This window comes from Pleuronectes platessa, chromosome 18 (genome assembly GCF_947347685.1).
Source record: "Pleuronectes platessa chromosome 18, fPlePla1.1, whole genome shotgun sequence".
Classification (NCBI taxonomy): domain Eukaryota; kingdom Metazoa; phylum Chordata; class Actinopteri; order Pleuronectiformes; family Pleuronectidae; genus Pleuronectes; species Pleuronectes platessa.
Genome location: NC_070643.1, coordinates 2,074,074 through 2,135,021, shown reverse-complemented (window position 1 = coordinate 2,135,021; position 60,948 = coordinate 2,074,074). Strand labels below are relative to the sequence as shown.

The 60,948-nt window shown below is 39.2% G+C and overlaps 3 protein-coding genes across 4 annotated transcripts; 2 read left to right on the top strand and 1 right to left on the bottom strand.

The window, feature by feature from the left end:
- The first annotated feature begins 4,691 nt into the window (after positions 1-4,691).
- On the top strand, positions 4,692-29,760 carry col28a1a (collagen, type XXVIII, alpha 1a). Its single transcript, XM_053446452.1, has 35 exons — positions 4,692-4,827; positions 5,712-6,277; positions 7,405-7,425; positions 7,606-7,665; positions 8,689-8,742; positions 8,840-8,884; positions 9,921-9,947; positions 10,266-10,310; positions 10,397-10,441; positions 13,134-13,187; positions 13,294-13,362; positions 13,476-13,544; positions 14,060-14,128; positions 14,223-14,291; positions 14,399-14,467; positions 14,551-14,619; positions 15,883-15,951; positions 16,042-16,113; positions 19,560-19,628; positions 19,899-19,970; positions 20,616-20,684; positions 21,092-21,160; positions 22,999-23,067; positions 23,155-23,223; positions 23,584-23,652; positions 23,779-23,847; positions 24,073-24,141; positions 24,297-24,377; positions 25,169-25,204; positions 25,301-25,337; positions 26,341-26,895; positions 27,371-27,519; positions 28,392-28,641; positions 28,964-28,972; positions 29,481-29,760. Exons 1-35 carry the CDS (start codon positions 4,692-4,694, stop codon positions 29,651-29,653), a joined length of 3,522 nt encoding a protein of 1,173 aa, XP_053302427.1. The 3' UTR covers positions 29,654-29,760.
- A 5,510-nt stretch (positions 29,761-35,270) lies between these two features.
- c1galt1a (core 1 synthase, glycoprotein-N-acetylgalactosamine 3-beta-galactosyltransferase 1a) lies at positions 35,271-39,551 on the bottom strand. 2 transcript variants are annotated; one of them, XM_053446455.1, is made up of 4 exons: positions 39,434-39,551; positions 39,161-39,363; positions 37,262-37,899; positions 35,271-36,159 (listed from the first exon to the last, which is right to left on the bottom strand). In XM_053446455.1, exons 2-4 carry the CDS (start codon positions 39,342-39,344, stop codon positions 35,998-36,000), a joined length of 984 nt encoding a protein of 327 aa, XP_053302430.1. In that variant the 5' UTR covers positions 39,345-39,363; positions 39,434-39,551; the 3' UTR covers positions 35,271-35,997. The 2 variants fall into 2 exon arrangements, with proteins under 2 accessions (XP_053302430.1, XP_053302432.1); XM_053446457.1 differs by having other exon boundaries at positions 39,161-39,275; positions 39,434-39,548.
- Positions 39,552-41,790: 2,239 nt separating this feature from the next.
- Positions 41,791-48,700, top strand: sdhaf3 (succinate dehydrogenase complex assembly factor 3). The gene is made up of 2 exons (XM_053446470.1): positions 41,791-42,103; positions 48,289-48,700. Exons 1-2 carry the CDS (start codon positions 41,927-41,929, stop codon positions 48,481-48,483), a joined length of 372 nt encoding a protein of 123 aa, XP_053302445.1. The 5' UTR covers positions 41,791-41,926; the 3' UTR covers positions 48,484-48,700.
- Positions 48,701-60,948: the final 12,248 nt, after the last annotated feature.

The window sequence follows — 60,948 nt, the reverse complement described above, 5'->3', positions numbered from 1 at the left end:
TGTAAAATGACAAATTATTATATTTCCAAAAAATCTAAACTTATTCAAGGTCCACTTACCTGCCATCTCCTTCTGACAACCTTGACAGATTATTGCAGCACACAGACATTTGAATGTGAAGCTTTCTCAGTTTCCCCCATTCATTCACTTTATTGCATAACTCGTGCTCATGCAGGAGCTTTGAGGCTCGGGCATATTTCCCGGCCACCATCAGTAGCTTCCCATGCTTGTGTCCAGAAAGTGTTGGAGTTTGCAGCCGTGTTTTGGAAAAAAAAGCCCTTTTGCCCTATCAAAATATGTTAAACTGCAGCAGGAAGCTCTCTAAACTCCCAGTTGCTGCTGTCTGGCTGTGTTGTCTTAACACAGCGCTGTCTGCACACAGTGTGCCAGAACCAGCATTGGCACCGGTCTCTTCCCATACACCCAGCAGCATTAGGCACCCAGGTTGGCTCTCCCACACACATCCTCTCCACTGTGTCTCCAAATGCAGAATACTTGCAGATCCCTGAGTGTTATGAGAAAGGTGTTTCTCCAAGCTGCTAAACCATTTCGTCTGAATGTGCTATTGACTTTGTTTTGGTTGTAGAGCTATTTGTAAGAACTCTGGGAGGGACATTTTCACACCCAAAAAATTGATTTAACAAAAATGTATATTGCATTGTGGTTACTTTTAGTTTCTGGTTCTCTTATGCAAAATATGCCAGGATTTTATTTTGAAGGATGATTCGCAGTCCTGGATTCAAACACACTTTGGCCTAATTTGCCACAATATATGACATAGACATGAATTACTTATTATGTGAATAGTTTGTGAGTATTTATGAGGCCTGCAGAGTTCTAATGTAAAGAGAGGAACTTTGAAAGGATGCTTTCTTCAAGGTTCCACATAATATTCATGAAATGACTGCACTGCAGCAACAGGTGTTTGACATATTCATGATTTATGTAGGAAAGCGGGCATGGGACCTTATCAGAGGCTGTCTGTATGAATTATGGCAGCAGCTAATTGAAATTTTCCCCTCCCAACACCTCATAGGTGGAATTTCTCTCAGCCACCAGTATTCTCAAGCTGCCATGGAGATTAGATTTAAAACACACAGTATTGCCTTTTCTCCCCCCCACCCTGCGATCATATTACAGTCCAAGACTTCTTCTTAATCCACATTCTAGTGAATCATTTTGGGGGAAAATGGGTTTTTAAATTGGACCCAGTCGCAAATGAGCAGACTAATGCTCCTGTTTTTTTCTTCTTCTCGCTAGTAGACAGTTGCAATAACGTTTTTTTTATTAACACCAGTACCCTCAGTTTTACTGTGTGGACAGGAAGGGCAGCCAAAATGAACATTATTCAGGTGCTGCAATCTCTGCACAGTCATGACTTGACTTCTTCCCAGGAGTCCCTTTGCCTTATCGTCCACAGATCCAGGGCCTCGGCTGCGGCCACATCATAGATTATTATGATGGAACGCAATCGTGATCGTAATGGTGGATCCTGTATCGTGTTGGCATCTGATAGTGGTGGTGGAGCACAATTGAGGTGGCAGCTGATGGTGGACTACGATATCAACCAGACTGCTTGATATACAATATTTATTTTTTCTTTAGGTCATGTCCGATCTGTCAACATGGAGGAGGCAGGGTTTATGACTCTTACTGCAGCCAAACACCAGGGGGCTAAGCAGATTTGGGTTACTTTTGGGAGCTGTTTTTTTTGTCAATGGTAGTTGCTTACTTTTGAGTGACATTTTTTTAAGTTACAGTTTCTGCAGCAAGCAAAAAAAAACAATAAAAAAACAATATTTAAAAGTCGAATCAAGGTTCTGGTTAACATTTTTTGTGATGGATAAACAGACTCAAAAGAGACAAACCTATAGACAAATACCTTAACTATATCAGAAGGCTACTTATAAGGCTTATTTTGCCAACCACCGCTTAACTGTTCTGATTCATTCAGAGCTATTATCACTGTTTCCAGCTGCAAACAATTGTTTTCGCAAGAACAGTTCTGTTAACATCACCATAAACCACCTGCTCTGCACAGAATGGCAGAAAGAGTTAATAGCCAGATGGGGAACCTGTTCAGCATTTAACAGATATTTTGCTTGGGAGATCAAACCAGAGCTACACGCAGTGTGACTACAGAAACTGTTTTTAGACACAAACTCGGAGAATGTTCTCACAATGTGTCTGCACTTTCTCTGGAGTTTGCCTTTCAAGAACAATGCAACAAGGGATTCTCAACTCAGATGTGTTCACAACAGCATGAAATCTCCGGAGCATTCAGGTGAGGAGTGCTGCAACATGCATAGGCAGGATGGAACATATTAATTCCACTGCGGAGATTACGTGTTTTTGTGTACAGCACATCGAGGTCCGCCCTTATCACCAAAAGCTTTCTTGACATCTTCGTTAATGTCTTTTTCGTGTATGGCACAGTTTTGAAACATCATTAGCACTCCCACTGGCCTGCCGTGAATACTGCAGAGGATCTACTGCTGTCAATCAATCAATCAATCAAATTTTATTTGTATAGCCCATATTCACAAATCAGAATTTGTCTTATAGGGCTTTAGAAAGGTGTGACATCCTCTACCCTTAACATTCATTAAGGGGTTCTCACATTGCTGCCTCCTCACATCGGCTCAGTCAGACAATCTCCTTAATTTATCCAGGGGGGATGGCTGGAAAAACTTCAGAGAATATCTGGCGCCTCTCTCTTGGACATTTGCATTCTTACATACAACACCTCCGGAGAATTGAGATTCTCCAGAGCTCAGTGCATGTCTGAAAGCAGCTATTCACAAGAGAGCTATAGCAGAAACAAGATGAATGCTAGCTCAGAATGAATTAAAATGGGAAGAGAAATTATTAAACAAATTATTGTTTTTTGATCATTCTTGACTTTTTTTATTGTATCTGTATTGATTTGAATGTTTGCAAAAATGTATATTGTAGTTGAATGTAGTAAATGTGTGTCTGGTGGACTATTGGTCGTATTGTCACCTTATCAGAAACAGTGAGAAATGGCCGTAGATGCGCAAGATTACTGGATCAGCCGATTTATTTTCAAAATAAAAGCCAGAATTTTGTAATTGATGAAAATGAGCAACGCAAAAATACAGATGGAATTTTAAAGTGTGCTCTTGTTTGAACGAAAAATCCATCACTTATACAATTAATGTAAACTCTAGCAGGGAAATAAAACACAAAAATGGTTTCTTCTCTGGGGTAAGCTTTTATTGTGAAGGGGCTAACAGGTATCTGTATTTGTTGTAATGTGGTGCTCTTGTCTCCGGTGGTCTGATATCATTAGAGTTGCTGGTGAGACAGTGGAAGCTGCAGGAACTGGCCACTTCAACAATTCATCTCACTGATGCATTAACCTGGAGCTCTTCTTCTATTGACATACAGGTAAGTGACTGCTTTACATGAGGTATGATTACTTGTCAAACTGGTAGTGATACATATTTAACTGCTGCTCTGTGGCTTTTTTTCCCCTTATGTATGTTGATATGATTTGTTTTTAAACTAATGATTCATGTTGCTCAGGAGTCAGTGCATGCGTATAATACACACTAACACTCAGATGTGCTTTTGAATGCATCTGCACACTTGTCCACATATATGCACATCTTTTACTTTTTTATTGATAATACTGTTGCTGTTTATTATTATTATAATGATGATGATTATTATTATAAACATTATTGCTATATATCCTGTTGTCAATTTGTTGACTCTTCTGGGTAATCATCATATCATTTCTTGCATGTCAACTTTGTATTGTCTATATTTAGGTAGAGGCTTCAAAATAAGCCCACTGGGTTTTCTATATTGGGTCCACTTTCCAGAGATCAGTTAAAGAAAAGTAATTCTCATGAATTGATCTTGAGTCAAGGTATTTTCTTCAGAAATTATTATATCATTATTTCTAGTAGCAATAGTAATTCCAGTAGTAACAGTTAGATTTTTTTTTCTGGAAAATATATTGAAAATATATTGAAAAGTTTTTAATAAATAAAATAACTAGACAGAAGTTTTTTTTAAATAAAGTAAAGTATTGAACACAGGCAAAAGTATCCTAAAGATTCAAATTCTAAAAAGCAAAGATAGAGGTGTAAGTTATAGGTAATTTCATCATATTGTCCATGCAGTCATAATGAATGATAGCTGCCATTGTACTTTCCAGCAGTAATAGTATCATATGATGCAGCATTGGGAAATAATTTAAGCTACAACACGGGTAGTCACATTCATGGAACTAAAGTATGCTTTTTATTTACATCTATAGGTATATCAGAGACCATTAAATAACCAGCACTAGCAGACTGTACTAGTAATGACTGCAATAGTTGCTGGTGACAGACGATGTAATCGTAGCGGTACAGATGATAGTGATAAAGTCGAAGAGCAGCTGTGATTGTGAAAAGTGAGACCTCAGCTATAACAGAGATGTGTGAACCACAGACTTTTCAGTATGGTGTGTCTGAAGATGCTATCAAAATATAAATGCTGCTTCTCTGAGCTTTTGCTGTAGTCGTCACCCTCTTGTGTCGATGTGAAATCAAGTGCTGCTGTGTGGCAGATGAGAAAAGACTGAGGTTGTTCATTATTAAGTCTCACAGATGCATAATTTACTACTGATTTCCCTGTTATCCTCCTCCTGACAGTCTGAGCCGCTGGACTGAAGAATGACGATGCCGTGGTTACAGTTAGGGCTGAAGCTTTTCATTGTCATTTTGACCCTCTCACCCTCAACCCTATGTCAAAGTAAAAGGAGGAAAGGACAGAGAGAGGGCAACCAGATCGTCACTCACGAGGCCAAAAGTAAGTGAAATACATCATTGTTCTAAATTCAAAGATGTAGTGTTCATGAATAGAACTGAATTGATTGAATAGTTTAAGATTAAGATTAAGATACATTTATTTGTCCCAAACACATGCACAGACATGCACAGGCACGCTCATGCAGGTAGGGAAATTTAACCTCTGCTTTTAACCCATCTGGTGAAGGACACACAGAGCAGTGAGCGACCATGTACGGTGCACGGGGAGCAGATGTTGGGGGGAGTAAGGTGCCTTGCTCAGGGGCACTAGACAGGGTAGGGAGAATCCTCTTGGATTTTTGGACAGATCAATCCAGGTTCGTCTTTTTGTTGTTTCTCCGTGGAGTCGAACCAGAGACGAACCAGAGACCTTTTCTGCCCATAGTCCAAGTTTATGCCACTATAACATAATATATATATATATATATTAGGTTACATGTTCCATGTGTGTCACGGACAAAAACTTGTGTCGCACCACTGCTCCGCAGACTTCTCACAGTTAACGATATCAATGCGGTCAATAATATATAACTACGCATGTGCACTAAACTGCAACTTCAACTGTCTTAAACAATAACATAAGTAAGTTACCACCTTATGTAGAATATAATTAAATACTAGCAAATACAAAATATACTTTAACTGTATCAAAATAAAACTATAGACTTGAATAACACTAGAACATAAGTGACATGTCAAATGCAGGTTACTTAGTGACTCTTTCATACAATATGTGCTGATACCAACAGAACCTTAATATTCCAATTCAAAATGAACCCAAAGGTATATTTGCCTTTATAATTCATACCAACTTTAATAGCTGGCCATCTGGATTCTGGAACAATGTAGCCTAACATTTTCTGCTGTGTTTTACTTGCTGTCTAGGCCTGATCTGCCCAGTGGAGATTATGTTCATTGTGGACAGTTCAGAGAAAGCCAAAGCTCTGCTGTTTGAGCGTCAGAAGGAGTTCATCCTGCGTTTCAGCACCAAGCTTGTGCAGCTCCACTCTGACGGCTGGCGGCTGCGGCTACGGCTGGCTGCTCTGCAGTACAGCAGCACTGTTTCAGTGGAGCACAACTTCAGAGACTGGCAGGATGTGGATGTGTTCCAGAGTCGGGTGGCCGCCATGACCTTCATCGGCCATGGCACCTACTCTGCCTATGGCATCACCAACGCCACCAAGGTTTTCAGTCGCGAGACCTCACCCAGCAGCCTGAGGGTGGCGCTGTTGATGACGGATGGCACGGACCATCCTCGCAGCCCCAGCGCAGTGGCAGCTGCTGCTGAGGCCAAACAGCACAGCATCAGGGTGTTCGTCATCAGGATGTCGGGCCTGACCAATGATGGGCCCATGGTTACAAAGCTCCGCTCCATTGCCAGTGCTCCCCCACAGCAACATGTTCTCAGCCTCACCGACAACCAGCTGGATGACAGACTCTTCAGGGAACTGGTTAGTCGTGTGTCTCCTTATGTGTTACACTGACATTAATGTGAACAAACAAATCCTGTGTGAAAAGGACACTTTCACAAAATCTGAATAATATCAATCAACCAAATTGTATTTTTATAGCCCATATTCACAAATCACAATTTGTTACATGCTTAAAAAGGTGCGCCATTCTCTGTCGTTAACCCTCAACACGAGTTATATATATATATATATATATATATAAAGAGAGAGAAAAAGAGAGAGAGAGAGTTTTTGATATATAAAGTAAAGCCATACAAGTAGTAGTAGTAGCCAGTCAGATTTACCTTTAGCCTCAGTGTACCTCAAGTCCGGATTGTATCCTTGATTACGAGGCCAAAACACTTGATGACGCTAAGGTTCACAACTGAAGTTGTGTCCTTCACAGCCGATGGTGGCCGCTAACACCAGCTAACATCTAATGGTATTTGGTAACCTAAATTGTGCCAGAGATCTCTAAACGTACAAGGGATATACAACATCTTGTCCTATAATCTAAATTATACAGTCTTCCTGAAATATGTCCAATCAATTCTGTTTAAAAAACATGTTTTTTCTTTGTCAATCTAAGTGTGTGTTCAGTGTAGATTTATCAACCTAAACAGCAGTTGTATTCCTTTCAAATGAATCTAAAGCACAATAATGTGTGCAGAATGTGGCTGGGTCTGAAGAAGAGATGTAAAAATGACACACTGTGATGTTTCTGGGGTTATTGGAGAGAATCTTGGCTTTGTCCATAAACATCAGGCATTTATGTATAATGGTCGGTTTTGTTTTTATCTCCCTCTATTCAATATCATAAAGTTTCTTGCTCATCATATAGGGTCCTGGTGTTATTAACGCTGGCTCACTGTTACACTTCCATGTCTTACTGGGACATCTTAAAGCAATAGAGCCACTGTTAATGTTATTTGAAAAACCTGTGATTTTCTGCAAAGACAAAATGCTGTGAAAGACCCTAATACTAAACTGTATTTGAGTAAACTCCAAAATAAATAGCTAAATATTAAAGTTCACTTCTACAATAGTTTGTGCTTTGCATCCATCTCAGAGTCCGAACTTAAAAGTTGTAACCATTAATTAATTTAGTTTGTCTTTGTTTCTTTTAGAATACGGTTGTGAAAAATGGGGTAAGTAATATGACTTTCATTAAAAAATATCCTCCCTGTGATTATTTATTTACTTGATTCTAGGGTCTTGATGTAAGTGCTAATTCATCATGTTTGTTTAGTTTAGTTTGTTTTATCTTTATGTGGAATAATTCAAACTGTTGACTTTGCTTCAGTTTTTTTGTTATTTTTTTATTTCAGTGCCCACATCCAAAGACCTGCCTCTGTGAAAGGGGGGAAAGGGGTCACCCTGGATCTCCAGTGAGTCATATAGTGTTGACATGTATAATTCTATATTGTTTATATACATATACAAGCTGCTCACTAGTCATGTAATATACATGTAGTATTGCATGTCTTGTATTGTATTTCTCATATTTTTATGGAATGATATGCATGGAATAACATCACTTTACAGTGAATGGTGCATAAACCTGATAGTGTTTGCTAATCATCTTCTTTGATAACAAGACTGATGTCTTCCGGCCCTCTACTTCCCCCTAGAGGATGGCATCATGCAGTCTGAATGTGGTGATAGGAAGGAGTTACAGATCATATGGTTGATGTATGGACAGTAAAACTACTGAAAAAAGTTTAATGTTTGTCCTTGTGGTGGTTCATGAATATCATTCCCATTAGATTATAATATTCAGATCCAATTCATAGATTTAAATACCAGGTCTGCTACAGGCCTTTCTCATTAAAGTGTGTACTAAAGTGTTGATTTGGACCAATAACGTGCAGCCTTCGAATTGGCCATGATAATAATGCACATTATGTAAAAAAGTGAAACTCTCTGTACCTGATCACTTCCTCAGCCACAGATAAAGCCCTGTAAGCCTTACATGGTGGCCTGTTGTCCCTGCACAGACAGGCATTCTCCTGACCTCAGGACCCGGGCCGGCAGCCACTGCCAGCAGGTGTGTCTGGCCCGCATGCAAAGCACTAAAGGGAAAATATGTGGAAGAGCAGGAATTGTTTCCCACAATGCAAGTGTAGCAGGTGGACAGAGAGGCAGCTACAGGCTGTTTTCACTGTTAGCGCTACTGAAGAGAGGCCCTTGGAAAAAAAGCAAAGGTCAAGGATGGAAGATTAAGCTTGAGCAAACACACAGGCTGCGATGATCTGAGAACCCGAGGTGGTGGTTTATGTTGGACTGGGGTTACAGACAGGTCGCACTGAGAACCCCCTACCTCACCTTTGCCTATACACACACAGAGGCCAAACTGAATAGGGGCCCAAATATTCTCATTCTGCACAATCTTTCCATGTACTTTCATCTAGGGGAAACCAGGGGAGAAGGGTTCAAATGGAGTGCCTGGCTCAAAGGGATCTCGTGTAAGTGTCTATTGTCTCCATAATCCAGTGCTGTTAATAGAAAGAATCCATGAAGTGTTGTTTGACGTACTGTTTTGTCTGGGCTCGGTCACTGCAGGGGGAAGCTGGTATTAATGGACGTCCAGGAATTGGAGGCCTTGAGGTGAGCATCAAATGTTTTTTTCTGCTGGGGCTACAAGGTTTTCAAGCTGTCATATTACTTTAGCTACATTTGCTTTTGAGAAGTATAGTGAGAGCTCCAAACTGATTATAGTGAAGTTTTTAAAGGGATAGTTCGACTAAAAATGAAAATTGTAAATTACCTCGTTTTGAGTTGAATATGAATGTTGGGGCATGCAGACACTTGGATGACACCACAGTAGCAGTATTGAGGCAGGATTTTTCTGTTGTTTTATGACGTCTGAAGTCTGGGTCACCAGTTCAATTCAATCGCATTCAGCTGCTACAAAGTTTACTTACGTGACTCCTAAAATGTTTTGTAGACTCACACAGTTAACCCATCTCATCAAATGACTAACCATTATTTTTTGCAGCGAAATGTTTTCTCTTTGTTTTTCTGTTTAGAGAGAACTTGCACTCTAGATTGCCATAAAAGCATTCTTAAGTTCATATTTGCAATATTTCCATATTAATGAATGGTGTAGCTAATTATAAGTATTTTACAAGCTTAACAAGACCAAGGTATATCTTGTGTGTTTATGGTTCCATCGTGGCTGCCTGAATTACTCCTATGTTACCACTTGCCATAGTTTGAAGTACATTAACAAAACAGAAATCAAGCATCGTGTGTTGTTGTGTGTTGTTGAGCAGGTCAGGAGTGGGTAGAGGTAATTACAGGGGTGCAACTTTCATTTTAATGATCATTGAATACTAGGTGAGCCATAAAACCGTATAAACTTACATCCACGACCATGAAGGCTTTTTTCAGATCCAACTAAGAGGTTTGTTTCTGTTATGCAGCCGTTCCTTAATAATATGAATGTATATGAATATGTGGGCATAAATGACATTAATATGGTTGTTTATATAACTCAGTGCAATTCAACAGCACCACCAAGTGCAGCCTCGAAAAATGACCATGAACTGAGTGGGTTTATTCCAGGGTCTGCATTAAAAACGGTTTCAACTGTCTTATGTACATTTTTGGAAAATTTAATTGAATCTTTCCATTTCAACAGGGTAAACCTGGCAGCAAAGGGGAAAAGGTATGGATTGATGTTACAGTTTTAATGATGATTGCAACATAACATAATCTCTCTCTCTCATAATCTCATCACAACAAATATTTTTTACAATTCTTTAACATAACCAAGTGATTTCTTATCACTTCTTTTTCTCCTAATTGTTTTGTGATTTTATGTATGATTTGGAAATATGGAATGACATGAACATGCACAGTGGCAGTTAGTAGTTTTAGTTCAGCGTACAGAGTGAGCTGCAGCTTGGTTGGGTTCAGTCTCCATATTGCTAAGACGTTGCTTTAAGCTTCACTTACCTGTAACCTTACTGGTCATATTTGTCAGGGAGAACTGGGGGAATGTGGTGCCCCGGGTACAAAGGGAGATCAAGTAAGTTCCTTTATTTATCAATTTTTAATGAATTGTCTGGGTGACTGTTCTGAGACTAAATGTAGTGATGATATATTTTTTCTCAGGGTGCTAAAGGACCTCCTGGCCCTAAAGGCCCCAGAGGAGAACAGGTACTTTTCATGTTCTGCACATTTAGTGCATATTGAATGGCTGTGCCTCATTTTGATGTTATATTTTACACAGAGCGATGGTTAATGGTAGTTCCACACAACTAGTCAAGCAGATATCTGAAAAGATTACACTGTGAATTACATTACTTCAATTCTGATGATCTCATTAACATGCAGTCCACAGAGTATATGACTTAGATTCATATAATTCTTTATCGCGGGTGACTGTGGCTCAAGAGGTGGAGCAGGTTTTCCACTACCCAGAAGGTTGATGGTTCAACCCCTGGCTCATCCATTCCATTCCTCGTGCTGAAGTGTCCTTGTGCAATATACTGAACCCCAAATTGCCCCTGACGGCTGTACTGTCAGTACTGGCGTGAGAAGGTGCTGCACATAGATGCACTGTATGAATGTGTGTGTGAATAAGTGAATGACAAAACTGTACTGTAAAGCCCTTTGAGTGGAAAAGACAACAGTCTTAGCTGAACTAACATTTACATATTGTGAGGGATAAACTGTGTTCATCCAAAAAAATTTCAGCAAGTAACATCCATTAAAACCATCAACAAGTGAAGTTGCATTTCTGAAGATGTCTGTTTTAATTAGTAAGCAATGGAAGTGTTCTTAGCTTTTATAAAGCTGTGCCACCCTGCCTCCAGTCTCTTTATGCGACGCTAGGATTCCATCATCCTGACTCTAGCTCTGTACTGAACACTCAGACATGATATTGACAGTCTTCTAATCAGTGAACAAACACATTTAACATACTTTGAGAAATTATCATAAAGAGTGTGTAGTTAATATATGCATTGAAAGCAGTAGGCTGACATAGTTAGACTTTTAGTTTTTTCTTTTTTTTGGAGTAGGTGTGTGTGGCCGTTGGCAGCAACTTTCAGTGTTGGTGTAAAGCCAGATATTACCATGGTGCAGCACACCTATGTAGCAACCATGTTCTAAAGACAAAATTAAGATAATTAAGTGTATGAAGGTTCATATCTAAATGGCTGTGTGGTCGAATTATAAGATTCCTCTGTGCCCGCCTTCATATCCACACTGAAACAATCAGTACTGCTGTGAAAACCACACTCTCCGAATCCATCTCCTGCTCTGCACTTGTGGAATGTGAGCTGCGGATTAGGTTTTATCCCCTTCCTAATGTTGCCTTTCTATAGCGGGGAATGCAATGGTTGTGGTCTTTGAGCAGACGTTGTTCCAGTGGATTAGGATTTGGGCACATCCTATCCATTCCCTCTCTCCTTAAATGCTTGTTGCCCCCTGAAGCATCGGTAGAACAGCAGCAGCCATCGTCACTGTCCCATCAGTTTTTTCATCCATTAGATTGCTCTCCAGTTCCCATGAAATGTACCAACACTGTCAAAGATGTATTCATTCACCATCGAAGTATCACTATCCACTACATCTTTAAACTATTTGAAGAAGTCAATTATAATTCAGATTATCTCTGTTTAAAGGACCAGTAGGTGTTTTTGTATGTTTTAATTCATTAATTCATATTTTCTTTATTCTATACAGATTTAGAATATCTTTCTAGGAGCCCAGTTTATTCTCTTGTACAGTACAAGAGACTAACAATGTTAGTACAATGTTGCATTTTAATGGATTTTTTTAATCTGAAACTATAATTTTTAAGTGAAATCTTCATGTGAATTGGATGTTCATATATGCTCCTCTGAGACTCCAGCAGAGGGCAGTGTTCACCACAGTGACCTACATGTCAAAGAAATATCTCGTGAATAATTTAACATTGAAATAAAAAAATGCTCAGCCCCACTTTCAACACTTTCTAGGTTCAAATGAATGTAAATATTGTGTCTATGGTTTTTAAACCTTTTGCTAGTGTCTCCAGATGGAACTGCATGAAGCTGCCACCTGTATAATGCATATGAATCTCTGACCAAACTTATGGTGTTTAAGTTGTATCATTGGTAATGTAGGCACCAGGTTTTATCAAGGAAAAACCATGTTTGGAGTAGGGAAGATACAATCTGTAGTTCTGCTTTTGTCGGTCCATTGTGAGTGTAGTGTTAGGGAAGAGCAGCACGATTATAACACTTCAGCATTCTCTGATTCACTTCAATATTTCAGAATAAATGTCATTTGCATTAAATAAGCTCAGGCTTCCATCCCCAAGTATGCACATTTAACAAACAATAAGGCACCTCCCACGAAGGCCTCGGCCTAACCACAACCAGTAAATCCTCAGAGTACGACCATGGTAGTAGAAACTCTTAGAGCCCACCTCAGGCACCGGGGTTCATTCCTTTTCTGTTGTTAGTCTGTGGGAAGCCACTGAAGGATCCTTCGAGTAACAGCTAGTTGGTCATAGTGTGATAGAGAAAACGGTCACTTCCCAGAGAGCAACAAGAATGAGGAACTGACCTTCCCTGAAGGAAAGGGAAAAGCAACAATATCATCTTTTCTCTTTACTCTGAAATCAAGATAATGTCTGCCAATTATTTTTAATGTCTTAATCTTTGTTCCAGCATTATCATGTACTTATACACATTTTAAAATCTTTGAATATTTTATGTTCAATTCTATTTTATTTCAATAGCGCCAGATCATAATATGAATTGTTTCTAGGCACTTGACATAGAGGGTCAAAAAGACTGTTATGGTATTTATTGAATCAAAACCATTTATTATTTATTTTGTCTCTTGCATCTGCCAGGGAGCCATGGGGGGACATGGAGACCAGGGTCCAGAGGGGCCGTTTGGCTCTAAAGTAAGAAGGCTGGCAACCATGTTTAGAATGCATGAAGTGGTTCAGTGAATTCAAAGGTTGAAGCTATGGGCATGTTCCTCAAGTTTGTTTCCCCATTCCTTTAAAGGGTGAACGAGGAACAAGGGGTGCACCTGGACATCCAGGAGATAATGGCATTGGGTTCCCTGGTCCCAAGGTACATTTTATGTTAGGTATTGTGTTAAATAAGGACAATTTTCTTCGTACTTATGCACAGGAAGTCCAGTATAATCCTCACTTTAACTCTAATCTGTAAACTTTATTTTTCAGGGTGACAAGGGGAACCAGGGAAGACCAGGTCAACCTGGACCAATGGGTGTAGGTGAACCAGGGATGACAGTGAGTGAAACTACAGGGTCTGTTCATATTGCAGAGAAACATTATCCATGGAAAACCTACTATTACTTATTGCTACTCATCATTTTATCAGCTACCACATCTGCTGCAAGTATCTGTTAGATAAATCTGAACTGACCCATAAAATCTGCTTTGCCAACATATTTGTTGTTTTGTTTCAAACCAGTGTGTTGGAATCAATGCAGACAATGAAAACTTACTTATCACTCTTTTATAAGCCCAGTGTATATATTGAAGAATCCTCATGTGAAAATATGAAAACTACACTATGTAGCTTAAAACCACAACGTTTAAGATTACATTTTTTCTCAGATTTTATGCGGAACAGAAAAATGGAATAGTGTTTGCAGTAAACTACACTGTTGCTCTAACATATCACAACGATTCACCTTGGATTTTTAACAATGCTATTTCACTATGCACTCAGTAGACTGAGAGCTAATATAATATCTTTTAATTCAGTCTTTAATATTAACTATGTGCTGATGTGATTATAGGGTCCAGCAGGGCCACTGGGGATGCAAGGATCTCCAGGATTTCCTGGTGAGGGTCTCCCAGGCTCCAATGTAAGTTCTCAGACATGCATAAAATACACTTATAAACTGTAAAATTCTCTGGAGACCTGTTGTTGACTCGTCAGCTCCTCATCTGTGTTTACAGGGTGACAGGGGGTATGAGGGTCCTAAGGGCAGTCGTGGACCTCCAGGATTTGGGTACAAAGGTGATAAGGTATGGTTCAGAGTTTAATGAGGTTGGGATCACAAACAAATGTATACTGCAATCCTGTGTAGCTGTAAAGGATGACTTGTCTAACTTATCATTTGCCTAACCCTCAGGGCAACCCAGGAGCGCCTGGACCTTCTGGTTTGGTGGGGTATCCAGGGGCAGGCATACAAGGGGACAAGGCAAGGCCAATGAAAATGACAGGAATCTGTAGTTATTATTTGTCCTGCTTTTATTCAACTCAGATTTTTTTCTGTGGCTTTAGGGGGACCAAGGGCTCACAGGGCCGTCTGGGCCCAGGGGACCTCCTGGAATTGGTATAGTTGGACCAAAGGTTAGTCAATGAGAAGCAGTGCTAAACAAGCTTTTAATCCATAATAGACTTGCATGTGAAATAAACAGTACATACACAGCATAATGCAGTATGCTAAAGTCAAAAGTAAAGTAAAAGTTGTCTACTCACAAATGAAAAGTTGAATGCAGAATAAATAAAGACAAAGATTAATCCACTTTTCTTGCCACAACCTCACATCATCTGATATGAACAATATTTCAGTCAGACAACTCACGTTCGATCATGCAATATATTTATTACAACAGATTTAGTGTTTGGCGTCTAGGCTCCAACTTAATCACTCCCCCATATGATTACACAGGAATGATGGGAGTGATGAGCAAATACTTGTAACCCCCCGTTGGAGCCTACAGGTGGATGCTGGGGTGGTGGAGGGTTTGAAGCAACAGGTAGCAATACTGCAGCAGCAGTGCGAGCAAGAGGGGTTGATGGGAAATGTCTCTCTGGTTAAATAGACCACCTGATAAGGTGGGTGTGTATTATAGATGGTTGTGGAGATTGAGGTATGTCACATGATGTATGTCACATGATGTATGTAATATGATTGGCGCAGCGCAGCTCGAGTTGTCTGCCAGAACTAGCTCGCAGGCGTCGCCATATATAATGGTGTCTAAGGCCAGCTAATGTTGGCATGGATTATTCTGTGTAACAGAGTGGGTTCACTGATTCAGTACTAAATTGAAGCATTTATTCCATTGGTCTAAGAAATACTCAGTTCCTTTGTATTCTAAAAGTAAAATAAGTAATAATAAAGATACTCATAGGATTCAAAAGTTGATATTTATATTATTATCATATTTATATATAAAGTAAAAATAGTAAATGTAGGGGGGGGGGGGGGGTCCCAGGATCTCTCCTTGTTATGTTGTAAGTCAAAATTTGGAACATTCTCATAAGAGAACCTTAATATGCAGTAATGTCGAGAAGATTTCAGCTCAAGAGCAACTCCATCCTCAGTCAACAGGACCTTCACTAATACTACTCTACTGCATCACTGTACTCAACTATCTAAGCTACGATACAGTAGGCTCAGGTTAAAAAAACAGTGTGTCTGGAAATGATGTTGGATGTGTACCAAAGATAATTTGGTAATAGTTTTCCAATTTGCCATCATTTTTTCTTTCTATATACAATAGGTAATTTTCCCTTTAAATTTTACGATTAACTTGCCACTTTCTTTACCGAAAAGCAACCCTTTGCATCTTATGTGTGATGAAGTTCAGTCAGTGATTTGTTTTCCAGGGTGACCAGGGTTTCCCGGGAGAACCTGGACCTCAGGGAAAGAGGGGTGATGGTGAATCTGGACCAAAGGTTAGATGAGCAAACTCATCTTGAATGTTCAAAGTGAGATTAAATGGAACACACTAAATGTTTTGAGTTTATGTATGTGTGGTTTTCCAGGGGGAGCAAGGACCTAATGGGACTGCCGGGATACCTGGTATTCCTGGTGAGGATGGAGCTGCTGGGCCTAAGGTGAGAAAGTGACTTGATGTCAAAGATCACATTTTGCAAAATTACAAGGTTCAATTTGCAGTTCAGACACTGAAGACAGTTACAGTAAAGAACCAGTGTGTAAGGTTTCGGTGAAAATGATCTATTTGCAGGTATTTAATACAAAATAATCCTAGTGATGTTTTCACTCAACTAAATTGTATGAATTGTTGTTTTCTGTCGTCTAAGAGGCAGAACTAAAATGCTAAATACATAAAAACTTAAACTGAAGGCAAAATAACGTGTGTGTGTTCAGAAATTCTAATAATAATATTATTCTAATAATAATGGAAAAATTATAAGAAGGTGCAACACGTTTCCCATGTTGAGTGTGTGTGATTGAAAGAGTATGTCAGTGCAGTGCAGAGTAATGTATTAGATATGATCAGTTATTCTGCTACACTGTAAAGAATTGACTGTAGAATTAACAGTAAATACCTGGCAAAAAAGTTGCCAATAAACTACTGTAAAATTACTGTGAATCACTTTAAAAATAATTACAGTATATTACAGGATAACTTTACAGTTTTTTTTTTGCATATAAATTACAACAATTTCTAATTATTTTTTTTACAGAAACCGAAATTAATTGTAATCTAGTTTACAGCATACTTTGTTTTCTATTCAAATTACAGAAGTCACCTTGGAACTAAAGTTGCCAATAAATAGCTGTTAATACTGCAAAATAAAAGTATATAAAAATAAAAATGAAGCCAGAGCTGCAACAAAATCAAACTTTTATTGACACTCAAGACAGTTTCATAACGTTTTAAGTACATGGTGTTCTTTTTTTCAGAAAAGCTCTTAAACTTAAATCATATATCTTTGGACACTGGTCACCCAGTGGAATTCACATTGACCAGAGTTTCAATATAGTCAAACATTATTCAGACTGACAACATATTCGGCTTAAAGGCCCAATCTGAAACCAGGACCTGAGGTAGAAATGTATTATGAAGAAGGTCACATAATTTTTGGTATAATTTAACTTTTAGCTAACAAGCTAAAAAAGAAGACCTTTTTCCAGTTTAATTGGACATCTAAATATATCAGCAAAAGATGTAAATACTAATAGAATGTTAAGAGAAGAACAATGTCAAGTCACATATTGAGGAGGAGAACAGTCCTCATGCTTTATGTTTGACTTGCACTCAAAGTCAAAGTCCATTATCTCTTGAGGAGAGAAGAGACGTGAGGACTGACAGAGTTGTTCTTGTTTTCACACACCTCCCCACTTCTTTGGCTGACCAGCTTTGCCGTCTTGTTGCCTTTACTTAGATTCATTCCATCGAAACATCTGAAATCACAAAAATAACACGAAAAGAAACTTCATGAAAAAATTGCTCTGACACTATAGCAGTGATACAGTTGCAGCAACATAACCGCAGGCAACTGGTCCTCTGGTTGGAGATTTCCTGACCAGCTTGCAAGGACAACAATCATATCGCAAAACATACCGATGTAAAATTGTTTGCATTCACAACAGAACCATATTTAGTGTATTTTGCTGCTTCACCACTGCACAGGCCACCTAGTGGCTCCGTTGTGTAGTAATACTGCCATTCAGTAACAAACAAAATTGTACCTAAGTAAGGAGAGGTCTGAGGGCACCATAAAATAGTTAGGAAAAATTACTGAATTACTAAATGGGCTCGTTACTTTTGTCTTACTTGGACAACTGCAGACAGCAGCAGACAAAGGCAGTTTATGATCTAACATCATTTCTGTTGCCTTCCACATAGACATATCCACATATTTAACTGTTATATAGTCTCGGCCTGTGCAATGCTTTTAACAACAGTTTAAAAAAAACTTTATACACTACCAGAGACAATTCTTTCGGAAACTCAGGAAGTGTCAGTTTTCTTTCGACATCAACACCTACAACAAAAAATACATTAAAAAAAAAAATTAACTGTTGAGGGTAAGATCATACCAATATAATTTTCAAAAGCTTCAAAGTATAGTCATTTCAAACTTACATCTGTTTGCAAAAGTTATACCTGCTAGCACAAAACAAAAAAACGGTTTTGCAAATCAGCCGATTTGGCTCACAGATGATCAGTGATCGGAGGGAAAAAACTGCAGGTCATCCCTACTACAAACAATGAAATCCAAAACCTTCAGTAAATTAATTTGTTGTGCATTCTTTAGCCTACATAAATTAGCAAATTAACATGCATAATGGATCACAATATACAGCCTTTCAATTCATATTGACAGGGAGATCCTCCTCTTTGATGAACTGCAGGTCAGATTTGGATTCCACTCCTTGTCCAGGAGGGACTGTAGTTGGTCCTCTGTTGGGCTGGCTAATACCACCAACACAGCTTGTCTGATGTCCTCCCCCAGTACTGACATGTCAGTATATATCTGGGAGGGAGTGGTGAAATATAATCACTGATGTGCCATTAAGCTTGTACACCATTAATGGCCAATAATCAAGAAGATCTTCTTGCTTAACACACATGTAGTTTGAGCTCTCTACTACCTCTGTTAGACTGTGAATACCCAAATCAGCTAGTTCCACAGCCAACTGCCTCCCCACAATAAGGTAGACAAGATGAATGCCACATCTGTTGCTCCTCTGCTCCCATGCTCTCATCTCAAGGTCTTCTTTCAAACCGCCTCGTGCAACACAATCGATATCAACAGTATTTAACTGTAACTTGCACCATACAGTCAGAATACAACTTGCCTGTCATTCTACAATGTGTTATTGTGGAAAAATGCTGTCAGTTACTGTAATTATATTTGGCCCATGATGCGATATACAGATAAACTTAAATCTAATTATACAGAACAAGAAGTTACTGTATAATTTTACTGTAGAAACTACAGCGATTTGTAACAGTGTACATAACACTTCCGTTCTATTCCCTGTTTGCATTATGCCCAAACAGTGGACCCGATGTTACGGTTTGTGGAAGGTTCGGACCCCAAAGCAGACACAGAGTGGTAGTTGATGGGTAATGGAACAAAGTTTATTGCTGGTTAGGCAGGAGTAGGCTGGAGAGGCAGGGTGCTGGCTGGCTTGAAGGTCCTGGCAGGTTGGAGGACGAAGAGCCGAGCAGGGAGGCACCCGAGCGTTCTGGAAGCGAAGAGCAGAGTAACGGTTAGCATAAATCCAGGTGACGCGAAAGTGGAGCGTTCAGACTGCGACTAGCTACCGTAGAAGACGGAATAATCTGGCGTCGAAGTGACGAGACGACCAGGCTTATATTGCAGGGATGATTAGGTGGATTGGAGGCAGGTGTGCCTCGTCCTGCTGCAGTCACCAGCCAGCCATGCCCCCTGCCACACACAACACACAGGGAGAACACGGAAAGGCAGGAGAAGACACAGCAACAAACTATAAACACAAAAACACAAACACCACACCCGAAACGTCTTTGTTTAATGCTGTGATGCTCTGTCGTCTAATCTAGGGCGAGATGGGCTTGCTGGGTCTGCGAGGTTCAGAAGGAGCACCTGGGAAAGGTATCTCTGGAGAAAAGGTAATATTTAATCACTCACATTGCAGCTGCTGCCCAATGAATGTCGTCACAGCATCCTAGAGGATATCCTGATTGGTGTATTTCCAGCATAAACAGATGTTGCTGTATTTGAGATGCAGCTTTCACAGACTTGCACATAAGTAAAAAGTTAGATGTTCAGGTACATATTTACATAAAAGGTTACAAGGTTTCACTGATGAGTAATTTATTATGTGTAATTGTATTTACCTTTCAGAGTAAGTGACAGTGTGTGTGTGTGTTCCTCCGCAGGGAGATAGAGGTGACCGTGGACAAAGGGGACTTTCAGGGGCCCTAGGCCCTAGTGGCCCAGCCGGTGCTAAGGTCTGTTAAATACATGTTACTCTTAAGCACTGTTCGGTTAATATTCTATGGGACTGATCTACTAGAGGTTTGTGCGTGTAAAAACCTGTGTAAACTTGATTTCACCTGCAAAAAAACATGCAAGCTGATCTACTAGAGGTGCGCACTGAGGCCTGAAAATAATTGGGGGTTAGGGGATTAGGTGGTCAGAGGCATCTCTTCCACTCTTCCACTTTCATCAGTTGTTCTTTTTGTTTTACACAGAGCAGATACTCTTTCATAACTTTTTTCTTTGAGTTATGTCAATATTTCCGTTTGTTTGTCTCTTCCACTAACACTGTCAATTCCATGGCAATACATTTTGCTTTGCACTTGTGGCCACTCTGCTCTCCGTAATGCTCCATGGCTAATGCCAATTTGCTATCTGTTTTAATGCTGGGGAAAATCAACTGTAATCATCTGAGACTAGCTTCAGATACAGTAGCTGGCACTGTAACACAGACCTAGGCTTTAGATCAGGTCGTGTGTAGAAGGGTCTTGGAGATTGGAAATCCACAATGTACTAAAGCATGCTCCCATAATACTTCTGAAGTTCACAATCAAGAGGAACAAAATAGACCACACATCAGATTTACGCTTTTACATTTTACTGATGCTGCTGCTCAGGGGGAACCTGGGAGCCCAGGAATGACAGGCCAACCTGGACCTGCTGGTCGTGGCATTCCAGGACCAAAGGTGACAACACCCATTACAACACACACACACATACACATACACACATTTTGTGTACTTACTTAGTATGCATCTGTGCACATAGTTTTTCTATGCACTCAGGGATCAGAGTAAACTGTAGGACTGCTCAGATTCACTTTCATGTGTGTTATAGAGACACCCTTTAACCCTTGTGTGAGTCCAAGATTTTGTTACTCAGACAATGTTGACATTTTTAAATCAATACAGCATAACAATTTATGTAAAATGCTTGTGTCATGAACTGTGGAAGGAACTTTTAAAGATTTTTCTTCAATGTGGTTAATAAATGAATAACTTGTAATTGCTCATATTTTGAGCATTAGGTTTTGCTCAGTTTCCGTTATCATGAATAATTGGTGTTTTTGTTATTTTCTTCTCCTAAATAAAAGGGAGATCCAGGTCCTGTGGGACCAACTGGACCTGTGGGAGAACCTGGAATGGGAATTATTGGCCCAAAGGTAACACAAAAACAATGTACCTACTATACTTTATCGATATGCTGTATCATGCAATACACTATGAAATCTTATGAAAAAGAAAGATTTTCACTTTAATACCATCGTGCATGGATTTTTTCCGGACAGTTACCTTAAAGTAAATTTGCACTATACACACCTTCAGGTGGTTGTGCTTGTGTCTGACAATACTGCTAACTACAGTGCCTTGCATAAGTATTCACCCCCCTTGGACTTTTTCCCATTATGTACTGTTACTAACTGGAATTCAAATAGACTTAAATAAACTTTTTCCCGTTTGATCAACAAAACATGCATAGTACTTTGGAGGTGCAAAATAAATTTTATTGTGACACAAACAATAATGAGAACAAAAAAGTTGACATCTGTTGGGTGCATAAGTATTCACCCCCCTGTGTCAATACTTGGTAGAACCCCCTTTCGCTGCAATTACAGCTGCAAGTCTTTTGGGGTATGTCTCTACCAGCTTTGCACATCTAGAGATGGAAAGGTTTGTCCATTCTTCTTGGCAAAAAAGATGAAGCTCAGTCAGATTGGATGGAGACCGTCTGTGAACCGCAATCTTCAAGTCTTGCCATAGATTCTCTATTGGATTGAGGTCTGGGCTTTGACTGGGCCATTTTAAGACATTAACATTCTTTAATACAAACCATTCCTTTGTAGCTCTGGCTGTATGTTTAGGGTCATTGTCCTGCTGGAAGATGAACCTCCGCCCCAGTCTCAAGTCTTTTGCAGACTGCATCAGATTTTCTTCAAGGATTTCCCTGTATTTGGCTCCATCCATCTTTCCCTCTATTCTGACCAGTTTCCCTGTACCTGCTGAAGAGAAGCATCCCCACAGCATGATGCTACCACCACCATGCTTCACTGTTGGGATGGTGTGCTCAGGGTGATGGGCAGTGTTGGGTTTTCGCCACACATAGCGTTTTGCATTGAGGCCAAAAAGTTCAATTTTGGTCTCATCTGACCAGAGCACCTTCTTCCACATGTTTGCTGTGTCTCCCACATGGCTTCTTACAAACTCCAAACGGGATTTTTTATGGATCCCTTTCAGCAATGGCTTTCTTCTTGCCACTCTTCCATAAAGGCCAGATTTGTGGAGTAGACGACTAATAGTTGTCCTGTGGACAGATTCTCCCACCTCAGCTGTGGATCTCTGCAACTCCTCCAGAGTAACCATGGGCCTCCTGGTTGCTTCTCTGATTCATTTTCTCCTTGTCCGACTCTTCAGTTTGGGTGGACGGCCTCCTCTTGGTAGGTTTGCGGTTGTGCCATATTCTTTCCATTTTCTTATGATGGATTTTATGGTGCTCAGAGAGATGTTCAAAGCTCTGGATATTTTTTTATAACCTAACCCTGCTTCATATTTCTCCACAACTTTATCCCTGACCTGTTTGGTGAGCTCCTTGGTCTTCATGATGCTGTTTGTTCAGTAATGATCTCCAACAAACTCTGAGTCCGTCACAGAACAGGTGTATTTATACTGAGATTAAATTGCAGACAGGTGGACACTATTTACTAATTATATGACTTGCAAATGTGACTTGTGAATGCAATTGGTCGCATCAGATCTTTGTTAGGGGTTTCACAGTAAAGGGGGTGAATACATATGCACTCAACACTTTTCAGATTTTTATTTGTAAATAATTGTGAAATCCATGTAATATTTCCCCCCACTTCCAAATGATGCACTATTTTGTGTTGGTCCATTACATAAACTCACGATGAAATAAATTTTAATCTGTGGTTATACCATGACAAAATGTAGAAAAGTCCAAAGGGGTTGAATACTTATGCAAGGCACTGTATCTTCATGTTAGGGTAATAAAGGAAATCCTGGGCCTGTTGGACCACCAGGGATGAAGGGAGATGGAGTCCCAGGACCAAACGTAAGAGGAAAATGTTACAATTTAATTATATTTGTCTTCAATGCTTAAAATAAAAAGGATAATGAATGAACATCTTGTCCTCATCAGGGACTGCCTGGTTTACCGGGAGTGCAAGGAGAGACAGGAGCCGATGGGAAAGGACTACCTGGATCTAAGGTGAGGCAAAAGTAAAATTCTTGAATTCATGAAGTGTAGAAAGGGGTGCCTCATAAATCCCAGAGGCATATATACTGAAGTGTTGTGTGCCGATCTACATTCAACAATTGTCAAATATTTGAATGGAATGGCCATATCCTAATGTAACCCTAAAGTTGATTTGCAGAATAGGTTTGGACATCAGCTTCCACACCCAACAAATCAAAAATCATTAGATGTGTAGGTCATGTCAACTGCTAGAAAAAGGGATGTTGACTTGGGAAAAGCAAGATGATTGATATAAGGATGGGTTGGGTTGCAAGAGATGGATAACTAGTAGAAATTATTGTCTGAGTTTGCTCTATTTATTTTGTGTGTCAGGGTGACAGAGGCTTACCTGGGGTCACAGGCCCATCAGGTCCTGCGGGAACTGGACTTTATGGACCGAAGGTCAGTGAGTGTACATGCAGTATGAGGAAGATGAATAGTTTCTCTTTTTGTAAACCAATTCCTTTGCATATGATAATGTTATTAACCTCACATCTTGACAATAACTGTAATGCATTGGATTTCCAGGGTTCTACAGGGCAGCCTGGTCCATCCGGCCTCCATGGGCTTCCAGGAGAGGGCATCCAGGGTCCAAAGGTTTGGCGAGAGAAAACAATTGACAGTACTAGTAGTCTATAGTATCAGTCAAGACAATCACAAATTTATTCCAGCTGTGTCATGCTGAGTTTAGATGTGTGGCACCTCGGTACAGCGGAGTTCACCGTGCTGATACATTTAACTTTCTCTCATTCACTCTATGGATAGGATTTTAGTATAGATTCATATTCTGATGATGACCAATTTGTCATTGTTTATTCTCAGGGAGAGCCTGGGTTTCAAGGGCCAGTGGGCCCCCGCGGGGCACCAGGGGACGGACTCCTAGGGGAAAAGGTACAAACAATACAGAAAGTACATGTGCAAAATGGTATATGGCCTGTCACATATTGGCTTAGATTATCAGTGTTCAATATTTGTTGTAATACAGAATTCTCTCTCAAACACACACACACACACACACACACACACACACACACACACACACACAGGGTGATAGAGGCATTTCTGGACCCCGGGGAAAGAAAGGAGACAAGGGAAACTATGGAGAACCCGGAGCTGCTGGACGATTGGTAACACAGCATGTCCCATCTTCTAAATATTCAAAATGAAACAAAAGCAAGAGAAACAATTAACAAGTAAAGGTGTATAGTTAACAGTGGAAGAGCAGAAAAGTATGATGTATTTAATAGAGAACAATGAAATTGTGTGTAATATTGCACATTACATGTACTGCCAGAGTAACACAGTTAGTGTAGGACAATATGATCCAATCTGAACCACGTAGCTGATCAAATCATATTGCATAGATGTAGGATGATCATTTTATGATTCAATTACAGCCTGATGCACATCATCTTTTGGTAAATATATGACTATGCGTTCTAAAACTCTTTTTTAATGTTGCCCAGCTGGATAACTCAGCTACTAAGTAATGACTCATTCACAAAAACAAGGTTTATTTTCGAATGTTTTTATTATTAATAATTGAAATTGCACCACACACATGCACATGATATATTATTTTTTGGATTCATGCTGAGACTATCATGAAACAGTGACATTAAATGACACTCTGGAAGAGTAAGTGTAAGAGTCTTTATTAAAGTTTTTATAGAATTTCGATTTCACTTTTAATGCAGTTAGTTCTCAATTCTGAGACACTTTACAAGTATTTGTGTTGGATGTCTAGGCCAGCGCTGCTAGGTCATAGGATTCTAACACAGGCCCAGGATCTGTATAAACCCTCTGGACATAATTTTGTCAATCTCAATCAATTTGGAGTATCCATCCATCAGATCACCTTGGAGATGATCGGAAAACATTTCGATCACTATACTTCCTAATCTGAGTTTAATTACAGGGGACACCTGGAGAAAAGGGGGCACCAGGACTGACAGTGAGTACAGCGACTGACACAAATGAGACTGAGTTCTAGATTTTAATCTTAAAATGTAATGCAATTTTTTCATTTCTTTTTTTTCTAACTACACAGAGAGAAGAGGTCATCAGAATAATAAGAGAAATCTGTGGTAAATCACACTTTTTACAAGTTTGCAGCAGTTTACTTCTTAATCATTAGTAAGCTTTGTTTTGCTTAGCTTCTATATACATATTACTCTTATGATATAAATAAATATAAACACAAATATGGGTTATTGGCAATATTTGTTGCATTGTAGGGGAGAACAGGGTAAGTGGAGCCATTGGACAAGACCACCCCCTGTGTAACCATAAAAAAAGGAATCATGTGACCACAATTAAGAAAGTGTAGTGGACATTACTCATTCCAACTTTGACACATGGAGAGAGTGGTAAGCAAACCAGAACAAAAAGATTTTTGTTATGGAATGTGAATTCATCATGTTACTAAAGTTATCAGTCTTGTGTCTCAATTCAAATGGATGTTTTTGACATGATTACATGCTAATTTAAGTCTTGTCAAAGTGGTGATTGTGTGGTAAAACAAGCCAGTAGTGTGGGGTTAAATTGAGCCAATGATCAGTCATTGTTCACTGCATTCATACACACACACATACATAGGCATGCATACAAACACATTTTATTATTATTATTTCTGTAGCTAACACACAAAGATCAGAGTTTAATATTTCCCTAAAAAATTAAAGTAACATGCTGAACAACAGTAAACAAATATATGTTTTTCTTGTCTTTGTTAAATTGATGGCATGGCTTTTGTATCATTTTTATATCATTTTTTAATGGTGGCACTATATCCCCATTATTTACCCATAGAGGGCTCAATTTACCCCATCGCTACGACAATGTTACCCCCGCCTTTGGTCATTGTTCTGAAACTATTATAATTAGTTAACTTGTTTTAATATCGATGGTTTCAAAACAACATGAGGTATACTGTATATAGTAACTATTGTTTGAAACAAATGTAGAAAGTGCCTCATCTTACCCCGTTCTCCCCTATCTATGTCCAATAGGTACTATTATAAAGAGTGAAGAGATAGAGTGATGCATATTGCTAGACTTCTTAATGTGTTTGTTCTGTTTGTTGCCTAGGCTGTGGTCTGAAGTGCAGGGAGAGCCCTCTGGAGTTGGTGTTTGTGATCGACAGCTCGGAGACCGTGGGACCAGAAAACTTTGAGTTGGTGAAGGACTTTATGAATGCTCTTATTGACCGGATGTCGGTGAGCACTGAGGCTAGCCAGATAGGTGTGGTGCTCTACAGCCACGTGGAAATGGTGGTGGCTAGTCTACAGCGACAGTCCAGTAAAGAAGACATCAAGGCCGCCATCAGGAGGATGCCCTACTTGGGCAAGGGCACCTTTACCGGCAGCGCCATCCACCGAGCCACCCAGCTATTCCGGGCTTCGCGACCCGGTGTGAGGAAAGTGGCTGTGGTTATAACTGATGGGTTGGCTGACCCCCGTGACATCATGCAGTTTGAGGAAACAGCCATAGAGGCCCACTATGAGGGAATTGAGATGTTTGTTGTGGGAGTCATGAACAAGACTGACCCTCTGTATGAAGATTTCCAGGCTGAGATAAATGTTATTGCCTCTGATCCTGATGAAAAGCATGTCTACTTTATCGATGACTTCAAGAGTCTTCACAGTGAGTAAACTCTTCAGTATCCAGACACAACTTCTTAATTAACATCATCTCTTCCATGTGAGATGGCTGACAGGTTCATGTTTCTATGCAGGAGGATATTTTAGTTCTGTGTGTTTTTTTTGTAAAAAAAATCAAACAGACTCAATTTAAAGCATTTACTGACAGCTAGGGGAGGACACGGAAGCTACAGTATATGAGTGCTTGAAGAAAGTATGAAGTGCTAAAACTTCTCAATAAGACAAGTTGTGGGAGGTTAGATAAACAACTCCACCAGAAATAAGTCTGCATTCTGGGATTCAAACTTAACTCTTTTTGTGCCTCAAAATTAACCATTAATGGCTAATGTGTCACCCACTGAGGTAGAGACTAATAAGCTATATGTTTCTGTGCTTTTCTTGTCTTTGGCATCTTATGTAAGTACAAATTCAAACAGTATTCTTATACTGCTGTTGTATCTTTGTTTGTTTCTACACAGCTCTGGAAAGCATTATTCTAAGTCGGGTTTGTGAGCAGGATGACACACTGGCCTTTCTACCGAACTCTATTTTTCCAGCCGTGGAAATCGACGCTGACATACCAGACGCTACCCATTTCAAAGAGTTCTTAGAGGAAGACAACATAAAAGTAATGTTGCTTTGGAAACATAGATACTGGAAAAAAAATTGTTAACCTAAGTCTTCAGCTGGTTACAAAACACAGACTTACTTTCAGGAAACATGAACTCACATTTACCAGACTCAGCTTCCTAGGGACTCACTATGACGAGCAGGACTTCCACTGAAGATGACGGTCCAGCTGCAACCGGCGACAATTCGCTGAACTCGTCTCACGAGAACTTACAAGTATCTTGAGAACTTGCTGTAACCATCATCTTCTGATTTATTATTATTGTTATTGTATTCAAAAACTAAAACTGTTACACAACTGTTGAGACTTAAGACACCCATGGTCCTCGAAGCATTAAACCTAATGACTTTTTCTCTCCACTATGGGGTTAACATTTCTAGTTTGGAGTAACATGTCTCTGCAGTCATTGAAAGGGCTGCCACATTGTTTTCATCAGATTTTCCACTCAGGGTGAAATGTAATAGCATGATTCATTATTGTTAGTATTTATCAAATATTTATTTTTATTACTAAACACTTGCAAACCTACATCCCCAGCTATACTTTGTGTTCAGTGCTAATAAGCAAATGCTAACATACTAACACAAAAAAACATGGTCAACATCGTGAAGCTAATCACCATTTTAACATTGTCCTGATGACATCCCAGTAGTCCTGACTTCAGCGATTTTTCAGAGGTAAAATTGAAAAGCACTTATTTTTTATTATAAAGGAGGGAAATTAGGCTGGATGTTAACTCCAGAAATGAAAGAAGGGGTCTTCAAACCATCCACCGGGTACCATTGTTGTTACAAAATGTCATGCCACTTATTACTTTAATAATATAAAGATTAACTGTGTCTGATCTGAGCTCATCCTCTTCCTCCCAGTGGGAACGCACCGTGGAAGCAGCGACTGCCCCAACTCTACAGTCCCCTGAGTCAGAGTGGTCTGATGAGAACCTGGTTGATAACGATCTGTTGGTGGAGCCCTGGAACAGGCTTCCAGACATCACGTTTGGCTCTCCTGCAGGCACTGGGATGACCTCCATAGAGGGTACTCAGTCACCAACTCAATGGCTGCATGATCCCTTGAGCACACAGGCTCCAAACAGCCCTTCTCCTCCACGCCTTGTTCCAGGTAAATGAACAGACCACAAACGGATACATATCAGTGGCAGTTCCACAGTCATAACCGTTAATACTTGTTTGATCATCAATATTTGATCATCTTGACACTCCTGATAAGTCTATAGTATTTCTGTAACAACAATCCACATATAAGGTCTTTATTGATATAGAGCTTAGTGACAAACCATTATGGGAAAAATTCTGTTGTAGTTATAGGAAATGTTGCCACCTCCTTCCTACATCAAACATGGAATGTGTGTTTGTGTGTGTGCGTGTGTGCGTTTTTGCATTTGTGGGTGTGTGCGTGCTCTCCGAGGGACCTTCTACATGAGGGTCTGTGTGTGTGTGTGTGTGCACAAACTAAACAACACATCGATGGATTTACAACAAACCTAGTGGGATAAGTAATTGGGTTTATTCATATAATAAATTCTCAAGGTCAACAAAAATATGGACCAAAAACAAATATTCCAAAAATATTACAGAAACAATTTAAAGCTAATTTGATCAGAAGGTTATTCCCCATCAAATTATTTTAATGAAGTGACATAATGAAGACGCCAAAATGATGTCATGCAAAGTTTAACAATATAGTTAATTTAGATATAACCTAAGCCTATATTGATAAAACCTTCTTTGTGATAATATGACTTTGGCTGTGATAAAGTACTCTTCGGAAAGCTTTTTAATTAATTTGAATGACATTTTAATTCAAATACATTTGTAATTTTAATTAAATATTAGACTTTTACCGGTATCAATGTATTGTTATAAGTAACAAACTGCATAGGTTACAATGGCAATCCAAGCAAAAACCATTCATACAATGTGCCCTTCCTTTCATTTCAGTTGGAGGATGCAGTCAGCCTCTAGACCCAGGTTCCTGTCGGCAGTACGTAGTCAAGTGGTACTATGACCCTGAGGCCAACGCCTGTGCCCAGTTCTGGTACGGCGGCTGTGAGGGGAATGCAAACAACTTTGAGAACGAAGCCAACTGCAGGGATTCCTGCATATACACGTAACACACTGTGTTTGTAGGAAAAGGTGTGTGCGAAGCTAATGTGCTCCAGCAGCGTCACCTAGGAGCACAATGGACTGATGACACAGGCTTTACTGTTTTGAACAGAGCTCAGGCCACCAGCTGCTGCTGCTGTGCCCGCATCCTGTTGAAGCAGAAGAGTGATGGAGCTGAGCTGAATCACCTTGTTGTCTCTCGGGCTACATTGGCACTGCAGCTGCTCCTGTTTAGTTCTGAACTTCTGCATACAACATTAGCTGTCTATTCATTTTGGAGTTGTTGTATCTGTACAGGAATGTAAAACAAAAAAACAAAACCCAATACAAGATGACAGGCCCATCAAAAAGTCAACATGGCATCCCAAAAACAATTTTATAGATAATCACTTTCACTTTTTGACCACCATTGTCTAGTTCTCCTCCAGGCAAACCTCATTATAACCCTGAGGTCTGTATCACAAAGCAACTTCAATTCACTCTGTGTATACACAGAGGGAGAAGCATGAGAACAGAACAGCTGCAGCAGCTCCCCTTCTCTGTGTGTCTACACAGTACTAAGTTGTAGGTTTAACCATGTGGTGGAAGCTTTTAGAGCCCAAAACACAATCACTGTACTTGTGGCTGGATTCAAAAGCAAATGGACTTGGAGCTTAAAGATATGCTTTGAGTCATGTCTACATTGACACAGCACAACTGATAACATGGTCTGTAAACAACTTTTGAATGGCAATTTAAAAACTATGTCGGATCCTGGATGACGGTAGTTAGATAAGAATAGTTCTTAATGACAAGCCATCACACAACATAGTTACATTAATATGATACAAGCAAAGTTACACGATATGAAAATGCCACTTGAACCAAATAGCGATGGAGAATTAGGAATATCACAATATTAAAAGCAAAACTTAAGATATAAATAATTTTAGTAATTAAAAAAAAGATATGGTTGTCATTTTCAACTAGGGAAGTAGTCTTGACTAGTATGGAAAGTAAACAGATTATAAACAAATCATTGTTCATAATTTGTTTATAGTTTTATCTTAATTATAATAATAAACGGTCATCAATAAGTGATATACTTAAAACTTAACTGAAGAAATCAATGACTGAATGAAATTTACATTCAACTTTAAGCTAATGAACCCCGGACACAATCAAAATTCTGGACTGTATGATCAGTGTTTATTAGTCTGTTAGAGTTCCTGTTCTTTATTAACAACTTTTTTGCTCTTTATTATGCACCTGCCTAATATAGTAAGTGCACATGTCCATATCAGAATGATGACTCCCAGTAGTTGGACAGTTAACCTGCTCTGCAGCACAGTCTACCATGTAGAACTAACCTGGTTTAAATCAAAGCCAGCTTGATAATTCTTGAAAACCTTACTTAAAGATAACCTACTTAACTTGCTTTGTGATTCATACCCCAGGAAACTTTATGAGATTACACGTATTTACCTAAATAAACTTTCAACCTCTGCAGTTTATGCAGATCACAGCAGGAGCCCAAGTAATCATAGCCTCATTCCTACAGATTCCTCTATAGAGCTCATGCTGCCAAATGTGTGAACGACTCCGATAAATGTTGCTTCCAATGGTCTGAGAATTCAGTTTTTTAATCATGTTTTCTTATACTTATACCACTACAGTTGAAACAATGCTATTTGTAATTTGAGTGAATTGACTCTTTAAACAGCATCACCAGAAATTGGTGAGGTGAAGAAAGAGGTGAAGCATGATGCTTACAACTAAATGTGTACTACACTGCAACTAAACTACTACACTAGTTGGGTTATCATATTTAGGCTATTGAGTTTAGGCTCAAGCTATGAAACAATGAAATATTTGGGCCACTGGATAATAACATCACATTTTAAGAATATGTACGAGTGAGGTTGTATGTCACAATGTTATTTGTAATTTAAGATACGAGTCACATTATCAGGGGATTTTTACTTTATAGAGGGAAAAAGTCAGATATCCAAGTCCTTACTTTCTAAATAAATCAGAGAGTCAGAATTTTACAGGGGAAAAGTTGTTAAAGTTTTACAATTTTTCTGTCCTAAAAATATATTGTTTTCTTTTGGCTCGAGATCATTCACATGCATAAAAAACATGCAATATAACAAACAGAATTATTACAAGTATTACAACAATGTCATGTACATGCATGACTTATAGTCATAATTCAGACTTTCCATCATACTGTTTTAATTTGTATTATGGACATTTTAATTGTGTCAATATCACATTATTAGACAGACCTTTGAAAATAAATAAAATGGTGAAGGAGCCTAAAATGAATCACTGAGATAAACCAGCAAAGATATAGCCGCTCATTTTTCCAGCCTCTGTGTTTTCCTTTGTTGTCCACATAATTTTGTGGTATCAGGTTAACAAGACCTGTGTTACTTATACCACTGATTCCTCTGTTGTTCTCAGACTTTTCCCTGAACTGATGAAACACAATCACCAAAAACACGTTTGTAGCACACAGTGTCTTTAAAAATGGTGCTTCGCTCACTGTGTTTATTTTCTATTTAATGGAATAGTTTGACTTTGAATATGTTTATTTACTTTCCTGCCAAAAAGTGGTTGAAGAATTCAACACCAATCACTTCCTGATATGCCCACTGCTTGCCTAGCAAGTGGTTCCAGCTAAGAAGCAGACATTGCAGGGTTAGGCTTTACTGTGTAAACAGTGGATTTCATTCCCTGTGGACAGAGCCAGGGTGCTTTCGTCTGTCTCCATTGGCTAAGCAGCTGCTGGCTCTTACTCCAAATTTCCAGCACAAATATGAGATTGATTATCAGTCTGAACATGTAACTCTACCAGAAAACAAATAATTATACTTCTTAAAATGGTGAGCTATATATTTTAAATAAAAAACAAACTGAAATGAATCAACCACATAAAAAAAGCATTTACATCACTTTTGGAGGAGGTTTAGGCAGCATCTCTAAACATAGGGCTCCGTTGGAGAGCTCTTGTGTTTGTCATGGTACAGGATTCTACATCACTGTAGGAATCTATCACAGGGCAGAGACAGCTAAAGAAAAGGAAGGGTAGACAAAAAGGTTTTACTGTCTCAGAACAACAGAGTCCAGCTCACTAGAGCTTGTCAGCTTGAGTATATGTTGCATAGTATGTCATGACAAAACCTCTGTTAAAACAAACCAAAAAGTCAGAATTGAGGCACTTTTACCAGCAATATGAATATTGTCTTCTCAATATACTGTGGGTACATGTGTAATTTTATTTTAGGGTATCAAATTCTGGGGTCTGTCTTTTGCTACTTATTATTTTTTTGGGTCAGTCATCGTGGATCTGTCCACAAAGCAGTGTTGCCTTTTAGGCCTCTTGATTAATTTAAGAGCTTGTTCTTAACCTGTTTATGGTATTTTGTTATGTTTATTGCTATTTAGCTGTTTAGTTAATCTTAAAAAAATCATTTAATCTCCATTATGTGATGAATGTTGTATGAAGAGACACACTTGATTGTAAAATATATTCTTTTATTTTTTAACACTGTAAACGTACCAGAAGGAATAGTGAACTCAGAATATATTAATAAAAATAAACTTTTCAAATAAATGTATGATTTCTTAAAGCTTGTACATTTCAACAAACCCGTTACCAAAGTGCAACATTGAGACAATTTAGACTTTCGGTACAGACAGCTATTTGCTGTCAATCCTACTGATCTGTAGCCTCTCGCTATGTCTTAATTGTTTCATTCAGACTGCAAGGTCATGAAGAGATGTATGTCACTAAAGATTCCATGCGACAAGCTTAGTGATTATGGATTTTCAATCAATCAATCAAATTTTATTGCTATAGCCTATATTCACAGATCAAAATTTGTCTGATAGGGCTTCACAAGGTGCGACATCCCACAGGATTAATAAAGTATCCATCTATCTATCTATCTATCTAAACAGTAGTAAGGAAATACTACCTAAAAATGAAGGTAGTAATCACCTCATCCGAATCCGCAACAAATTTTAATGGGTTCTTTCCTGACCCATACCGTATCCTTCCACCAACTTTTATTTGTATAATCCATATTCACAAATTACATTTTGTCTCATAGGGCTTAACAAGGTGCGACATCCCCAGTCTTTAACCCACAACAAGAAAATCTACAAAAACAAAGCTTTAACAGAGGGAAGAAAAACATAGAAAACTGAAAGACACATTTGAGGGATCCCTCTTCCAGCTTCGACAGAAATGCAATAGATGCTGGGTACATTAGCACATCAATAAAAGAACTATATTAATATATTTACATAATTGATGAGAAAAGACAGTGTCTAACATAAATTTGTACATACAAAAAATTTCCAAAAGGAACTGTTGCGGGTGGAAATCAAAGGAGAGGAGTCGTCGTTCTCAAGTTGAAATTAAGCAAGTTTATTCAGAGGTCACAGGTCAGGAAAACGCGGTGTCCAGCAATTGAACATGCATGGGTCTCTAGTTCTACGCAGGAGGCTGCACAGGAAGAAAGACGCTTAAACAGAGTGCGCACATAGATTATATATTGATATATTGGGCGTGACTGGGGTTCTTCTTGGATTGGTCGAAACAAGATGGAGGCTGCTGCATCTAGACGGGACAGTGCCTCATCCTCTTGGAATGTCGCGTGATGAAGATGTCGTACGTGCACTCCGTTGTCGTGGTTACCAGAGGTGATAATGTTGCTGTATCAGTGCAGCTGCGTTAGTGTGCTGTCTGGGAGAGATTGTGGGCCAAGGTCTACTCACTGTCTCTGTGCGAACTGAATCAGGGAGCTGGGATGTGTGATATAAAGTGTTGACTATGAGTAAAAGGTATAAGGAATGTGTGCGAATATGTCAATATGTGTATGTGTTATGTACGTGGTGTATGTCAGACTCACTATCTCTGTGCGAACTGAAACAGGGAGGTGGGATGTGTATGTGTTCTGTATGTGGTGTATATCAATAGAACCAATCTTGTTGTATTCATAATCGACGATCAGCTGTCACCACGCTTCACCACCAGGATTGCCACCCATGATCACATCCACCATCATGGTCAAAATCCATGATCCACCGTCACGATCGTGATCCAGCATAGAAGTTTAGGCTTCTCATAATATCACAAGAGAAGATACTGGTGAATGAGGCCCACATAGTGTGAGGGGAGTAGTATTTTCTCTGCTCCATGGTTCTCCTTTCCTAAGTCCTTAACGCTTCTCCTTCACATCTTTCCTTGATGTTTTCTATCGTGGTCGAGTTATTTGGGTTTGCCCAAGTGAACCTTTGAAGCAATTTTTCTCAATTCTTGAGATATCGTACTCACAAAAATGGGACAGACGCCAGAAAGCCATGGGCCTCATTCATTTATAACTTCTTAAACATTTTCTTACATTTATTCAGAATCATGACGTGTTCTTAAACTGCAGAATTATTTGCGTCTGTGTTCTTATATTGATGAATGCCATGTCTTTGTAAGTTAAAAGTGTGAGCCACTTTCTCCTATTAGCTAGGCTAAATGCCCCACCAATAACCATTAAATGCCATAAGGTTGCATTGCTGTGTGAACACCATAATGTGATGGTGCACAAACAAAAATCTAAAAATAACGCAGCACCGGACTCAAAGCATAACAAGTTTTTATATTTTGTTACGTCTGCAGTGGATATAAAATAATACAAAAAACAATACATGATACAGTTAGTTTGTCCATGTGCCCATATTTTCTTTATAAATACAACGTTTTGCAATTTTCAGTTTATTTTATTTCTGCATAAGATCAGTTGGTTATTCTGCACATGGATACATTTACTGCATTAATTGACCAATATTACTGTGGTTTACCCCTCTTGCTATCAAGCTATACATTAAATTTACTCATTAGGCAGACACTTTCTTCTAAAAATAAAACTGGGGGACAACACTAAAACCTCAGTACTTTAGGAGAGTGTGAAGTAAGTACTAAATACTATATCTGTTACAATAAGACAAAGTGTAGGTGATCAGGTAAAGAAATGCAGCAGTTGTAAACAGTAAGTGCTAGATAGGCAGGTTGTGTACTAACCCAGTAGCTTTAACTAATATACATGGTTGATAATAGTTTATATGCAACATTTTAAAATGTGATTATTAATTATATTTCTTCATTTCAAGTTATTAAAATGGACCCACTCAAAATTGACACCCGACCTTGGTAGGAAGACGTGATGAGTATCCACAGGTCTTTACCATAAAAAGCTATAAAAGTATTCTCATAGAACATTTTGGTAATTATAATTAAGATTGGCTCTGAAATGTCTGAAACCGCTTGTCCGATTAGTGCATAGGTTATCATACACACATCCACACTTTACGTGGTTTTGATGAGTTGAGATCTATTTTCTTTATCAGGATTGAATCTGTATTTGTATCCATATGGCCGCAGATGGTATGTTAGGTAGTCCAAAACATACAGCTGGACAGCAGAAATGTAATGAAAGGACACAGCAAAATCTGAACAGCAGTCTGGACCCTTGAGAGAGAGCAAGAAGGAAAAACATTAGCAACTGAAACCATGAAATAAAACTGGAAAGACATGAAGAGAGAGCACAGGTTTTGATTTAGATGACTAATGGAAGACATATCAATACTCTACTTCTCTAGCCACCATATCAGTGTCACTTTAAAGTAGGGCATTTAGCAAGGTTTTCTATTTGGTTCTGCGACAGAATCGCCCCATGGTGATTACCCTGCCTACATAATAGCCCCCACTATTTACTTTGATATACTTTTTATTTCCAGTGATCTCAGTAGCTAAGTTATTCTAGCTTTTTATAAAAATGTGGTATTAAAGTTATTGTCTTTTACTTAAGATCATTATTTACAATCATATTTTTCTTAATTTTTTAATTCCTCTGCAACGGTAAATAAACATAATTTTGAACTGAACGCACGTCTTTTGCTCTTCCTAAACACACACAATTTGATTTTGTACACACCCAGGTCATTGGAGTCTCTTAAGACCCACAGGGTCACATATTTTTTAAGTGTATGATGCTCAATAATTCAACTCATCATTCAACTCACAATGGGTCCATGACAAATTTTCGCACTTGGAAATATTAAAATAATATCATCATGAGTGATTATTTTGGTAAAAATTGAATTATGAAAGTAATTTCTTGAACAATCTTTTCATTAAAGCTCTAAGTTAGTTATTCCATGAGTCGGAGTGAACATGTGTGCCAAATTCAAAAGAATTTTCTCAAGGTATCCTTCAAATATCACAATCACAAGGCAATACTTTTTTTTTTATTGTGTTAGGTCACAGTAACCATGACCTTTGACCTAGAAATTCTAATCAAGAACTGTGGGTGTTCCTAGTATATCATGTTCATAAAAATATGAGGTCACTTTGACTTTGAACTCTAACCACCAGATTCTTACTTTCTTGCTTTAAACGCTACATTTTGTTTACGTTTTATATAACTATTGCAAAGACACAAGACAAAAATTGGTTGGTTTGGAATCGAACAACACAAGTGTGCAGGGCGACTGGGTATCTAAATTAATTGTGTTAATTTCACAAAATGTATTGAGATCAGCCTAAACCCAGATTCTTAGGCATTGCTTACCTCGAATGGAGTGTAGTATTCATAAGTCAAATACCAAGGTCGTGGTCTCTGGAATTGTCTGACCAGGTGCATTTCTGGTGGGTAAGCATGAAATGTTTGTCTTCCCTTTATATCTCTAGAGTCTACAGGCTCCACCTTCATGGTCTCCATGCACAGTCCCAAAGCCATGTCCTCGATGTTGGAGACGTGGGTACACTTACCAGAGCTGAAACCTTTGACAAATCTTCTCAGTGCTTCCTTACTAAGGACATAACCTGCTCCTCCACTCATGTAGCCTTGATTAATAAAAGGGGCAAATCTTCTGCCAAAGTACAACGGCTTCTCTGTGTCATATTTGTACAAGGTGTGGCGCAGGTTCTCTACTATCACAAATGTGTCATCATCTGCTTTCAGGAACCAGTCTGCTTCTTCCAGGTGGTGCTGATGGATGTACTGAAAAGCTCGAATGGTCTTCCAGTACAAGTTTTCCCTTCCTTCACTCACATTTAGCCCCACAGTGGGGAAGTCTGTCTTGACGGAACTTATGTAAAGCACTTTATTGCAGCGATTTGCCCACGTGTCTTTGATGTACTTGGTTCTGGATTCCAGGTTCTTCGGTCCCGTCATGATCCAACATAAGATGCGTGTTGTGTGATTCGCTGAGGTACAACAAGCACAAAATATGAAAGGGTAATGCATGGAAATTTGTTGACATCCCTTCAGCTAACTAGTACTCAGTCCCAGAAGCCACAAATGACACTTGGGTTCTTAAAGGTAAGGTTTAACTGAAACTGCATGAAATCACTACATAGTCACTTAATGTATTATAGTTTTTATTTATAGTAATAATACCTCCAATAATCAATTTGTGAGAGATGAGGCACAAAGTTTCCTCTTTATTATATGAAATGCATCCTCTGTCTCAATACTGCAAATAGTACTCTATCAGGGGCTTGTTTCAGCTAAATTTGAAATATTTTTAATGCTCATGTGTATAGAGTGAGTGTATAAGGTCTTGGTGCTAGCGGCCTCTATGCAGCCATACCTGTGCTTTGACCAAATCACAATTATGTTCTAACTTTCTGCCTTTTAACGACTGACCCTCTGCAGGTAACATTAACTCTAATATGTATAAATTGGTTTTAAATCAAGCAATTGCAAATGTCAATGTCTGTCAATTTTTTTCCTGTTGTTCTGTGCTGCCGCAAGTTAAATTATGCCTACATGACAAATAGCATCATTTTCCAACTCGACTGTATATCATCAGGAGAATGAAATTCAATTAGTGATGAAAAGTATAAGGGTCCTTATCCTTATGCTCAGTAGTTACTTTGGAGGGAAATATTGTACTTTGTATTCATTTAGTTTTTTTTTACATGAGAAGCTACGAGTAATCTTTAGATTTTAGAAGTACAATAACTTTTGATATAATATTTTGCTGAGAAATTACTTCTTATCTCATTTTGCAAGTAAACAGTTGAATGACAAGCTTTTACTTGTAATGAGTTGCTTTTATCAAAAGGATCTGAATACCTTTTCAAACCCTATAGTTGCTGATAGTGCCATAACACACAAATCCTTTGCCTGCTTTCACACTCACAGCATAGCTTTAGAAGTGATATTAATTAGCTTTATACACACTTTATACATTCACTTTTAGTATAGATTATACCCTCTGTTTTGTTAATGAGGCTCCAAGACTGTCTCTGATGTTTTCAAAGTAAAAGAGCCTCTTTCAAAAATAATAACTGAGAAATGATTCAAACCCATTTTTGCAGAAACTGGGTCACTTCAAATCCTATATATTTGACAGCTTTGAATAGAATTATAAACACAACATGTAAATTACACAATAACATGTAAAGCAAATAAAAAAATAAATAATTAAACATTCATTCAAAAAGTCAAAAAGAATCCTACCTGTTTGATGATGTTGTTGTCTTTCTGCTTCCTGCCTGACATTACGCTCCACACCCCTCTCAAAATATGTGACCTGTTCTTGTGAAACGTTCAGGTCCAACAGAAAGCGAAGGAGCTGAAATCCAACCATCATTCCAGAGGTGAACGTTAAATAAGACAGGTTTGGCCTCATCCTCCTGGTCATGGTTATGTGGTTATCAGCCCTACAAATATGAGGTAAGCTATTTAAATATCAGGAGTTTCGTGAATAACTATCATTTGAAGCTGTGTTACCTGTTCAGGCATGAAATAGAGCCACTTCTCTGCTTCTTACTCCAGACAAAAAGAGAGTGAGACCTTGACCCTCTCCCACATAAGTGTTTCTGTGAGTACACTTCCTCACAGTCAGGCCAGGCGGAGCAACAAGAAACACACCCTGTCATCTGCGGAGGAGCTCAGAGGGAGGGGGGGGGGGGGGGGGGGGGGGGGAGGGAATAACATTACATATGCACAAGGAGCAGGAGATAAACAAAAATAAATCATCAAGCAATTTGGTATCTGCTGCAGAATTTAAATGCCGCGACAGCATCACAGTGTAGTCTCCACCGCTAAAACACATTTTAATCTTTAAGTAAAGTTCATAAAGTTCAAAGTTCAACGTTTTTTTTATTGTCACATGCACCAATGACAGCGTCATCGGAGCAGTGAAATTCTTGTGACATGGCAGGCAACATCTATGCAGTAGACGACTTTACAAAATAGAAAAGTACAGTGTTGAGGTCACGTAAATGTGGTGGAAGTACTTTTTGCCGTGGAAAATTACCTTAACCTTTTGTCAACTTTAGATGACTTTTTAAACCTCTTATGACTTATTCTGTTTTCAGATCCTGTCCCAAAACTGTGCCTTCACAGAACCAGTCTGAACGGGCTCAGACAACAGCCTTAGTTCTCCTTTATAAGATGTTTACATTTGACTGTTCTCTATTGACATTCTGAGATCCTTGTGACACTTTGTTGTTCCTCTTAATAAAATACACTAAGACAATTTGGTAATCCGGCCTCTTGTATTTTCAGATTTCTATCACCAGGCACGTGCACAGACATTTTGGGGGGCAGGTGCTCAAACCAAAATCGCCACCCATCGCCAAAATTATTCATGAAATTAAAAATAATAATAATAAATAAATAAAAAACACAGTAGGATATTTTCAACTTATATATTTATTTTTGTTAAAAAACGAACTCAAATTATCAATTTGAATAAATAAATGAATAACAGGCAAAAACAGACAAAACAAGGCCATATTGAATAACCAAATAATATGTTAGGGTTAGGGTTAGGTTTAGTGATGTGATTGGCTCCTCTGGACCAGGTAGGGTTACTGATACTCCCTTATTTGTTTTACAAGTCATGGCCTGATCCAAGATAAAAGAGAGCTGCTACCCTGAGCTGCTTGCTGCAGTTCCCCGTCCTTCTGCTTTTGGAGTCTCTCTTTTCTTGGCATTATGCTGCAAATTTTGTAAATGAGATAAATCAATGTTGTGCATAATAATCAAGAGTGACTATCATAATCTCTATAAAGCTGACAACACAGTACACACAATTTTTTTGTACTGCTTTCTGACAGAGTTGAAGCATAGGCAGCATGAGGTGCTTGTGAGCGCCGCGGAGCATGTCGCGGCGAAATTCTCACAAGATCTCAAATAAATGCCCCGTCAGATATCAAAACACATTTGGGGGGAATTGATGACAGAGAGAATAATTTTTATTCTTAAATATTGATGAATGAAGAAAAAATTGGGCTCCAGCAGAAGGGCACTTTTCTCATCCAGGGCAAAAGGGCCAGTGCTTGAGCACCACTAGGGGTCTATCTGTGCACGTGCCTGTCTATCACAGGAAACATTGATGATGTACTTTGATTCAAGTTGCTTCATATTTAACTTTGTTAACTGTGCTGTATGCCAAAGCTAACAAGCTCTAAAAAGTACCTTACAGATATTAAAACAATGAGAGAGTCTCCCTTCCTAGAGTGCTTTACATGAGTCCAGAAGAAAAGAGCCCAAATGAGGAGAAAGGAAAACGCCAGGCTTATTGTTGAATGTCACCTCTGCTCCCGCGAGAAAATCCAGACTAGCTGACAGAATTCTACAGCATTAGCTACACTAATATCCGACATTAATAGTGGTAAATCAGAGCTATAATGATGTTAACTCAGGGCTGAGTCTGTTATTCAGGGTTGTCTTGATATCATTTGAAACCCAATCAGCCCAAAAGGATGAGCTGTGAATCGTTGCACTACGCTCTGTTCTGACACATAAAGACCACATGCAAAATCAGACGTGGTCTCCAGGCTTTTCCAGGATTTTAATTTTCAATCTTCATGCCGGGATTCACGTTTAGATATCACACGTACGTCCAGAAGCCAGTTGTGCTGGATTAGTGGTATTTGGCAGTTGGACATTTCTTTACTATGTCACTGAATGAAAGCCAAATGTAATATGCCATTAAATATTACAAGAAAAAGCAGACAGTAAACATGGATATTAACAATGCAGAATTTACTGTGCAGCAAAGAAGCAGAAGAAGAGTTTTTTTCATGTGGAGATACCTCTCCGCTACAGCAGGTGGCGGTAATACCTATATTTTCACACTCTGTAGAAGAAGCACAACTTCCGGGATAAACAAGAACATATGTTAAATAACTATCCTTGTGTGTTAAGCAGCAAACTCAGCTGTGTCTGGCGCTGCTTCTGAGGTTAAAGTGTATTACCCCGAGGTACTCCGTAATGGCGGTTTCTACTCATGTCTCTAAAGTCCGTTCGTTGTACAAGAGGATTCTGGTCCTGCATCGCTTCCTGCCCATTGACCTAAGAGCCCTGGGGGACCAGTATGTGAAGGACGAGTTCAGGAGACATAAAGGGGCATCACCCGATGAGGCAAAGGGATTCATGGTAGAGTGGCAGGTAACTAAGCCCATTGAAATTGTGTGTGTGTGTGTGTGTGTGTGTGTGTGTGTGTGTGTGTGTGTGTGTGTGTGTGTGTGTGTGTGTGTGTGTGTGTGTGTGTGTGTGTGTGTGTGTGTGTGTGTGTGTGCGCGCGCGCGCGTCTCTCTCTGAGCGTGTGTCTCTCTCTGAGCGTGTTTGTCTCTCTGAGCATGTGTGTGTCTGTCTGTCTGTGCTTTACAATGAAATAACTGGAGAAACACTTTGATTTGAAAGTACAGCTTAATTATTCCTGGAGCCTCGTCATGCTGTTCACTGTTCATGTAGATGGGTGAGTACTGGGACTAACTGAGGCGCTGTTAATAGAACAGAGGCTTCATCAATGTGTAACATCTATATTTAAGTCAACACAACTCACTTAACTATCTGACTTACATAACTTTGTCATTCGTGCGTCTGTCTGGATTTCCCTATCGTTAATATCTCATCAATTTACAACAACATTTGTTCCTTGTTATTACAGTTCTTACATTATGTAATTTCATGCTTTGCAAACAGTTTGAGAACCAAAACCACATTTTGGTGGTTGCAAGCACTTCAGGTCATGTTATCTTGTCCTGTCCTTGTCCTTGCAGTGAAGTGCTGGTGCTTTCACCAGTGAGTCATGCAGAGATTGGAAAGAATACTTTATCAGATGAAAGACTATTTTCTGGTGAAGATGAATTCCATTTAATTTTATTTGTACATCGCAAAACCATCACAAGCATTATCTCAGAGCACTTTACATAGAAGGTCGAGGAATAGAGAAAATAATGACATAAAGCTTGGTTATTAATTACGTTTAAATTTCTTATACAATAATTATATGACCGATAAGATAAAGTATTTCGGACATAAAGCTCTGCATGGCGACAGGAATAACGTGGAGATCGAGATATTCGATGGCAGTTTATTGAACCATAGTAGTGTTGACTGGACATTTAGCATCTAAGTAGTGCAATGTTTTATACTCTTTACCACGTATTGTGCAACAGCAGCACTGGTGGTTAAGATGTGTTCGCTTTGTAAAAATGAGCACAAATCCTGCTGGACCACTGAGAACTGGATATCAACAAAGTCACCTTTCAATTTGAGCCTGAGACAGGTTATCTGCAGAGGGAAGTATACATAATATTGGAGCAATACACTGACCATTTTTAATGAATCTTTAATAGATAAGCTGCACTTATGAATTTAAATTTTTTCATCTCCAAGTAAAATCTATGCAGCGGATTTGTCTGTGCTATCAGCAGTGTTGTGCAAGTTCACACCTCTCATGAACTAGTTCAAAGTTCAGTTCACACAAGTAAATATGAATAGTTCACGTTCATAGTTCACCATTTAAATTCTGAACTAGTTCATAGTTCAGTTCATTTCATAGTTTAAGGTGGAAAGTGAGCCATTTTTGTAAGAGACCAGAGCTGTTGTGTTGCAGGTGTGGCCTGCCCCTTTAAGGAAAGTTTGTAGTGTGTGACGTAGTGCACCTGGGTATTGTGGGATGAGACCCTAAAAGTGAGATTATAACGAGAAGTGACGGAGCACCTAGAGGTGATGCGAGTGTTGCTCCTGCTGTATATCCGAGAAATAAAGTGGCCGCATTCCAAGTAAAGAAACATCTCCTCTTCCTTATTCACGGAGCGGTCCGGACAGCGAGCCAAGATAACCCGTGAGCCGAGCTCCAGACTACGGCTCGGAGCCGAGACACTGGCCAAAGAAGAAAACACTTGGAATACGTTGCTTGTTTGGTGTGCATGTGTGTGTGCGATGAATCACGGGTAACGTAGTGCGAAGTCGAGTTACTTGGTTCAGGTTAGGCTACATCACGGACATTTCACGGGCACTGAGCAACGACATGGTGCAAGCATTCGATTTATACAGCGTCTCTCCCCAGGAGAAGGAAGACATTAACGTTTTAGCTAGACCTCAGATAATATTGTAACGGACTGGTAGTTAGGTTTATGTTCTGTTTGACTGCTATGTGTTTGTTATGATTTATGATCAGCTAACTACACCATGTCAATAAGTATTGGGATTTCCATAGGTTCAGTGAACCAGTCGGGGTGGGGCAAGTGACAGTTCTAGACCAATGGCTGGAGAGTTATCTGGCATGACAGGCTCTCATTGGCTGATGAGTTGGCATGTCAAGGGTTAATGAGGAAGGGGAGTGAAGAACACAGTAGTGGATGACAGGAGTGTCGGAGTTACCAACAAGAAGTGTGTCGTGTTCGCTGGACTTTAATAAAGTTACACATAAAGAGAGAAGTTTCCTGTCGTCTATAAGCGAGGACGCTGAAATATGAACGTGTTCACCGTTCAAATTCATTATTTGTCATTGAGTTGCGTTCAGTTCACCGTTCTCACAAAAGTGAACGTGTTCAATGAACGCGTTCTTTTGCGTTCGTTCATGCACAACACTGGCTATCAGGCACACAAAGTGTACTGAAGAGCTCTTTGATAGATGCACTGGCACTGATAGAAGGATTAGGAGAAAGTCTCCATGAAGATTTCCTGACCTGTGACGATGACGGACTCATCATCAGCTTATTTCGATTCTCAGAAGATGGATCTTTACTCTTTGTGCTGAACTGAGTCCAGTATTAGACAGACTGCGCCTGATGGAACCAAATCTCAGTACAAACACAAGTACTCACCCTAATAGGTTAATCAGCTGACAGGTATGTGTATGATATGATTAACAATATAAAATGTACCTCTCTGTCCAAGCCCATTTGGGAAAAATATAATTGTGTTAAATTTGATAGATGGGGAAATCGCAGCAGTCTCTGAATTCAATATTGTCTGCAGTTTTTCATGGTTAAAATGTGTGTGTACAAACATTTCTGTCACTTCCTGAAGGTGCATTGCCTTCCTCTTTTTTTCTTCACCTTAAAATGTTGACGTAGAGTACTTGGAGTACTTTGACGTACTAAAATTTTCTTTCATCAGTGATATCAAACGGCTGTCCGTCTTTCTTCACCTCCACCTCACATAGTCAAAATCACCTCAATTTGAGTGTATCCAATCACTCAGGATATTTAATATTAGTTATTTTCTTTGCAATTACCATTTATGGTTTAATGTGGGTGTGTAGAGGGTGAAATATGGGGCAGATCCACATAGGCAGGTTTCCAGGTGGACTTTGATTTATAAAGGAAATATTGTGTTTCATAAATCTAAATATTATTTTGCATATGTAATTTTCAGCTTTTGTGGGCAAGTAAACTTTGAGTATGAATCCTTCGCACTGTTTTGTAAATGAGGCCCCAGAATCTGTACTACAAAACGATTCAACCAACCCAGGATATCTGTCAGTTATCCAGCTGAACTTAACCTACCAAACGCAGTCAGGCCAAGTGGTCACACATCGTTCGTTATCAACTTGGTAAGTCAACCAAGGTTATTCTACTATAGCTATGAGCGTATGCACATTATAGGGGGCGGTGTTTAGTGAATACGACTTATCACAGACATGGAAAAGTGACCTCGCAGTGAAGCCTCATATTTAAACGAGGAGCAAACTATTATATTAGAGAAATGCTTTAGTATGTTCTGTCATTTTTTAGGGTTTGTATATTGTTAGTGTAATGTCAGTCCATCCCCACATGGTGGCAGAGCAGCTTTAGAAAAAGAGTAAGGTAATGTTGAGAAACTTATGCAAGTTGATAGATCATAGACTCAATGGTTAGAATTGGGTTGCTCCCCAAAATAAATGGTGTATGTAATGGAACAATGTTAAACACAGGGACAGATTCTGAAAGCTGCTACAATTTAAATCCAATTCCTGTTAAGTTAAAGGATTGATCATAGAGCTGGTAGTAGTAGTGGGATAAACATGTTTTAGCTTACAGCACATTTACTGGGAATTTAACAGATAAGAGTGTCATATAAAAAATTACTAGTATTTCATACCTAATAAAATTGAATAACTGTTTTGTAAATAATGATAAAAATAACAATTATTTAGAGTGTGTGTTGCCTTCTTCTAGTTTGTTTTGAGTTATTGCAAATATGATCATAACAAAACACAAACAGATTTTTTAAAACTCAGTGACAGTTACATAGTTTGGAACAAAGGTATCTGTCTTCGTATGTAAAGGCAGCATAAATGAGCTAAAAGACCTCAGTGGCTTTGAACGTTCCTTGTGTTCCTCATGTTTTGTTTCACTCTGTTTAAATGGGGACTCTTGGGAAGGTCAGGTTTCAACTTATAGGTATTTACTGTAGGTAATTTGTTCAAATTAATTTCAACACAACTCATTAATTAAGCTACATATTGGATGTCAACTTATTTTAACAGCTGCTGTAATCCATAACATTTCAAATGAGCTAAAATCTAGTTTTTTTTAGGGGGATAAAGAAGTGTTGTTGTAATGTATAGGCTTAGGCTAATATTTCGTCTTTATAATGATTAGTGCTATGGCACATCTGTAAAAAGGGCCTTAGTGGCCATGTTGAAATACGTTATTGTGTATTTTTGTTGCTCCACGGGACGCTGCTCAGAGGTGCCAGGTTCCAGAGAGACAGATTTTATTTCAAAGCTGTAACTGCTATCATTGCTGGTTGTTGCTCTGACCCACTACACATAACTGGCGGAATTCCATATGGAAACACAGTATTTTACTATTACTACTAATAAAAATAGTAAATAAAAAAAAAATATATAATAATAATGCTGCTGTGTGGTTTCCTGTTTTAAAAACAAATAATAATTTGACCTACCTTTAACGCCTTTCAGTCCACTCTGTCTTGCTTTTATTATGTCTGCACTAGCTGCGTCCCATCAACCTTCTCATGGACACACCTCTGTCAGGCCATGGCGTTTAGCCTGCACATATCTTGGGTGTATTTGAAGTAGTGTTTGTTGTTGTTTTTGTCATTGTACGGCTGTTGGAGGAGTTGAGCAGCTGGACATTGGTAATAACATTGCTATAAATGTTCAGATCCTTAAAAACATTTACTCTGGCCTCTAATGTAATCCAACATTACTAAATGCAACAATGTATTTGGGTAACTTGTGGCTCAAAGGAAACAAAGTATGACTTTCTGACTTTCCCTGGAAAGACACAGACCTTTTCACCTTTTCACTTCCGACCACATTGATGATGTTACCAGAGGCCTAAACATGGCTTTTGTTAATGTTATGGATCCAGACACAATAGCACAGAGATGATTTCACAGATTTATTCACCTAGAATTTTCCAGTAATTCCTCGGAAGGAAAGTCAAATATGAGTCTGTACCAAACTGGAGTACTCGTCTGATCTCTAACCTCCTTATTCAGGGAGGATATTGGCAAATGTTCAATTTAATTACATTATGTGGAGGAAAAAGCCTCTCAGATAAATGGCTTGTTATAGCTTACAGTGGGAGTGATCCACAACCAAAGATGCCTGCGAATGGGAAAGCACAGGACATTGACTGTGTGCTTTCTGGAGGGATTTTTATATGTTTTATATATGGCGGCTGCTCAGGATGATTCAAATGCACCACTGGCAGCTTTGACTCATCACAAATTGGCTGATGGACGTGTGACATCAGTGTTGTCAGTAAACATTATACTTATTCATTTATGTAATAGATACGTTGAGGATGAGACTTGTGCTGATATTTCCTGTAGGAGGATCTGTGACACAAACAGCACTCTCCCACATCAGTCACATGGCCACTTAATTCAGTCAACGTCAACTATCACTTTGCTTTTATACTCACAACATCTGTCGGATCTGCAAGGAAGTAGGAGGCTGCTCAATGAGTGCATACCCCCACTAACACATTCATATGCCATGTTAGAGAAAGTGAAACAAAATTCCTGTATCAGCCCTTTTTATTAGGATTCCCTCCAAAATGTAAAGGGTTCTTCTTTGGGTCATGCCCCACCCTTTACAAAATTTGATCAGTCGAGTTGTTTTTGCATAAACCTGCTAACAAACAAACATACTCAGGTGAAAACATAACCACCACAAAGACAAAAATGTAACAAAAACCTAAAGGTCGTTGGTAGACTTTGTGGCTTTGGCTGTTTTTTTCCCAACGGAAATAACATTAAATTGTCAACTAACCAGCATTAAGTGAAATGGAGTGTTGTACAGTAAACTTTCCAGTTGCCACAAAATTCATGGCTCTCAAAAACTTTACTGATCAATACATTGCTTTTTCTGTCCCCCCCAGCATTACAAGGACACCATACAGACTCAGGTACTGGATACAGCGGGGGAGAAACTCAGCTCCGTCAAGTTTGGATCCAACCTGTCGGAGGGGAAACTCATTGACTTCCAGGGGGAGCAGATTAGCCAACTGTACGAACTCATGCTGGAGTCCACCAAACCTAACCGACAGTTTGACATCCAGGAGGACAGTAAATGAAGCGAAGGGGCAGAAGGTGCTGGGATTCAGACCACTATTATTCCCCCTGAGTGCTTGAGATGAAGAGTGCTACTCAAAGGCAGAGTGGAGGCTTTTAGGAATATTTGATTATATTTAAGTGCTGTGTAATGTCTCTGTGTTCCTGTACTTTACACTTTTACTGTGACAATAAAAAGAGGTTACTCGTGCTCCCTGCAGGAGCATTAAGTTGTATTAATTAGTTTCTCTTGTCAACTTTTTTTCTTATGAATATGATTGTGAGCTCATGTTTGTGAAAGAAATGCTCTTAGATGTGTCTCCTCTGCAAATGCTCACATCAGTAATGCTTCTTTCAGCCTCACGGGGGATGTGGCCATTGTTGGGATGAAGCCCTCATTATTCATGTGGAAATATGTAAAGTTGAATTCACACAGACACAAAAGCCATGAGCTGTGTGTTGAGCGGGAGAGACGGGTGTGTTAGAGCAGTTATGAAAGTCAACTCATGGTTGTTGACATGCCATTTCTCTCCCACAGACTTCAGACATCACATTGATTTCTGCTGACATGAACAGTAATCAGTCATGCACTGTACAAATCAGAAGTCCTGCATCTAAATAAATCTGCTTCTCTGTAGGCCTGCCTCCTACTAACTACTGATCAGTTTCTGTTCTTCAGAGGTTTTTTATCAAATACCTCATGTCTGCTATTCCACTACAGACCCACTGAGATCAGGGCAACCAAATCTGTTGCATAAATCCACTTTTTTTCCTTTTCGGTGACTTGATTTAATGGCATTTTAGTTTATTTTACTCTATTTGTGTTTTATAATGTCTTTTGTTTTTATCGCTCTTGGCTTGTTTTATTCTCTTTTCATTTTTAATGGGTTTTAGTTTTATTGTAAAGCACTTTTTAACTACACCCTTTTTGGAAAAGAACCACATAAATGTATGTGACCAAATACTTTAAGTCCAAAACCTTTTAAGAACTTAGTGGACACATTTGTGTTGTAGTTAAAAGGTTTGTGACCGAAAATGAATTACTACTAAAGTAAGCAGGTCACACTTAGAGTTGTTAATTACAGTGGGCCACTTCAAAAGATTTAACTAATATGACAACAACCACCAGATGACCAAAATGTAATGTCTCAAGAATTTGTGATTCATAAGGGTTATGGACGTTTACCTTTCTGAAGTTGATTAGATTAATGTAGTTACTTTTGACTGAAGAAAAGAAGTTTACATTTGGATTGAGGTACAATGTTTTTGTTCTTTCCGCTCTCTGCCTGCAAATGCTTGATACTATTGCCTTATGCTCAGTGTATCAATATATATATATATATATATATATGTGTGTGTGTTATCTTTATAGAGCACTTTTTGAAACAGTTGCAAAGTGCTTTACAATAAAAAAGAACTCATTAAAGTAGAAAATTAAAAAAAACAAGAGCAATAAAAGCTAATGATATTATAAAACACAAATAGAGTAAAACAAACTAAAATGCCAAGTCAAATAACCAAAAGGCGATTTTTGAAAGTGGGCTTTTAGCACTGACTTGAAAGAGGAGACATTTTTTATAAATATATTTGATAGCTTTGACTCTCATGTCTGAATGAGTGATTTAGTAATAGACACGTGTGCTCTGGATGTCAGGACTGCTAATCCAATAGGATGAAATAGACACTCGATCTGCTTGGCTTTGGGCTTTGGGAAAAATATTCTCTACTTCCTACTCTGTACAGATTGAACCTTGCATCAATAGGTCTTACATAGCAAATGAAAACATATTTTCTCTAAATAAAGTTTCAGTTTAAGTGCATACATTAAAGAAGGGCCAATTTAAATTACTGTTTGTGATATACTGCATGCCATAGTTTGATGTGTAAATCACATTCCGTCCATCCAGTCCAATCTCTTAATTAAACCTGTGATTAATATTGGCTATTAAAGGCTGTGGCTGTAATTGATGGAGGGATAATAAGCGAGATGATGCTTTCAGTAATTGTTTAACATGGCCTCCATCACTTCCTATCGCACTTGGAAATGAGCAGCGCCATATGTCACTGTCAGTGGCTGCTGATAAGGGGGTGGGGCCATCGTCTGCATGGAGCAGAGGAGCAAAAATTTGACTTTCAAGTAACAAGAAAGTAACAAGATACTGGTGCTGATTTACTTGGTCTCCAGCTGTGTTCTGAATAGAGGATGGGCAGAGACCAAAATGCATAAATAGAACAAGCTGAACTTTTTCTCTTTGTTGCGGAAACTTCTGTTTGCTGATTGGTGTTCACCATTTTCCCATGGCCCTTTAAGAATGAATCTCATAATATCCACTTGGGTAATTGAGCGGTGCATATACTGGGGTCGGGATTTCCCTCAAGGAGAAAGTTAACAAGGGCTTATTAAAAGACTATTGGAAGGTACTGAAATCCCTGCCCCGAGGCTGCAGTGTTCATTACAGCTCTCAGTCTAGACTAGAGAGTTGCAAAGAATAGATAACACACTGATTTTTCTAATTATTGTTTGTGTCTTAGTCATCTGACTAGTTGAGCAAAGTGTATTTAGGTTGGCCTGAAGGTGGCACTAGACAAAATTATATGTTGGATCAGTGTGATATGAGGACAGTTATGAGCATGACATACTGGATTTCCTTCTTTTTTCGTACAATATAGACACTCATTGCTGACGTGTGTTTTTCTGGACCAAAATCAAAAATGCTCACACCTAAGTTTGTGACAACCGGACTTTGCTGACTCATTTGTTCCCGATGAGGTGCCATCATTGAAACCACTTCATACTTTGAACAGTCATTAGACTGTGTCAGAGGAGGTGCAGATGACGGCCCTCAGGCAGGGCTCAACTCTCACTGGCACATTGATTTTAAAAAGAGAGGCTTTTGAATCCCTTTCGTTATCACATTTTCATCTGACGCCAGCATCCATCCTCACAGCAAGAGGTAGCTCCTTAGATTTATCCAGATCAGTGCACAAATACATGTCACTGAGACAAAATCTTTCATCAGCTCCTGGAAGCAAAAAAACCCTGACTGGAGTCACTGGCTGACTGGATTGGACTTGACTGATCTGACTGACTTTTTTATTTGATTGGTGGGTTTTCTTTGGGTAAACTTCATCAGTTTAGGTTGATGCAAAGAAAACATGATTTTCCCGCCCATCAGAACAGAGCTGGCTGGATGTAATCATTACTGTGTCCCAGTTTCTCTCATCTGACATGGCATAAAGCTACAAAACACTTAGTAAAATAAAAATAATAAAAACAGTTGAGTTCATTTGGACTTTACAGTGTCAGGCAGCTCAGGGGGAACCAAAACACCCCTCTAAAGCAATCCCAGATCACCCTGACGTCATCCTCACATTCATTGTCTATACCGATGCCACTGATAAGGGCTTTCGGGTCATTTTGTCACAAGGTGCAGAATAGCTTGTGGCCTTTTGCCATTTTATTTAACAGATTTTTTTCTGAGTACATTCCTTAGATGAAAGACACATAAGTGACAATCAATCCTTTAACTCTTGTCTGGATTTTTAAAACTCAAAAAGCCTTGTACTTGGATGATTGTCACCATGAATTCTCTGAATATCGTGATCAGAAATACAACAGAGTGCCAGATGCCCCATTGTAAATCTTTAGGACATGAGCAGCAGCTGAACTTCCAATTGTGCTGTTGCCAATTGGCAGTCGCCAAGAGATGCTCATCTAAGAAACCTTCAAATAAGTGATGAGGTCATGTAGAAACACAAGCAGGGTTCTGTCATCTACAACCTGTAGAAATGACAGAACCCTATCAGCAAATAAACTTCTGTGGAGGAAAATCCAAAGTCTCTCAAGCAGTCGTACATAACCCCTACTTTTATTCTGTTTTAAATCAGTGTAATGATGTGGATAATACACGAGTACAGTCTGACATTAGTCACTAGTTATAACAACAAAGAACCCTAATGCAGATGTATTTTCATGCTTAAAAAAGGTATCTGGCATTTATCTTATGATACAGCAGAAAAATATTTGTAAACAAATCTAACCTAAATATTCAAATAAATCGTTTTTTTTTTAATTACAAATGTACAAAGATCTTCAAATTTTAATTTATTGTAAGTGTTGTTTTGATAGCATTGTCAGTGTGTGCTTACATTGGTGAGTACAGTGTTAGTACTCGTTAGAATGATTCCAAAAAAATATATTAAAACATTTGTTCCGTTAAATTGAAATAGTTTTAATATACCACAATTATTGTCTATTGGTCTCATCTGTGCTTGAGAGGTGACAGCTGTCACAGCCAGTGATCAGATCCTCTCCACACGAGACAAAGCCCAGCTTGTTGGGAGCGCATTGCTCTTAAATGAGATCTAACAACACACAAGTGGGTCGATACGCACCCATACAAAAGCTAACACCCAACTGAGTGTCAAATGATTTCCACTGGGACATGCTGAGTCTTTGTTCTCAGGACTGGTCAATTACCCATACTACTCCTTCACCATAAACCTGGGTTGTGTCTGGCAATGTGCGCGGTATGAGAGGAACAAAATCAATACCCCGAAAGGTTTCATTTGCAGCATCATGTGAGCTGAATACACATGGAGGAATAATTCCCTAAGTGTTAACCTGCTAATCAATTGGAATCAATTTGGAGAACTATAGGTCTTGAGAGCAGTGGGGGAAAAAACGTGGTAGTGCTGAGGCAGAAATGCAGGGAACCTGGGCTGTTGCAGGTCATAATGAGTTGGATGACTCAATAAGGATGCAAGGATGTGGTGGCTTTTAGAATAAGTGGAACTTTAAAGTAGAGGAGCAGTTCCCTTCAAATCAAATAAACAGGGAAACCATCCCCTGGACGATCATCCATGTCTTAAAATAATGTAGCATTCCATAAAAAAAATCAGTTCACCAAGGGAAGAATATATCTGACTGGGTAGTCAGTATACCATACTGCTGATTGTTTAATATCTTTTAACAAAACAGGAATTAATAAACATTATATATTCATATATCCCTACCTGGATATGGAAGTTATGGAAGTTTCCATAAATTGTACACAAAGGCTTGTGGATTGTTTTGTTTTGCATTGTAAGGGGACTGCATTAATATAGATATCTGGAGATATCTCATATATACGGTGAGGTGCCTTTTGTTTTAACCTTCTCAGACAAAAGTAACATTGAGTTTGTTAAAACTGATATTATGCAGATGGAAAAAATCAGCGTGGTTGTGTGAACCAATCGATATAAAAAGTACCGATACTGGTATCTGCAGTGAGTAGAATGAAAGCATAACCTCAGGAAACAGAGTTTGGTGTTTTATAACAAGGAACCCTCAGTAGTTTTTTTTTATATTGGCTTCCACACTGGGAAACAAAACTGAACTTGTCATAGAATGATGGGGATGATGGTGATGATGATAGATAGATATGCCACAAAATGATAGGCTTCAAAAAGAGGATTACATTCACGCATAATTGGGTAAATCTCTCGAAAATGAAATGGGGAGTTGGTTGGGATGAGAAAGTGGGAGATATGTTCCATAAATGACCACAGAGGGATTTGAAAAAAGGTTATTAATATAGAGCTCTGCTGATCTGGAGCCAGGAATCAAACCACTGACCTTCCGAGTCAATCTGCCTCTGACTCACAGCCCTACCGTAGTGAATGAAGTACTAAAATAAAACCAAATGCTTCTGCCCTTTGCTTATAGCAAAAACTGCTGAGAGAACTAGTTGTTACTTCAGGTCGATCATGGTCAAATATAGTGTTTGAATAGGCTCAGTTATTGTCATTTGGATTATTTTACCTACATCTGAAAGATTATGTAATCTAAAATTCTACACTGGTGTAACATTATTGGTGAATTCTCTCTGCTTTTTACTCCTTTCCTCTAAAACCAAGGTGTTACTCCCACCATCTTGTTTTCTTCCTATTGTTGGGCCAGAGCCCAGCGCATGACCACAAGACACAGGTCAGAGGTTATCCAAAGAAAATCTAAACAAAGGCCTGTGTAAATCAAGGCCTTGTGGAACATTCTTATCCACCTGTCAGTACTTTTTCCTGGCAGTTTCGAGAAACCCCAGCAGGTTTCAAGGCCCCCGCAGGAACACGGAACCCCTGCTGGGTCTGAAGAGCCCAAAGGGGGGGGAACCACCAGACACTGGAGCCGAGAGGAACAAAGGGTTGTTAAACTTTCGGCGGGAAAACATCCTCCTGCAGGCTTAAGAATCTCCCCCTGGTGGTGGAAAATGTTCTGGGAATGCCTTGGAACCCCCGCTGAGTTCCAAGCCCCGCCCACTCAGATCCATTCCTGACACTCAATTGGCTTAAAGCCAGCATCATCCTATGACCAACTCCTCAAGGAGGAGGACCTCTCAGGTAATTTAAAAGCCCTGGCACTCCAAAAATCGCCATTTACCCTGCACTGAAGACATCAACAGACCCCTCCGGGTCTTCAGCTGATTTAGTTGCTAAAGGGGGCAACCTTAACTTTTAGTTTATCAGCCATTTCCTGCTCTCTGAAGACGTCAATAGACCGTTCCCGGTCTAGCTAGATGGTTTAGTTGCTAAAGGAGGCAATCGCCATTTTACCCTGCTCTGAAGACGTCAACAGACCCCTTCGGGGCCTCCCAGATGTTCCAGTTGCTAAAGGGGGCAATTACAGACGTTTGTTTTATTTCCATTTTCTTTTATTTCTTTATTCAGTCGACGTTTTATTTTGATAGGACTTTTTGTTATTTTAACTTGAAGAGGCCGCGCACAGGAACTCGCTCGCCGGCCGAGCATCACAGACTTTTCTTTTCACGATCCCTGCATGCACAAAGCATCATTCTGTCGCAGAAGAGACGAGGCCGAATTCCGTTCCACGAGCAAGACGAATTCGCTCCATATCCGGTCCCAGCACGAAGCCGCTGCAACAGATGAACCAGCGCTATCCAGCTCGAGCCATGACTTCTTCACCTAATTCCGGGGATTCGCTGACCGCATGTACCCCGAGTAACACAACACGATCATTCACTGGACTTCTGGAAAATCCGCGCGCCACGCGCAAGCAACACCGCGAAGGTCACAGTAAGAGGCTTTATTGTCTGGGCAGAGACTAGTTTAAATACTTAGCGTGTCATGTTTATTTGAGTGTGTTTGTTTGTAGATCGCTGATCTGTTTTTAAGCCGTGTAACACGAGGGAACGATGCGTCACTTCCGGTTCCTTGTTTATATTGTCGAATGTTTTAAAGTGCCTCGCGCCGTGACAGAGAGCCTCCGGCAGCACTGTTATCGTCCGACTAAGTTTGCAGAGACCTAACCTGTTAAAAGATCGGTGCACAACTCTAATTTGTGTACTGAGTGGTGAAGTCACTGTAGCTGGTCTCAGACGATGTTTCTGATGTCTCTCTTTCTTTCTCTCTCTCTCTTTTCTCCTAAACCTGTTTTTACACACGTCCCGACCTACACTTACCTATTTCATGTTACATAGAAAATTCTAGATTTAAAGAGCCTTAATACATCTCGACGCCATTCGGCGCCAGAACCATGAGATAAGAAATCTCTTTGTCTAAAGTTCCTTTGTGTAACAGGCCACCAACCGCCATCTTGTTTTCGACCTCATGTCGTCACCGGGGTCATAAACCTCCATCTTGAAAGTACGTTAACGTAACATCTTGATCCTGGCCAGACGACGTCACTACGTGATCTCGTCATTACGCCATAGCCACTCCCTTTTTTTCTTTAGACACACACACCCACACACACCCATAGAGACACAGACAGGCAGACACACACGACCACACACACACACCAGTAGATACTCAGTATTACATGTGTGACCATTGTGATAAGTGCTGCTGCTGCTGTTGCCTTCTTTGAAATATTGGAGTTTGTTAAATGAAGAATCATTGAATAACATTAACTTTATTTCCCTTTAATAAATACTTTTGTAATTAAAGTATTTGTATTTCTGTGATTAGTTGTACATGTGTATGTGAATACAGCTGGATTACTATAGCCTGTGCTCGAACTTAAAACCCTTCCTTGTTTATTATATAATCATTAATATTAAATATTGAGATTATTAATATAACATTTATCACTTGAGACTGATAACTATAGTTTGACTAGTTGGTCCCTGTAACCAGGGTGGTGCCCCGCAACGATAAGCATTAATTACAGATTGTTTCATTCTTAATTGATAATTTTATTGTTTTTCATTAATTATTTAACCATTATTAATTGATAACTGTATCATTTCTAATTAATTATTTTACTATTCTTAAATTACTAGCTTTATAATTTTTTATTATTTTTAATAAATAATTTCTATTTTAATAATCATTTCTCATGATTATTAATAATTAGCCAACGTCAAATCTACTACTACTATTGCACAACACTATGTAACATATTAATTTATCCTATATTATTACATCAAATAAACAGTGCACATCACTAGTAGAAAATATTACCAGTGGATTTCACTGCACTTTATCACTAGTTGTTTGGTATTATTATGGACAAACCATAGCCGTAGAGCCACACTGCAAGCAGTCTTAACATGCTGGCATAATTGTTATTTTAGCACTTAGAGTAGAGAAGAAGCAGTATAACATAAAGATTTGATCAGCTGTTGCAACTTACTGCTGTTTTTATTTTTAAAGTTGGATGCAAACCACTCCATCTCAGACTTGCTGAATGCAGCATGACTGAGGTGTGCTCCTCTTCTTACTCATGAACAACAGAAAGACGGACAAAGAACTGACCGTTTTTTCTACCACATATATATTTTTACATCTTGCATCTACTCCAAACACCATTACCTTTTTAGCTAAATTGGGCAATTTTGTCAAATGGTAACTCTGCAGATCAATGTTGAACATACAACACCCCTTGATTTCAAACGTAATGTTAATATTTCCAAATTGGCATACCTGGTCTTTACTATCGATATTCTTATAAATGTACAATTAAACCTGCTCTTAATGTAAATTAAAAAACCTTGAGATTTTGACAACGTCAGTGATCTGATAGCATGTCTGAGTGACCATGTTCAATGCTGAAGTTTTGGTCATTGGTGTTGCTACAAATGTTGAGTTTGCTGTATTGCCTGTGCTTGCAGACAGTTGACTCTTCACTTGCACAGCAGACACAGAACAATCACCATTTAGATTCAAGTTTTTGGCCATCGGTCAAACCACTGTATCTAACACTGTACTCCATCTCTTTTGTTCAGTTTTCAATTAGCCAATCATATGGCAGCAGTGGACTGCATATAATCACCAGGGTCCATCAGTGACCTCCCCAGTCACCAGATTCTCTCACATGTGGTAGAGCAGGAGATGATTGTGAATCTGCAGCTGACAAATCTGTAGAAATAATTTTATGCAGTCATGTCAACATGGAGTAGAATCTCCAGAATATTTTAAACATGGAATCCCTGATATGGAGTGCGGTATTTGTAAGTGAAGTTCCTTCTCACTATATTTTGGTTTACCAACCCCTGAAACAAAATCTGGCTCTTAAGCTGCTAAAAACTGCATTCCCTATAGCCGCCTTCAGACATGACCTCTGGAGGAACTCTGGAAGATTGGCTCCGGATTTTATCCAAAGGTTTTTTTCACACATGTTGTGAACATGTTGTTCGCAGCAGGACATTCTCCACTCACACATGCTCACAACAGCAACGCCCCTCCCCACCCCTCACCTGAATCCTCCGGAAGATTCAGCCCTCATAGGCAGGATGAAACATATTCATTCTGCTGCAGTGGTAACAGGATTTTGTTTACAGCACATGGACACCGGTGTCTGCTCCTATCCCGACAAACTCTCTGCATTATCTTTGTCTATGTCTTCTACGTGTATGGCACGCCTTTTTCATCCTGAGATATTTGTACTGTTTCTGTTATTTTTCATTTTTGCATCTGTCAGAAGCTTCATCAACACACCCACTCTTGCAGAGGATGTCCTGGTTTGCACTCACATCGGTTCTCTTGACATTCTGTGGAGTTTATACCATGGGGCCAGGTGCAGAAAGTCTCCAGGAACTCTGGAGGCTCTAACTTGGACATTTGCATTAACACATACAGCCTCTGTGGAGAAACTATGGAGGAGCTCATTTCTTTGTTGTCCTATGTTTATTTAAGAGACTTCCACTGTGAGAGCAGGACTGTTTTTTTTTTAATTGAGGGGTCGGGGGTGGGTAGAGAGCATCATCTGCTTTGTTAGACATGGGAAAGTTTTAGCTTATTAAGCAACTTTTTTATACAGAAATGACTAATGATATAAAGATGTTAATAAAACACTGTGAAATGATGTTTTAAGATCATGTGCATGGCCCATTATACTGTATGAGTCGCACAAACAGTGGAATTTCAAGAGCTGGGTAATCTTAAGACGGCCAGATCCATAGCTAGCAACTACTGATGAATCAATTATTATTGGCAAACAGTGTGTTATTAGTGTGAAATAAGAGTCGTGAAGAACAAACATTGCTGAGGACAAACAATAATGTGATCGGACAAAGATAAATCATTGAATTATGTGTAACGGCAATCAAAGCATCAAGCTTCTATCCTTCATGGAGTTCATTTGAAAAATAGATAAGTAGTTATTCTGTTATTATAGTGTGTGTGTGTGTGTGTGTGTGTGTGTGTGTGTGTGTGTGTGAATGAATGAATGTCCTGCAGGTTGGACACAGTAGGTAGATGTTGATCCGTCTATCTGTCTTTGAACAGATTTGTACCGTTAATGTTAGATTAACATCCAGACACAGAAATAAAATTTGATGTAGAAATAGAGCATTAATAAATGAATGTACAATCTGAATTAAATAATGATTTTTCTGTTTTATTTATATCTTTATTGATTTATTGTCATTTATTGTCATTTATTTGTTTATTTTCAACTCACAACTTTCCGCCCACAATAGGCTCAATCATTGTGAAAACTTATTTGTGATAAATGCATGATACATTATTTGTAATGTCCACACTATTCAAAATTGTATTTCCATCTTTTTAATGAGCTGTAAATATCTTAGACAAAACATACTCTTTAATTTATGTGGTTCATGCCGTTAGCTGTTAAAAGTCTGTGAGTGTATATTCTGTCAAATACTGTTAATAAATGGCTGGTTGTCAGTTCCACCTTTTTCAACGCAGTAAATTGTTACAGGGACCAGGGTCATCATCATAGTGGTGTGATGGAAAAGTTTAAATTTAGAAGAGGACGCAGTAAATTGTTACAGGGACCAGGACCACTCATTTTATCAATGCAGCATTATAGAGATGATTTCTCTCTCCACTCTCAGTATAGAATGTTTGCCTATTGGTCTGGTTGGATGGACTGTGATGACATTTTCTCCTCACATTTAAACCTTTTTCAGGAAGAGTTCATTTTGCTGACTTTTAATCCAGTGCAATCATCCTATATAACTACCTAAATTAAAAAAAAATGAAATACCATACTTTAATATATATTCTAATTCTAAAAACCGTAGGCAGAGCTAAATAAGCAGGTTTCTTATGTTCCATATGATTTCCATCCAAAATCCTAGAATATGACAGATACCAGGATTAGTAATAACAGTGAAATCTGTGTGACATTTTCAGGGCCATTATCAAAAATATGATAAATGAATTTGATTACACAGACTAAAAGTCTGTGTAATTTAGGCTTCTGTATCAATTACATTACTCACTCACTCACTCATCGTCATCCGCTTATCCGGGGTCGGGTCGCGGGGGGAGCAGCTCAAGCAGGGGACCCCAGACTTCCCTTTCCCGGGCCACATTGACCAGCTCTGACGGGGGGATCCCGAGGCGTTCCCAGGCCAGTGTTGAGATATAATCTCTCCACCTAGTCCTGGGTCTTCCCCGAGGTCTCCTCCCCACTGGACGTGCCTGAAAAACCTCCCAAGGGAGGCGCCCAGTGGGCATCCTTACCAGATGCCCGAACCACCTCAGCTGACTCCTTTCTAAGTAAAGGAGCAGCGGCTCTAATCCGAGTTCCTCACGGATGGCTGAGCTTCTCACCCTATCCCTAAGGGAGACGCCAGCCACCCTTCTGAGAAAACTCATCTCGGCCGCTTGTACCCGCGATCTCGTCCTTTCGGTCATCACCCAGCCCTCATGACCATAGGTGAGGATAGGAACGAAGATCGACCGGTAGATCGAGATCTTTGCCTTGCGGCTCAGCTCTCTTTTCGTTACAACGGTGCGGTAAAGCGAACGCAATACCACCCCCGCTGCTCCGATTCTCCGGCCAATCTCACGCTCCATAGTACCCTCACTCGTGAACAAGACCCCGAGGTACTTCACTTGGGCTAAGGACTCATTTCCTACCCGGAGTAAGCAATCCATCGGTTTCCTGCTAAGAGTCATGGCCTCAGATTTAGCGGTGCTGATCCTCATCCCAGCCGCTTCACACTCGGCCGCCAGCCGATCCAGTGAGTGCTGAAGGTCACAAGCCGATGATCCAATGAGGACCACATCATCCG

Coding starts and splice junctions, on each gene's coding strand:
- col28a1a (XM_053446452.1), top strand. CDS start 4,692: ATGACGATGCCGTGGTTACAGTTAGGGCTGAAGCTTTTCATTGTCATT. Junction 7,666..8,688: donor GGGGTCACCCTGGATCTCCA/GTGAGTCATATA, acceptor ACTTTCATCTAG/GGGAAACCAGGGGAGAAGGG. Junction 24,378..25,168: donor CCGGAGCTGCTGGACGATTG/GTAACACAGCAT, acceptor GTTTAATTACAG/GGGACACCTGGAGAAAAGGG.
- c1galt1a (XM_053446455.1), bottom strand. CDS start 39,344: ATGACCAGGAGGATGAGGCCAAACCTGTCTTATTTAACGTTCACCTCT. Junction 37,900..39,160: donor ACAACAACATCATCAAACAG/GTAGGATTCTTT, acceptor GTTGTACCTCAG/CGAATCACACAACACGCATC. Junction 36,160..37,261: donor AATACTACACTCCATTCGAG/GTAAGCAATGCC, acceptor CTCTCTCTCAAG/GGTCCAGACTGCTGTTCAGA.
- sdhaf3 (XM_053446470.1), top strand. CDS start 41,927: ATGGCGGTTTCTACTCATGTCTCTAAAGTCCGTTCGTTGTACAAGAGG. Junction 42,104..48,288: donor GATTCATGGTAGAGTGGCAG/GTAACTAAGCCC, acceptor TGTCCCCCCCAG/CATTACAAGGACACCATACA.